Consider the following 72,089-nt stretch of genomic DNA (forward strand, 5'->3'; position numbering starts at 1 on the left):
TGCATACATATATATAGGTGTGTGTGTGTGTGTGTGATAAAATATTTTAAGAAGATAAGGGGACTCAGTACAATCTTATAAGAAAATAATTTCACGAATTTGCAAAACGTCAATAGTATACGCATCTTTGTTCTATTTGATACTCATATATATATATATATACAAATTTGAATGGTTTTGGCCATCATAGTGTACGCATACACATTTTTGCAAAAGTTGCAGTTTCGCATTGTTGGTTTATGGAATAAATGTTATCTCATTCTTGAGTTGTGCAATGCCAAGTGTACTTGCTATTTCCCCTATAATAAAATGTTTGTTATATTCACTATTATACCCTTAATCAGCATAGGTCGGTAATGCACTGATGCGCACATACATTGGTTAGGGCAAAGCCTCACTTTAGTGCACATGTTTAAATAGCATGATGAATTTATAATATGCTTGAGAAAAGATGGTTATTTGTCAATGAATGTAGCATATGAATGAGATATCGATGACATATTCATGTTAAACATGGTTTACATATGTAATTGTCATCTGAAGGTTTCGATGCATGAATTGCCTGTGGTTAAATACATATTTTTGTTATAATGGCACCAATAAAAGAAAAACTATAAAGGCACGATGGTACAAATTAAAACTAAGCATGTCAAATCCTTGTAATGCCATATAGGCACCTATGATGCTATGTGAATTGCATATAATTGAATCATGATTTCATGTTATGACATGTTTACGTGCTAGTTGATCTATGTGTGTTCTGCAAAAGTTTGCATAATAAAAGATATTTTTATGCCATGATCATGTGAAAGCTTGAAATTGAGCTTACAGCTTCGCATAAAGTTGATAGTGTCATACGAGCACTTATGAATTATTAAAGTTGGGTTATGCCAGGTTGTAGCATAACCACTGGGGTACGATACGTATACCCTAGCAACAAAAATAAAAGCTAAATTAAAATATGTTCATATAAATGAAAAATTTAGATCCTGGGTATACCTGAAAGAGAGTATATGTTACCAGTTTCTATCAAGATTCTGGGTATACCTGAAAACGGTATATGTTACTGGTTTTTCAGGGCTTTAGGTACACCTGGAAGATGGTGTATGTTACTGGACCCAAACAAAAAAGAATGAAAAAAAAAATATGCACATACAAAATAAATTTGGGATTCTGGGTATACCTGAAATACGGTATATGTTACTATTTTTTTAGGATTCTGGGTATACCTGAAAACGGTATATGTTACTGGTTTTCCAGGGCTCTGGGTATACCTGAAAGATGGTGTATGTTACTGGACCCGAGGTTTACCTTGGAGAGGGTAGATGGTACAAACTCCGTATGACATTTTAGTTTTTGTGAGAGCGGGGCGTCTCACCCGGTCCCCAGTCCTCAGAGTTAGGAGGCCAGGACTACCAATGCGTCCTAGGTGGTAGATCAAAGTCTTTTGCAGAAGTACAGGGTGTATCCTAATTCTAGTTCTAGCCATTGAGGAGTACTCTCTCGATCATAAACCGTCCCCTTTGGATATTCATACGGCTAGTCACACGAGTTATAAAATAATAGGCCCCCGTCTGGTCTCGGTCCGCTACGATGTCGAATGCCTGTGAGTACTCACAGGGTAATTAAAAAGAGAAAACATAAAGTTAGTGCATTTCTGAAAGGCTTCAAGTTGTCGCATAATACTTGATGTTTCTATGGTTAGAGTATGATTGTGGTTCACTCGTATGATGCATAGCTCAAACATGTATTTTCTTTAAATGTAGAAACAGGATAACCTAAATGGGGTTCATGCATATGATGTATCATGCTTTGTTGCTTATGAAATATATCATGAAATACTTGACCTTAGTGAACTGTACATTCATCACTTGTCTAAAAGGTTATTAGTTCTATCTAAATATGTTGTACATATACTTGTACACATGACACAGTGCACATTCATATGGATATTATGCTTCTTACTTAGACGGGGTAGTCTGATCCCTTCGGAATTAATATTTTTCAGGAAACAAATAAAGGCGAGCAATTGCGATCGTCGCTGCGGACAGTGTCATGTGACCATATCTTCTGCGGATCTTCTGAGGAACCCTAACTTGTAATAAATCTAAATGTAATTTGTGACTTGTAATATTTCAATGCAAGGGTTTATTTTACTTAATGCCTTGAGTCTGTACTATTACTTGTAACCCGCCTAAATAAATTGACTAAAGATTTGATAAAAACATTTCCGCTGTTATTTAGAAAAAAAAATTTATTCCAAAATTTTTAAGTTAATTATTTAAGGCGTTACAATGAGCCCCAGAACTGAGGGTCAAAACTGTGAGAAAGAGGATACAACAAGGAAGGGCTGCCCTGCTGCAGACCGACCCACCTCTGGGCGGTTTCTCTATAGTAGGGACCAGCCTATGGCCTGCAAAAAATGGGGCATCCGAACCCATAGGGTTTGATCCACACCCACTGCAATGAGGTTCGATGCGTGAAAGAAAAGCCACAGGTCATTCATTTTCGCAAGAAGAAAACAAGAAGAGCAGTGTGCATTGTGCGTGAACATGCTGGGTGCATTAAAAGGGAAAATACGATGATTGTAATCCAAAATAGAAGCTCTAATCCATCCAGCTCCCGTGCATTTTATAAAATGCTTCTAAGAGGCATGGCTTCACGCTAGAGCATTGATATATATATTTTTCAAAAATTGAAGTTTGAAATAAACTCTCACCTTTATCGTACGATGCTATCTTTTGAAAGATAAAGGAAACAACGACTCCCCTTTGCTTAGAGTGTAGAGGGGAGTCCCAAATGCGGTACTCACCTCTACACAAAAGCACAAAAGGGAGGGATGAAGATGGAGCTCACAGTTTTGGGAGAGGAAAAGAGAGAGGAGAGAGAGAGAGAGAGAGAGAGAGAGAGAGAGAGAGAGAGAGAGAGAGAAGTGAAAATGTCTAGGGTTTCTCTCTCATCTCCTTTCTCAAAACTACTTATAGCATAGGGTTTCACAATGGATGGCTAGGATTAAAAGTCCAAGATGGACGGTTGAGGTGTATTCCACACCCTTCTAGGTAGTGGCATACTTATAATATTTCATATAGGCCTCCACAGGCCCCCACTTGGATTATTTCATTCAAACTTTTTTGAAATTTCTTTCAAAAATGCCACCGCCCTTCCCTTGGGCGATTTTTCGAGTTTTAATCATTTTTTTTGTCTAGTCAATTCAAAATGGCTGGGTTGCACTCTAGAGTGCGCCCATGCCCCTTAGGGTGACGTTGGCCCTATGCCAATGTCTCAAAAAATTAAAAACCTTCTTTATTTTTCGTTAAATTCCAATTCGGCTTCCTTTCTAAAAATTCATTTTCTTTTGAAATTACACAGGGTTTTTGAAAATAATCTTTCTAAATTTAGATAAAATCCTAAAATTTTTCTTAAGCCTCGATTCTTGTCAGAATTTCTTAAAATACATTGAGCTTAGGAATTTAAAATTTTTGGTGGTTCAATTCAAATGATTTTATGCATTTTGAATAAAAACTTAGGGACTCAATATAATATCATTACGATATATATTCATTATAGTATATATATATATATATATATATATGGACCTACATAAGCATTTTTTTCTAAAATTTCATCCTGTATTAAATTTTTCTCAGAAAATTCATGAGGTCTTACAGAGGTGGTTGAGGTAATCCTAAGTCGTGGCCGGTACATCCTTTACGTCTGGTACAATCACAACTAAGAGTGTCTCTTGCAACTTTCAACGAAACGACAATCGGGTGAAGTCTAGACCAAGAACCGGTTTGGACCTAGCTTAGGTTTAACTAGGTTCAAACCTACCTCAACTAGGTTAGGTTTAGTGGGATGGGTTAGGTTTAGGGAAGAAAAGGATTTAGAAGATCATGCCGGCAGGACCAAGGGGTCATGTCCAAACTGGGTTAAGTGGGTTCAAGCCCACCCTAACTAGGCTAAGTCTAGGTCAAGTAGTTTTGACTTAGGCTAAGACCAAAACCAAAGAAGAGAGAGAAAAGCTAACCTGGTAGGTCAAGTGGGTCTTGACCAACTGGGCTCAGCCTGGGCTAAGCAGGTCCAAGCTCACTGCAAGTGGGCTCAAGTGGGCTAAGCTAATTAGGGGAGGTTTTAGAGAGAGAAGGAGGGTTGAATTCTTTTTAAAAAGGAGGGTGTATCCTCTTATTTATAGGCAAAAATATGTATCTTAGATCCACATAGGGTCTGCGTTTGATCCAAAACCCCTTGATCCATGACCCAAACTTAGGGATAAAGTAACAAAATAACTTCCATATCCTTATGGGGCCCATCTAATTAATTCCATGAGATATTTTGTAGGTCATATAAGATATTTTTTGCGATATTTTTAAGTGGATCCCACAAACATTTTTGTAGGTGCCACAAAATTTTTGAGATTTCAGCGATTTTTTCTAAAAAGTTCTAAGTACGCCAATCTCTTTGTATTGACAAAACTAAAAAAGTTGGCTCATACAAATATCCTAATTTTACTTGGGGCGGAAGTTATGGCTCCCTGACTGTTTGAGCATATATTTGTGATGATACAAACATCATAAGTATAGCTAGTTCGTAAAAATTGATTCGATTTGCATTTCGGGTTCATATGCTATTTTCACATGAAAATGCCTCATGAATTTATTCAGAAATTTTGCTAAAAAATTGCAGGTCTTATAATAACATAGACCTGATTGAATTCAGTAAAATAGTTTGGATCTGATTGAACCTGTATGGATTGGGATAAATTTAGTTGAATGAGCTTGGATCTAGTTGAATAAGATTAGATCAAGTATAATACCTGTATATAGGATACAGATCTAGATTTGGTCTAGGTTTTGTGTTGGATAAAGATAAGTATAATGCCCTAATATGGAATATGGATCTAGACTTGATCCAGGTTTTTGTGATAGATCCAGAAAAGCATAATGCTTGGATATGGATCCAGAGTTTATGGTAGATCTGTATAGTATCAAATTAGTTATTTGGACCTAATAATAATATATTTCGTATGGGTCCTTCTTTGACCCATATAGATCCAAATAAGTATAAAGCTCGATGTGTGGTGTGAATCCATTTGAATTTTGATATGAATTTTGACTATGGTCCTGTTTAAGCTTGCATGAAGATCCATTTTTAATATAAATCGTGTTGGACTTAATGGATAACATTTCAAGTCGGATTTGGATATAGACTCATACAATCCAATGTATTTAAATATAGATTTTTGAGTAGATCTGGTAATGAATCTGTACTTATATGTTGACTTGATTGCTAATTATCATTTTTGATATGTTTAAAGCCTTGGAATGAGCTTGTAATGTTTGGCATATCCAAATGGTAATGAGAGAACTCTCATTGGATATAGATTTGGTGCATATCCAAATTGAATTTGGATATGAGGACTTAAGTTTTATTACTTGTGTATATTGCTTTTAGTTTGTAATAGCTTAATGTAAATATTGCTTAAATGTAATGCATTAGAAAAGTGAGAGCTAAATTATAATTTTACATATGCATGCATGGATATTTATTTGTATATGAGAATAAATAATTATCATAAATAATGCTCCATGTGGTATGCTTGTATGAATGTATGAATGCATAATTTTTATGCGTTAAAAACTTATGCATAGTATGTAATATAATGGTATTCATATTATATGGTTATTTATAAATGAATATACTGATCTAAGATGATTAGGTACTAGTTATTTTGATGAGAATTTAAGCATGTTGCATGTGATGATGATGTACATGGATAGTAGGAGTGTTGACTATGGTAAATTTTTTAAAAGTTAAACCATTTGTTATGTTTGACAAATCATATTTTATCATGAATTCATGAGTTGATAACATTCATAGTACTCCAGTAGTGTGCATGAGGACATGATGATGTCCTATGATACGGTCATAGAAGAGCTATAAGAACCTCATTACTTATTAAAAAAGTTAGACCCACAATATGATTTTGAATATGGTATTGCACATTAATAGTTATAATTTAAATTATGACATGATGATAAACCGATATCGTTATGTGAAATTAGTATACGCAAGGACAAGTCATCACTAAAATCATACCATATGTGAAAAATATTATGGTTCATATGATGAAAAATCTTATGAATATGTTTGAGATAATATATAGTATGCATGAAAAATATCATACTTGAAAATGAAGAAAATATCTACATGATTATGTGGAAAATAACTCATAGCAGGTGTGAAAACCTCATACTCATACCTGAATATGAATGATGAAAAATATTTACATGACTATATAGGAAATAACTCATAGCATGTATGAAAACTTCATACTTGAAATTGAATGATGAAAAATTCACATGACTGTTAAAAATAACCTATAACATATGAAAAAAATATCATTGATATAACTCAAAAAATTGTATATGATTATTTAGTGCATATTTTATTATAAAATGTTGTATGCGATACATGATGCACCAAATATAATATAATATGATTATTCTCTTTGTATGGCCAAGTGAAAGATGTTGGATCTGGATAAAAGATGATGTGTGAGTTAAAACTCCATGAATGAGAGTAAAAGTCTCATTCAAGGCTGACAAGATTACCAGCTAAAGATTATAAATCTCCAGCCCTTGCAAGCAAGGATTGAGAAAAAACTCTAATTAAAGCAGACCGTTAATCCAATAACCATCCTCAATCTCTAATCTCCCACACACTTTGCACACCAAAGTCCCAAATTCCAACTTGACATTGGTTGCAACATTTAAGAATGGAAAAGTAATTGCATGGTTGGTCGATGGTTGCTAGCCACCAAGCACAAGTACCTGCACATGTGGGGTAAGAGGGGTGGGTAGCTGGGTTATTGGAACTTGTAAGCATTGAGTGGTGCGTGTTCCGGGGCCTCTCGCCACTGGTAGACTTTTTTCTTTTTTAATGAAAGCTACTAGTTGTTTAAATGTTGAAGACTCAAACTAAGTTAGCCCCTCGCATCACTTGTCTCGTGGGTAGGGGTGTCAACTGGCTTGGTTTATCCGAAGACCTGAACCAAACTCCATAGGTTCTGGTTATAGTGAAAAAACCCTCTATTAATACTGGGATTCAGACTCGGAGGAGAGTATAGTTTGTGAAATTTTATACCAGACCCTGACCCAATTGGAGTTTCAATTAAGATCCGTAAATTTTTAATGTAAAAATAATAAAAAAATATGATTATACTGGTATTGTTCGAGTTTGATTCATGTAGTTTTTATAGGGTTTTTTTTCTTATAATAGACTCTATTAGACTCAGGTCTGAACCCTATGGTTCAGTCTGGTTTCACCTGAGTCCAAACCAAACCCGACTCGTTGACACCAGTGGCCACCAAACGCTTCTTTCAACGACCCCCGTTCAATCATTCATCACCGGACGGACGCATGACTCTCAATCCGCCACTGTTTTTGTTAAGTTACTTTTTTGGTTTCCCCACTGCCTCACCAACCACGCCAACCTCACTAGACATTTTTTATTGATGGGCTATTACTATTCATTTAGTTTTTTTTTATTGCTCCCTCTCCCCCCCTCCTGACAACAAGAGGATCAGTGCGGAGAGAGAGAGAGAGAGAGGGGCAATCTGATTGTGAAGTGAAAGTCGGCGGGTGGCGGTCATGGCGGCTTCGTTCCACGCAACATCGACAAGGAACCTGTTGCAGGAGGCCCATGGGATGAAGAGGCGGGCAACCCCCAGATTTAGGTTTTGGGGGTCACCAACATCACCCCCCCTGTTGCAAGGAAGAAGAGGTGTGGGTTTCCGGGTCATGGCCGTGGCCACCACGGAGAAGAAGGATGAGTTGGTTTTGGATCCCATCAAGGAAATCAGTGGGGTTGTGAAGCTTCCTGGTTCCAAATCGTTGTCCAATCGCACCCTTCTGCTGGCCGCGCTTTCACAGGTGCTCTTCCTTTTCTTCTTCAGCTCATTATTATTATTATTATTATTATTATTATTATTATTATTATTATTATTATTATTATTATTATGTTTTGTGGCTACTAACTAGTCCTCGAATCCTGGATGTGATCTCTGCATCTCTCTAATCCCTTGGGGAAGGTCAGGAACATACAGATTTACCTTTTCAACCTCGTTTTACATCTCGAAACATATGGGTTTAGCTTTTCCATGCATAATTGACTGAAGAAATTTTCTGAAGCTAAGAGAGGAAGTTCCGCCCAACTCTTTTCCGCCCCCAAAACTCGATCCTGTGTCTTGTGCTCTGTGTTGGGAGTCATCGATCTTGTTGTGACAGTTGGAGAATGCTATAATGCGCACGCATAACTTTAATCTTTTATGTCGCTTGATACTGCTTTTGCGGCCGCCTCAGCATATTTAATGATGTAGAAACAGTGTTCATATTCTTGTTCGTATCTCTTTTCCACCTCCTCTTTCCTTTCTTTTCATGATATTCGCCCATCACTCAGGCTTTGACTCCTTTGAAAGAGCGTCGATTCAAAGTCTGAGCTACTCAATGGCAAATAAATCACGAAAGGATAGCTCACTTGATAGTGAACAATGGGGATCGGGATAGCCCTACTGCCTGGAATTTAGCACGTCAAGATGTTTTTGACCACCCTCCTCCTCCCAATTAATGCTCCCTGCTCTGTACTTGATATGTCAGCAAGCGGCTTAGCTATAGGCGATGGATCAGCTTCACTTAATTTATTTTCTTGCAACGTAATTTGATGGTGTATGTACATTGTATCCGTTTCCATCAGGCAGCAGATCACCACACAATTTGATTACTGATGTGCTCTCATCTTTTCTTTTCTTTTTTTGAGAGAGAGAAAAGATGTGTTCTCTTCTTTAAACCATCTTCCAAGTATTTACTGATTTTATGTATTCAGGGCATTAAGATTTTTGCTTGAATATTTTTGCTAGGGAACAACTACTGTGGACAACTTATTGAGCAGCGATGATATACATTATATGCTTGGTGCATTGAGAACCCTTGGTCTGCACGTGGAAGAAGATAGAGCTATGCAAAGAGCAACTGTAGAAGGTTGCAGTGGTCAGTTTCCAGTGGCAAAGGAATCGGTCGAAGAGGTTGAACTTTTTCTGGGAAATGCAGGGACCGCAATGCGCCCACTGACTGCTGCAGTCATTGCTGCTGGTGGAAATACAAGGTCCATCCGGTGTTGCTTATGTGAATATAAACAAACAGAGTCTTAAAACTTTGTTTTGAATGCCATTGGCCATTCTCATCTCTTAACACTTTCAGCTTGTCATTGCTAGATATATACTTGATGGGGTTCCACGAATGAGAGAGAGGCCTATAGGAGACTTGGTTAGCGGCCTAAAGCAGCTGGGTGCAGATATTGGCTGTTCACTGGGTACCAACTGCCCACCTGTTTTCATAAATGGAAAGGGAGGCCTTCCTGGAGGAAAGGTGAGGTTCTACATTATTGCCTTGTGCATAATTTTCTCTGTTTAAACTTATGCTAATATCTGTTGCACAGAGTAAATCTATTGATGGAATTTCTCCTAGTCATTCTAACTGTCTAAATAAGCAATAGATAACCATCTATCATTGGCATATGCCCTTGTCCCTTATGTTTCTGGCTTCTACTAGCAAGAGGAGTGAAGGAAATATCATGATTTATTAAAGTAAAAGAATAAGGTTAGGCACAATTAAGGAGAACAATACACATAAATGCGAGATACAAGGTTTTTTTTTATTACGTGAAGAAACTTCACCCAAGATCAGAGACCTGGCCATGCTGATCTTAGTCTGCCATACCTACAGTTGCTTTCTTGGTGGTGTAAAACTCTATGGGCATCCCCCTCGACCCCCAGCAACCCTCCTGCTTTGCCTTGCGGAAGGGATGCCCACATGGTAACTTGAACTTGGGGTAAGGAGATATCTCCTTGTCCACAAGCATGAGGCCATGTGGGCAACCCCTTGGGGTCCGGTATTGGTTATTTCAACCACTAAATTTCTTCATAGTTTTCTTCAGAACTCAAGTTCATCCAATAAATTACCTATTACAAGGAACTACCACATAAGCATAATACCTCTTTACTACAGTTTGAATGTTCCATGAATTACTCAATACTTCAACATACCATTGAGAAAGCGAAAGGAGGTCATTATTTGAAAGGTTCAACGAATTTGGGCTTTATCCATCATAACAAGTCATAATGTCAATGGCAAAAAATGAAGGAAATAGCAAAAGAAGAAAGTATGTCATTTGCAAAGGTGTAATAGGAACCCAATCAAAGTTTGTTCCAACAGGTGGCTAACTATGTCACAGGGATTCGCCTAGACAGGTGCCGCACCCGCGTCGACGCGACGCGGGTGCGGCACCCGGTGCGGTCAACCCGACCCTGGGTGCGGTCAACGCACCCAGGGTCATTTTGGTTCATTTTTTGGATTAAAAAAATCTGCTTTGGAAAATAAAAAAAAAAGAGACCCTTGCTTTAAATTCATTTAAAATGCATTGAACAACATTATTTTCAAGTGAATAAATTCTCATTAAACTCTCTCTCTTTCTCTCATTTAATAGTAATAAAACTTCCTCTCATCCACCAAAAACATAAAATGAGTTTCTCAACAAGGCAGCTTTGGAAAGTGTTGATAATAGAAAACGGTTTCCTAAAATCTATCTTGGAAATTAAAAGCTTTCATTGAGAATAGGAAAGGTCTCCTAAAGTCCAACGTGTAAATTAAACCCATATTTTGAAGTTTTAAATGATTTTATTTAGATTCTTGGAAATTAAAAGCTTTCATTGAGAATAGGAAAGGTCTCCTAAAGTCCATGTAAATTAAACCCATATTTTGAAGTTCTAAATGATTTTATTTAAAAGTTTCAATTTTGGATACCCCTTCTATATATATATATATATATATATATTTTCTGCACCCCCGCACCCAAGGTTTTTGAAAGTGCCGCACCCGCACCCATGTGACATAGGTGGCTAAAAACAAAAAGAGATTAAAATCAAAGAAAATCCAGTAACTTGCACCAGATCAAAACATGGTAAAGTTAAGAAGGACAATCCATTTATCAAATGCACATTGAACATGTAAAGGTATCTTAGTTAAACTTTAGAGTTCCCTATTCTTTAGTTCTCAATGGCTAGGTCGATCCATGGTGTGAAAAATATTGCATAGGAGGATTCTGCATCAACCAAAGAATTGTACTGCACTCCCTCAATGTTATAAAGCATATCATAACGTGCATTTGAAGTGTCTAAGATACATGTTTTTCATATTGTATCATATCATAAGATACACAAAATATTCTAAAATAAAATTAGAAAAAACTGAATAAAAAGGTAGATTTTTAAACTGATCACAAGGAGGGGAAAAGAACAAATCTAAGCAATGAAATTACAAGATGAAGTGTGAATATGGAAAAAGAAAAGAATACAAATGAATATAACTGGTTTCCCTTAAAAAACTTTAACAATTGGCAAAATAATACATAACATTGATAATAAAAAAGGCCACAATTACGATGTTATAAAAAAGCATATTAAAGAACGTAGAGGAAGGGTTTGACATTAATACATTTAAAAAATTAAATAAAATAAATAATCCAAAGTTAATGACATTGAAATATAAATAATCAAATATTAATTTCAAGGATATAATAAACTTCTAACAAGTGCACAAAAATGAAATAATTTGTCTTTCTCTTCTATAATATTTCCTTGCTTCCTATGTTTCTCTTTTATGTTTAGTCCTTCATGTTGATAACAAGCTGAGAAAAAAGGTTTCTTTCTTCTTTTTTTGGTTTATGACGTGGCAAATAGGACCTCAAGAAAGTCTTATCTATTAAGAAAGTTTTGTTCAAAATGAAAAAACTAAAAAGTTATCTAAAAAATTTAGACAAAAAACCAAACAATAGCTGTTAGTTGTAGTGCAACTTATATTGTACAATATGGTACAATGTCGATTGTAATGAAACACTAGTGCAAAGAACAATGTCACAAAGTAACTACAAGAGATGCACAAGCATGCAAGGAAGAAGCCACTAATGGGCTAAGTTGTTAAAATGTATCATTCAACCTTTGTAATATTATATATATTTTATATATATAAAGGATAATACATATTCATATATTGTATATATGCATATGTATTATCCTAATTATATATATAAAATATATATTTCTCTATTTATAGGCATAGGGGTAGTTTAGACATTTCACAGTTTTACTCATATTCCATTCGGAATATGTTTGTAATTTAATTTTATTTTTCTTTTTTATTTTTCTCCTTTTTTTGGGTTTGCGCCACCTAGGGAGGCTCCCCAAAGAGTCGTTGGGGAGCCCCCAACGGTCACAAATGTGACCGTTGGGGGCTCCCAACGACTCCTTTGGGAGCCCCCTTTGTGGCTCCTCTCTTGTGTTATAAATAGGGGTCTCCCCCTTGTATTTCCTTACTCCTTGGAGGAGCTTATGCTCCATTGTATGGGGTTTATACCCCCTTCTTCCTTCTTCAATAATATTCAACTTATGACTTTATGTCATATTTTTGCCCCTTGTGTGGGTTTATGTGTTAGCACATTATGTGCTTGTGTTGTTCCCTTTAATGGGTTTATTCGCACTTCATATGCATGTGTATGGGTTCTTTATTGAACCTAATGTATTCAAAGCCACTTTCTAACATGGTATCAGAGCGAGGTTGAGATCGAGTTGCTCTTTGGTGCATCGGGAAGCGTGGTATTCAAGAAATTTTTAAAGAAAAATGGTGAAGTATTTATTTCTCTCTCTTTTCTTTCTTAAAGTTATTAGGTATGCATTATATTTCTTTAAGTATTGTATGAAGAATTTAATATGTTTTTTTTATGTGTACTCTTTGTCATTATGTGTTTTTATAAAAATTTGAGTTACTTGATACTCTATTGAATCTTTTTCGTATACATACTTTTTCGTATGTTTTTCTTTGAAAAATTTGAAAATGATAACTTGTTTGGCGAAAAATTAGATATATGATTGCTCAAAACTTAATGGGTCGGTAAAGATTTATGACCATTGGAGCCTTGAATTTATATTTTAAATCTAACTTTGTTTATAAGAATACCTTTTATATATGGTAAGTCTTTAAAAAAAAAAAGGTATGTTAAGATTAAAATGTTTGTGAGATGTAGTTTTTCGAAAAATGCTAAATTCCTTAATAAGTTTTGATTCACTTACCCAATGTGTCCTTGTTATATGAGCAACATTTAATTAAGAAAGTTTTTTTTTATATATAATTCCGGTTGAATTAAGTTTTAAAATAGTCTTATGGAATATAGTGATTTTCTTTGCATCTCTATACTCTTAAAAGATTTTTCAATTTGATTTAAAGAGCTTGTCTCATTATAAAATTTATGGTCTTCACTAATGTTTGTTACGTACTTATTACATTAGGAGTTCGTAATAATCTATTAAGTCATGTTTTTTGATAAAACTTAAAAGCTTTTGAATTTTTCCTCAATAAATGTTTAATTTTATAGATTTATGCCATAGTAAAATCTTACTTTATCATAAGGTTTTCTTAACAAATCTATTATTCTTCTTTATTGGAATTTCTCTCACTTTAGTGGAGTTTCCCCCTTCTTTGGGAATTTTGTGTGTTTTGAGCTCTCTTTAAGGAGCCTTTCGGTCCTTATAATCTTCTTGTGAGTATATACTCTTTTATGAAGATTTCATGGTTGTTGTGAGAAGATTGTTTGTGAGTATCTTTTTCCTTGCATAATATCCTTCAACGATTCATTAATACTTGTAACCCTTTGTGGATCTTTTGAGATTGGTTGTGAGCATCATTTTTTAAGTTACAATAGTGGATTTCATAAGATTTTTCAAACTTCACCACCTTTATGAATGCCTATATTGGCCTAAGTTTGTTATTTGCTCATTCAATGTAGACACTTGCATTGCATAAAAGTGCATCTATTATCATTTGGTGTGCATTTAATTGCACTTTATATCTATCATAGTTGAGGCTTGTTTTTGACTTTTTGATTATTCCAAATCGGTTCTTACGCATGATGTTGTTTAATATTTCATAATTGTGTTAGTTGCATAATAAGTCTTTTTTTGTATAAATGACCTCTTTTGAAGATTAAGCATAATTCATGTTTATGCAAAATTGTTGTTATAAAGCATATTATTGTGATTGATTATATTGGACCTTTGATTCAATTTTTAGTCGGTCCTCTTTTCTTTGAAAAATGATTCCTAAAGTGTTTATTGCCTTTTTGTGGCATTTATATTTGTCCATCACATGTTTCTTTAATGCATCATTGTTTTGGCCTTATTATTGTTTTATTAGAGATGTTTGTTGAGGTGAGTTATGGGCACCTCGTGTTATATCATTTTAGATTGTCCAAATTGCCATATTATAGATGGTGGTTGAGGTGAGTTATGGGCACCTTGGGACTCTAGAATGATTTGGTATATGATCTCTAATTATGAGTGTGACACTCGTTGTTATGTCTTTTTAGATTGTCCACCTACCATATTATAGATGGGGGTTGAGGTGAGTTATGGGCACCTTGGGACTCTAGAATGATTTGGTATATGAGTGTGTCACTAGTTTGATGTTGGCCATTGATCTTATGGATGCTCTTATTTATATATAAATGTGATGGATATATGCTGTTTGAAACCTTAAAATGTTTTAAGGTATATTGAAATCAAGGTTTTAGGGATTATTGCCCAACCTTCCATTGTTTATGAAAATTATGAGTGTATTTGCACATTTGTGATTTTGTGCTTTTGTGCACAAGTGTTCCATACGTTCTTGGTGTGCGTATGTTCACACATTTATTTTCAAGAATATTGTTCTATTGATTCAAGGTTTGATTTATATATATGTTTGTCATTACAAAGTTTGATTACCTCAAAAGTCTTCTCCTTTTATGCCCCTTATCTAAGTGTCATCATATGTAGACAAGAATTTTATTACACCTTCGTGTGTTGGTAGCCCTTTATTGGCTTTTTGCTCTCTTGGTCTAGTAGCTGAACACACTTGTCTTGAGTGTTATTTTATGTAGACAAGGCACGTTGATTCACACCATGGTGTGTGATTTTAGTCCATGTTGGCGTTTGTGTCCTTGTTCTAGTCGCTGAGATGTATGCCCATGGTTGGCTTATTTCACTCATTTCAAGTGCCATCTTATGTAGACAAAAGATGTATTGTGTTTTAGCCCATGGTTGGCTTGTTACTCTTGTTCTAGTAGCTGAACATACTTGGTCTTGAGTGTATTTTTACGTAGACAAGAGATGCTTTTGGTTCATGTTGGCGTGTATTCTCTTGTTCTTGTCGTAGATGCACTCATTTCAAGTATTATTATATGTAGACAAGAGGTTCTCTTGCACACCTTTGTGTGTGTCTTTGGCCTTTAATGACATTATATTTATATTCTTGATCTAGTAGCTTATACACTTGATTTATGGGTTTTGGAGGGCTAATGAGGTAGTGGTTTGTAATGGATGAACTATTGTTGAAATTTGCAAAATTTCATTCATGACTTGTGTTTTAAGATATTCAAGTGAATCATATTTTTGATATGCATATTTTAAAATCAAGTTGATTTTTTGGCATTTAATCTATATATTAAGTGCTTATGGTTCTTTGACCACTTTTGTATGCAAAATGTGTTTTTGTCAATTGAGTGAGATTTTCCTAAATGGGTAAGATTCTCTACTCAAATAATACTCTTCGTTTTTCCTCGTAAATGAATTTAAAACCTTGTGAACTCTTGTGATTATTTTGTCTAAAGTATGCTTGGAGACTTCGTTTCTCTTGTTTGGCACTTCATTACATGTTTGAAGCATGTTCATTAATGATTCCTTTAAGTATTAATTCATTTCATGATAATATATGCATATGCTCTTTATGGCCTTTTAGGATCTCATTCAATAAAGCATATGTAACTTATGCCTCTTCGTAGGCTTACTGTGATGTCCCTTAGGGGGACCATTGTGTTATTCCCCGTTATGGGGTTATGTTTGTCCAATGTTGGACCTTATGAATGCATTATGCATTCTTGCAATTCATTTCCACATAATTTGCTTCCGCTCACCATTTAATGATATATGATTTTGAAATCTGGATTTTTCTAAATTTTTCTCATGCTAAAGTAATTATTTTATCATAATTATTTTATCATGTGATCTTGCATAAATATAATTTTGCACCTTGTTAGGAATGTTCCATTTGAGTAAAGTGCAAAGATATTTTTTACTTGTTCTTTGTTGTTGTTCCACAGGATCTTGAAGATAAGTGGAAAATGAAGTACCTTGGATAGATCATGGAAGGTGCTCATCGTTAAAGACGTTGGAGGAAGACATTTGCATTTTCAATGGCATTCAGACTGAAGGCTCTTGAAGCCTTGAGATTCTTCCTCTTGCTTTCTTCAATCTTTTCGTTCCCCTACGCAAAGTTTGAGGGGGGGTGTTAAAATGTATCATTCAACCTTTGTAATATTATATATATTTTATATATATAAAGGATAATACATATTAATATATTGTATATATGCATATGTATTATCCTAATTATATATATAAAATATATATTTCTCTATTTATAGGCATAGGGGTAGTTTAGACATTTCACAGTTTTACGCATATTCCATTCGGAATATGTTTGTAATTTAATTTTATTTTTTCTTTTTTCTTTTTCTCATTTTTTTGGGTTTGCGCCACCTAGGGAGGCTCCCCAAAGAGTCGTTGGGGAGCCCCCAACGGTCACAAATGTGACCGTTGGGGGCTCCCAACGACTCCTTTGGGAGCCCCCTTTGTGGCTCCTCTCTTGTGTTATAAATAGGGGTCTCCCCCTTGTATTTCCTTACTCCTTGGAGGAGCTTATGCTCCATTGTATGGGGTTTATACCCCCTTCTTCCTTCTTCAATAATATTCAACTTATGACTTTATGTCATATTTTTGCCCCTTGTGTGGGTTTATGTGTTAGCACATTATGTGCTTGTGTTGTTCCCTTTAATGGGTTTATTCGCACTTCATATGCATGTGTATGGGTTCTTTATTGAACCTAATGTATTCAAAGCCACTTTCTAACATAAGTCACACGGACTCGGCTAAAAGGTCGACGCACCCGCGTCGACATGCCTCGACACGGGTGTGGCTTCAGACACGAGGCGGACACCGTCAACGAAGTGTCAAACTCGGTCAACGCACCAGGGGCAGAGTCCATCTACATTTTGGACTCGGTCAACTTTGACCGAGTCTATTTTTGTTCATTTATGATTGTTATATATATATATTATTGTTGTTATTGTTATATATATATTTTGTCAACTTTGATCGGTCAACTTATTGCTTTAAAATTTACAATCTTATATATATATATATATAGCCGTGTCTCCGTGTCCAAAATTTTTGAAATTGCTCTGCACCCGTGTTGTACCCGCATTCGCACCCATGTGACATAGCTAATGGGCAAAATACAATAGGCTACAAAGTGACAAGTGACAAACACACAATATGAGAGAGAGAGCTTAAAAATATAAATAATCTCTTATTGAAAATGCTTTAACAAGCATTGCTTTGTGGTGGGGCAAGTCCCCTTATTTATATAACAAACGAAAGCAAAGGGGCTCTCATAGAGTCGTTGGGAGCCCCTCCAACGGTCACATTTGTGATAGTTGGAGAGGATCCCAACGACTCTTATGTGGGCCCATTTCAAAAGCAAAATGAAAAAATAAAAAAAAACAAGAAAAAAAAAAAAAAAAAAGAAAGGTCCCTAATAGACATGCGTAGTTACAAGTGAAAAGACTAATTTTCCCCGAGTGGGCATTACACTATATATATATATATAACATCCATATATTTTAACACCCCCCTTCAAACTGACGATGAGATCACCGAGAGTTTGCTTAGGAGAAAATAGAAACGGGGTGATGGCAAGGCTTTGGTGAAGAAATCCTCTAGCTTATACTCTGAAGTAGCATATGGTAGTTGAATGGTGCTCCATAAAAATTCATCTCGAACATAATGATAGTCCATTTTGATGTGCTTTGTTTGTTTATGGAAAGTGTGATTGCTAGCAATGTAGATGACACTCTTATTGTCGCAACACAACTTTAAAGGAATAGAGATAATGACTCCTGTATCTTTGAGAAGACTTCTCAACCAGGCAAGTTCAGTTATTGTAGTGGCCATCGCCCTATACTAAGTTTCCGTGAAAAATAGAGACACCTTCTGTTGTTTCTTATATCTCCAAGAGATTAATGATTCTCCAAGAAAAATACAATAACCTGCTTTAGAAATATGATCAGTGGGGAGATGAAGATAAGAATAGTCTTTTGGTTAGGGTTTCCTTTAAATATCTGATAATTCTCATGACAACATCTATCTGAATGGTAGTAGGAGTATTTTGAAATTGACTTGCACTGTGAACAACATGAGCAATATCTGGCCTGGTAATAGACAAATATGTTAGTGATCCAATCATTTGACAATAAGGAGTGAGATCTTTTAAAGGAGTTTCATCATTGGCTGTCATCTTAGCATTGATTACTTTTGAAGTCTCCACTTTCTTTTCGTCAGTTAAGTCAGACTTAGCAATAATATCTGATGCAAGCTTCATCTGAGACAAAACATATCCCCGAAGAAACTATGTAACTTCGATCCCTAAAAAATACCTTAGAAATTCAAGGTTAGACATATCAAAATTGTTTTTAAGAATATTTTTAATAAGCTCAATGACCTTTTTATCATTCCCAGAGATGATCATGTCATCAACATATAATAATAAAATAGTTATGTGATCACCTGCATACTTAACAAATAGAACAATATCAGTATAACAAGAGGTAAAATCATTATCAAGAACAACTTTACTAAAACGATCATACCAAGCTTTTGGGTCGTGTTTAAGGCCATAAAGAGCTTTATTGAGTTTAAGAATTTTTCCTTTTTCAATTTCAAGACCCAACAGAGGATCCATATAGACTTCTTCATAAAGGTTCCCATTTAAAAAAGCATTTTTAACATCTAATTGATAGATAAACCATTGTTTAATAGACGCTAAGGCTATTAAGGTTCTTACACTAATCATCCTAGAAACTGGGGCAAAGGTTTCCTCATAATCAATTTTATATTATTATGCATGCCCTTTAACAACTAACCTAGCTTTATATCTTTCTAATGTCCCATCATTCTTGGTTTTGATTTTATAAACCCATTTACATCCAATAGCCTTTTTTCCTAAAGGAAGACCTACAATTGTTCAAGTGTTAGCTGCGTCTAACTCAAGTCTCATAACATCAATCCAATGTAGATGTTGCTTAGCTTCTTTAAAATTAGTCGGCTCATGATAAAAATGGATTATCATTAGACAAGTTCTATAATTTGAAGAAAAGGAATCATATGATACAAATTTTTGAGGTCTGTTATTCTTAAAAGATTGCCTAGGTGGGTATTCTTTAACTTGATCTTCTAAAGAAATGTCTTAGAGTATATATCGAAAGCATTTTGATGTTCATTGCCCTCTCGCCGAGTATACACATGTATATCATTGGGATTCTCATTGTGAGAATCATCATTTTGATGCAACAAAGCATCATTTTGATAAGAATTGTCATCACAAATAGTATCACTAATATCTTTAGATCTATTTCTAGGCAATAAGTCAAAGAGGAAAGAATGGTCAATTTCTTCCTCATATTTTTGAAACTCAAATCCATTTTGTTCTTTAAGAAAGATCACATTTCTTGAAACATAAAGTTTATTATTTTTAATATCATAACATCTATACCCCTTTTGATTTTCACCATAACCAATAAAATTACATTCAAGAGCTTTTGGTGAAAGTTTATCGTGTCTTTAAAAAGAACAAAGCATTTACAACAAAAAATTCTTAATCTTTTAAAATCCAGAGACATTTTGAATAATTTTTCAAAAGGAGAAACATTTTTTAAGGATGAGAAAAACATCCGATTTATAAGATAAGTTGCGGTAAGAACGACTTCAGCCCAAAAGTTCTTTGAAATATTTTTAGAGACAAGAAGAGTTGTTGTTTCAATGAGATGCTTATGTTTTCTTTTGGCAATACCATTTTGTTGAAGAGTTCAGGACAAGATCTTTGATGAATAATGCCATTGTTTAAGATAGTTTTGAAATTCATTTGACATGAATTCACCTCTGAAACCAGATCTAAAAATGGGTATGATGTTTTGAAATTGATTTTGAGTAAGAGTATCAGATAGAGAAAACATCAGATAAGATTTTTGATAAAATAAACCTGTGTATCTAGTAAAATCATCAATAAGGACAACATAATATGAATATCCTCTTTTAGACATAATGGGTGCCGGTCCCCATACATCTGAATGCACTAATTCAAATGGTCTCTTGGAAATAAAATTGCTATGTGGATAAGGAAGAAAATGCATCCTTCCAAGAATATAATCATTGCATGTAAATTCTTTTTCATTACAAAATTTTTTCAAAAAAGGAAAAAGATATAACTTAGAAATACTAGGGTGACCAAGCTTCTTGTGCCAAGTACCAATATCTTTAGATTGGATATGATTACAAAATGATTTGGATGACAAAGACAAAAAATCCATGTAATATAGGTCTTCTCTTCTATGGCCTTGCCCAATCTGCTTCTCGGACCGGAGATCCTGCACATAGCAATTGGTTGGTGAAAAAAAGACACTACATCCCAAATCGGTTATTTGATAAATGAAAAAAAGATTTAAGTTATGTTTGGGAACAATCCTAATCTTTGGAACATGAAATTCTTTGTCTTGACTAAAAACTTTTTCAAGGTTTCTCATTCTTTCAACATCTAATGATGTTCCATCGGCTCTGAAAATGAATGATTTGAAAGAGTTAAGACTTGGTTTGGATAAAAGAGATGCATTTGGAGTCATATGAAAGGAGACACCCGAATCAAGAATCCAAGAGGACATACCGGGAGTTTATGAGATCGCAGCAACGAAGGTGAAAGGTGTTGAAGAGTTGATTCTTATGAATTGTTGGAGAGTTTTCGTATGCCGAGTAATGGAGTCCTTTATGTCTCCATCTATATTTGATTCTTCACTTAAATTGCTTAGACTATCTCCAACAGAAGCTACATTTTTTTAAGCTTAGGACAATTCGGTCTAAGATGACCCGGTTCATTACAATGATGACAAATAGTTTTTCTTCCTCCATCGTTGTTATTTTTTCAAAAATGGGGAGGTTTATATGTCCTCATGTTATTTCCCGGTCTAGATACCGCATAGACCTCATCAAAGTCCTTTTTAAGAACCAAGCGAGTTTCTTCTTAGCATAAGCCGATAAGAATTTTACTAAGAAAAGTAGAAGCCCTATGAAGAAGGGATCATCTTAGTTTAAATTTGGGACGAAGCTCATGAATAAATTGAAAAAATCTCTCTTCATTTGCTCTTGTCTCATGGCAATAGCGCTTTCTTCCCATTGTGGTTCGAGGAGATCTAGTTCTTCTCATAGAGAGGATATATTTCTATAATAATCTCTAATACTCATATCCCTTTGCTTGGTTCCTCTTATTTTTTATTGTAAAAAGAAGTGCCTAGCATGGCCCTTTTGAGTGTACATACCTTTCATGAAGAACCATACTTTGTTTGCTTTTTTGAATTTGGCTAGATTAACACAAATCTTGAGTTTCACGTTATTCATGAACCATGCCAATATTTTGACATGCTTACTTTCCCAATCTTCAACTTTAGATTGATATTATTGAATAGCTTTGTCCTTTTTTTCATCACTCAAGGCTTTTTCTTTATTTTTCTGCTTTTTGGTGAGTTTCTATTGTGGTTTCGGAATGGTTCCACGCACATATCTCCAAAGTCTCTTATTTTTGAGGTTGTTTTTCATGGCGACCGCCCATATTCTATAGTTGGTGCCATTTAATTTGAATGAAAGGTCGATATTTGCATCTTTATCGGCCGTCGTGGAAGGAGTTGAAGAAAAACAAAGGTATGAATCTTAATACCACTCAAACGTAAAGAGAGCAGTCTCAATAGTGCTTCCAATACCTAGTGGCTTACCATGCAATGAAACACTAGTGCAAAGAACAACTATAAGAGATGAACAAGGGCAAAATACAATAGGCCACAAACTATGTCACAGGGATTCGGCCAACCCGGTGCCGCACCGGTGTCGACGCGATGCGATGCGGGTGCAGCACTCGATGCGGTCAACCCGACCCTGGGTGAGGTCAATGCACTTAGGGTCATAAATGTCCAAATTTTGGACTTAAAAAAAAAGAGGGTCCGATGAAATGGGCTGAGAGGAGGATTAGGGCAAAACACTATAGAATCCCCAAATCAAATAGAAATCCCGAAGAAGAGGAAAAAACGAAGCAGATCCGAGAAATGAAAACCAGAGACGGGAGAAGCAGAACCAGCGTGACGGACGGTGTACCTCCGGAAATCCGAGATAGGGAGAAGAAGAGGCTGAGAGGTACTGCCAGAAATCGGTGAGAATCGATGGTCGAGAAGGGATGGGGCGGACGGATCCAACGATCGAAACACGTCGAGAATTCTAGGGTTTGCTCTCGCTTTGTTTTCCTGCTCGTTCGTCTCTCTCTCTCTCTCTCCGTCTATGTGGCATCGGCTAACATTAGGTCCAAATTAACCAGGGTTTGAGTTCCGGTGAATTAACTAAATTGAGATGGACATTGGGGTCCGCCTCATTTGGGAAACTTTGCCGCTCTCGTGGCGTTTGAATATCCTGAGATCTCTTGAGTCAACAGTTCGGTTTTGGGTCGGATATCTGAACTACCTCGTATCCAATTAAACCGATTTCTTAAGAAAAGATACACATCGGATCCGGGTTGGGTCTCAGTGTCTTACATCCGAGTCCGGATCCGATTATAGAACCAACAAGATCCAACTTTGGTTAAACGTAATGTGTATCCGATTAGCGTAAGCTTTGAATGCAAATTCGGATGGGATCGAGACTTACATGATCAGACTACTTCATATTTGTGATCCAAATACATATTGGTATTTTCTGTTTAATCCACATTTGGTTCTGGTCAAATCAGATATCTTTTACTTTTTAATTGCATCTAGTTCTATCATTTACACATTGAATCTAATTCAACTATACCACATTGGATCTAAGTTTGGCTCAAGATTTAGATTCAGGATTGCTGTCCACTTCAGATTTGGATTTGAATCAAACTGGATCTGGCTTAGATCCAATCCTTTTTCATGGTTTTGATCTAGGGTTGGCTATTCCTTTAATGGATTATGCCAAACTCTAGACTGTGTTTTTATTATTAAATTTGCATCCTACAGCTAAAGATGTGGATGGGTTGGGTATATTTGATTGACCTGGCCTAACTCATTCACAAATGCAAGTTGGTTCCCTCTTGGCATGACCAAACTGGGCTAGGGTTGTGGTGTTATCAACTTATGGTTTGCTTCAATGTTGTCAGAATCAAACTGAATTGGCCTGAAGCAACCAATTCTAACTTAATCAGTAGGTTTGAATCGAATTGGGTCTTGACTTCTTTTATTAGTATACTGTATAATTTACTTCTTTTCTGCTTTACTTATTTGATTGTTTCTATAAAATAGTTAGGTTGATTAAATTGTGGTGTTAGTTTTTATGATGTAGAATAAAATTTTAGATTGTTAATTTGATTTATTGCATGCATGATGATGAATTGATTTGATGAATTATGATAATTGTTTTTTATTTCATTAGTGTTACTGTTGTTAACCGTTAAAACTTAAAAATTATATATATATATATATATATATATATATATATATATATATATATATATATATATATATATATATATATATATATATATATATATATATATATATACCTTCCTGCAGTCCCGCACCCTTGCACCCAAATTTTTTTAAAGTGCCGCATTGCCACACCCGTGTGAGATAGGCCACAAAGTGGCAAGTGACACACAATACGAGAGAGAGAGAGAGAGAGAGAGAGAGAGAGAGAGAGAGAGAGAGAGAGAGAGAGAGAGAGAGAGAGAGAGAGAGAGAGAGAGAGAGAGAGAGAGAGAGAGAGAGATTCAAGATAACTATTAGGGACTTGAATTTTTATGTTGTGTTCATATGTGCCTCTCTAGGATGTTCTTGTTAAAAAAAAGAAGAAAGATTGACAAGTATTGAAATGTCGTCCTCCACTCCCACAAACCCTTCCCTCAAAATAAAAAGAAACAAAAAAGAAAATATAGAGATACAAGAAGAAGAAGAAGAAGAAGAAGAAGAAGAAGAAGAAGAAGAAGAAGAAGAAGAAGAAGAAGAGATGAAATTTGTATATTAGTTGTCTGATAGTTATTTATGGTTAAATAATATAGATTAGATTTCTTGTGTATTGTATATTATACTTTATTTGTTTTTACATTACAAAATTTAACAAATTATGTAGTTTGTTTCTCATAATTTTTAATTTGAAATGCTTTCATTACAATATAGAAAGAAAATGTTAAAGAAATAGGGAATTTTTCAAAGTGCATCTAAAATTATATATATATATATATATATATATATATATATATATATATATATATATAAAATCTTCAAACACTTCAAGTGTTTGAAGATTGTTTGGTTAAGTGTTTGAAGATTGTTTGGACGAAGTGTTGCTGTTGATCGCACATGATCAAACGGTGACACTGATGTCTATTTTTTTCGCGCTACAGACTTTTAGTGGCTGTCTTGACCGCCGTTAAAAGTCTGGGCGGAAAAAACGCACATTTAGCGGCGGTTCAAAAACCACTGCTAAATCGTTTTTAAAAAAGATGCACGGCGTTACACCCTGTGTCCGAATGAGTTTGAAGGAAAACCCGTCCGAATATACGGGTTTTCCTATATATATATATATATATATATATATATATATATATATATGATGCTAAGTTCCATGACAAGCTATTTGGCTAAATCCATGGGTGGCCTGCTTGTAACATGGCTCTATGTAGCACATTTTTACTAATGCTCCCTTTAAATTTTATCTTCATAGAATTGTATTTTGTTCATATTTCTTTTGGATGGTAATATATCAGTTAGAAAACCTTGTAATTGCAAGAATAGTGCCTGATGATAATAATTTTGTATGGAACATAATGTGGTAAGAATGATTCAATACATTTATCCATACAATCTCCCCTCCCTCTCATTCCTACAACATGCATGGTGGACTCATTATTTTTTTCATTTTCTAGCTCCAGCAAACGGTTGTCCAGAAAATATGAGTCAGAATGTTTTCTCATCCTTCCTAATATGTTTCAGCCAACCCATGGCGAGAAATTTGCCAGAAAATGGGTTCATCAGAAAGGTGGTTCCGGCAGTTTTAGTAGCAGCTAATGGAAAAGGAAAGAAGAAACTGAAGGGTTTGCCAGATTTAATGGTGGTGTGTCTGAGAAAAGAAGAAACTGAAGGATTCAGCAGATTTAGTGATGGTGTGCATGATTTTTTTTTTTTTTGTGTGTGTGTGAGAGAGAGAGAGAGAGAGAGAGAGAGAGAGCAATGATGATGGGTATCACAAGAGGGAGAGGAAGACATGCGTATTTACATGTGAAAAGGCTAATTTGTCCCTAGTGGGCATTACAATATATATATATATATATATCTATATATATATATATATATATATATATATATATATATATATATATATATATATATATATAAACATCCATATATTTTAACAGTGGATGTGCCTATAGTTCTATGATTTATCATTTGTGTTATACAATACAAACCAATTTTTACAACTTTACATGGTTCAGCTCAGATCAATTGCATTCTGGGTTATCTTCATATCGAAGGGTTTTCTTACATGAGAGGATTCACTCATAGAAATGGTTGTATGTGTTCTTGCTAGCTAGCAATTGTCTTTGTTTGATAAGGGTTACCAAGGTTGCTTGCTAACTCATTGTCATGGCTGGCTTAAGATGAATGTTGGTACAAACACTTGAAGCTTTGGCATTACAGATTTTAGGATCTTTTGACAAGGTCAAAAAGATATGCTTTTTTAATTGAGTTTTGATGGCATCATGTATCACTTTTAAAAGCTAGTTTTTGGATCATGTCTCTGTGGTTATTGAGATCCACTTGATATGTTGCAGTCAAAGCAACTGGCGTTTCCACTTTCAGATGTATAATCTTCTGCACATTTGATCTTTTGCATTAATGGGTCATTATTAGGATATATGTTTGAATATTCAAGATAACTATGAGGGACTTGAATTTTTATGTTGTGTTCATATGTGCCTCTCTAGGATATTCTTGTTAAAAAAAAGAAAGATTGACAAGTATTGAAAAGTCGTCCTCCACTCCCACAAACCCTTCCCTCAATATAAAAAGAAACAAAAAAGAAAATATAGAGACACAAGAAGAAGAAGAAGAAGAAGAAGAAGAAGAAGAAGAAGAAGAAGAAGAAGAAGAAGACATGAAATTTGTATATTAGTTGTCTGATAGTTATTTATCGTTAAATAATATAGACTAGATTTCTTGTGTATTGTATATTATACTTTATTTGTTTTTACATTACAAAATTTAACAAATTATGTAGTTTGTTTCTCATAATTTTTAATTTGGAAATGCTTTCATTACAATATGGAAAGAAACTGTTAAAGAAATAGGGAATTTTTCAAAGTGCATCTAAAATTATATATATATGTATCTCTCTCTCTCTCTCTCTCTCTATATATATATATATATATATATATATATATATATATATATATATATATATATCTTAAAACACTTCAAGTGTTTGAAGATTGTTTGGACGAAGTATCGTTGTTGATCACACGTGATCAAACGGTGACACTGATGTCTATTTTTTTTTCGCGCTACAGACTTTTAGTGGCGGTCTTGACCACCGCTAAAAGTCTGGGCGGAAAAAATGCACATTTAGCGGCGGTTCAAAAACCGCGGCTAAATCGTTTTTAAAAAAGATGCACGGTGTTACACCCTGTGTCCGAACGAGTTTGAAGGAAAACCCATCCGAATATACGGGTTTTCCTATATATATGATGCTAATTTCCATGACAAGCTATTTGGCTAAATCCATGGGTGGCCTGCTTGTAACATGGCTCTATGTAGCACATTTTTACTAATGCTCCCTTTAAATTTTATCTTCATAGAATTGTATTTTGTTCATATTTCTTTTGGATGGTAATATATCAGTTAGAAAACCTTGTAATTGCAAGAATAGTGCCTGATGATAATAATTTTGTTTGGCACATAATGTGGTAAGAATGATTCAATACATTTATCCATACAATCTCCCCTCCCTCTCATTCTTACAACATGCATGGTGGACTCATTATTTTTTTCATTTTCTAGCTCCAGCAAACGGTTGTCCAGAAAATATGAGTCAGAATGTTTTCTCATCCTTCCCAATATGTTTCAGCCAACCCATGGCAAGAAATTTGCCAGAAAATGGGTTCATCAGAAAGGAGATTCCGGCAGTTTTAGTAGCAGCTAATGGAAAAGGAAAGAAGAAACTGAAGGGTTTGCCAGATTTAATGGTGGTGTGTCTGAGAAAAGAAGAAACTGAAGGATTCAGCAGATTTAGTGATGGTGTGCATGATTTTTTTTTTTTTTTGTGTGTGTGTGTGTGTGAGAGAGAGAGAGAGAGAGAGAGAGAGAGAGAGAGAGAGAGAGAGAGAGAGAGAGAGAGAGAGAGAGAGAGAGAGAGAGCAATGATGATGGGTATCACAAGAGGGAGAGGAAGAGGTTTTTTTAGCTGAGTTGGTCGAAAAGAGTGGTGAATGTGTATGGGAAAAAGATAAAAAGAAAAGTCAGATAAATTAGTAAATTTATCCTCACAACTCAAACTTGTGTTTGTTTTAACTAGTCACCAATATCGCTGATATTTTGAAAATATCATGCAATATTATCAGCATTGCAATATTTTCAAAACATCATAAGGATGTAAACCCAACAAGCAATGGATCTTATTATTGTTTTTATTTTCCAATTTTAAAGCTTTCGAGATTTTTCAAATAAAAAAACCACTTTTTGAAGAAACTCTGGGAAAAACCCTCAATGAGAAATTCCCAAGAATGATACTAGCTATGTCACATGGGTGCGGGTGCGACACGGGTGCGGCACAATTTTAAAATTTTTGGACACGGGGACTCGGCAAAAAAAAAAAAAAAAAAATATATATATATATATAATTTTATTTTATTTTTAAAATGCCACAGGTGTCTGTGCAGTCACAGACTGTGACTGTGACTGTGACTGTGACTGTGACTGTGACTGTGACTGTGACTGTGACTGTGACTGTGACTGTGACTGTGACTGTGACTGTGACTGTGCACAGGCACAGCACTGTGCACTGTGCACAGTCTGTGACTGTGCACACTGCAAAGACTGCACAGTCACAGTGCCTTTTTTATATATATATTTTTTTAAATAAAAAATATAAAAAATTAGTTTTTTAGGGACATTTTTGGACTCGGTCAAAGTTGACCGAGTCCAAAATGTGGACGGACTCGGCCTGGACTCGTTGACCGAGTCCGACTCGGCGTTGACCGAGTCCGGGCCGAGTCCGAAGCCGCACCCGTGTCGGGGCGTGTCGACTCGGGTGCGGCACCTCCTTAGCCGAGTCCGTGTGACATAGGATACTAGTGACTATGGTGTTAACCCAAGTGAAATAGACAGAAATATGGGTTTGATTAACAGAGCACAAGTTTAGACTCCTCAAAAAAAAAAAAAACAGAACATAAGTATAGGTGCACTTTTACAATTTCTAAAACTTAGATATATTTTCCTTATTACCAATAATTTAGATCATAGTTACCTGAATCGTTAAAGGTAATTTCTCGGCGAGGGTATTTCTCGGAGAGATTTCCAAAAGTTGATAAATTTCGGGAATATCTCGGAAGTTCAGAAAATTGACAAAAATATAAATAACAACAAAAAACCTTAGAAAATAATAAGTTTTGTATTATTTTTCTTTCAAAAATATAAATGAAACATGTTTTAAAGGTTTTAAAATATAAAAAAACATAAAAATAGGAAATACAAACTTAAAATTAAAAAACAAAATCTCAAAAATATCTCTATAATATCACGATATTTTTTATTTGCCGATATTTTGAAAATATTGTGATATATTCCTGATAGTATCGGCAACCTTGAAATTGCCGATAATATCATGATATATTCAAAATATCGGCGATATCGGTGACAATGTATGCTAGTTCAAAATACAGCTGCAATTCTTTGAGTCCTCACTTGAAAGAAGGGTCCAAGATTTGCAACCATGCTGAAAGAATCTTCTCAATATAGTGAGCCTGCTTGGTCAGATGGGGACTCTATTTGGCTTGTCTGAGAACATATACATGTGCTGTTATTTATATGATTTCTACACCATTGCCCCAACATGAAAAGGTTATCTAAATCCAGGGGACCCACTAAGCTTGGCTCTCTTATTGGGATTAGTGAACTTTGTGAACCTGACTAGGATTGAAGGTTGGTTGATGTGGATGGCACCAGGTTGGCTGGACTGGTTGGGCAACCAATATGTAGACCTGGCTCTTAGTTGAGTCCATGTCTACCTATATTAGAGCTGGGTCCAGTTAGATCTTACCTGATTTGTCCTGTACCTTGACTTAAGTATGACTAATCTGTACATAAGCTGATCCAAAATGCAGATCGGTTTCAAAATTTAGTTTGGGCTTGGACTGCTTTATCCAAACTGATCCAGTTTTTTGCTAAACTATTTCCAAAGTAAACAATAAGGTGGTAGAACTAAAACAAAAACAAAAACAAAAACAAAAACAAAAACAAAAACAAAAACAAAAACAAAAACAAAAACAAAAACATGGATTCATTAATTTTGTATCAGGTTTGGAGAAAACGTGAATAAATTTTAACGAGGTACTGTTTATGCAGGTGTGATTTTCAAAATGAAATTTAGGCCTCATTGAATCTAATTCAACAATCTAGATGTTGTCACATACGTTCCATGAAAAGTTGGTTGCATATTTCCTCTTCATGCACACTTGCTCTCATACAGACATACACATGCGCCAACACAAACACATGATGGCCATTGAATGCACCATATCGTGATGTTGACATGATGTCATATCTAGTGTAACATGCCAGTTTTTCATATTATTTTGATTTTCTTTTACAGATTAGTCTCTATGGATGTGATCTACACGGTATGTTTAGTAGAAATGGATTTTGGGTTCATGTGATTATTGATGTGTAAGTAGATTTTTCAAGGCCTTCAAAAATCAACAGCCCACCATTTATCAGAATCTCATGTTCCTAGAAATCATATATTTATATAAAAAAAGCATGATCCGTAGTGCAATGCCTAGCAAGCAGACCATGCTGAACGTATATGTGGGGTCAGATTGGGTCCATAGAGCTTTTAACCATGAGTTCCAGCTAAATAGGATGGTTGTGTTATGTGAACATGACCCCATACACACATATATACATGTGTATGTGTGTGTTCAACTTTCAACTATATTAACAAGATTTTATTATAATGTTTGCCACCCTATTTTTTTGTTGTAGTTTTACAAAAAGATTTTCCACTCATTTCTTGATTGTTTGATATCTTAGACCTTGTAAATCTAATTTCAACTCACACTAAGTATGGGACTTACATATGCATTTAGAATTTGCAAGTTTGTATCAGTTCCTGTAGGTGGTTGAAACACTAAGAATATTGCAACCAGCCCTATTAGGTTAGCATATATAATGAAACATTGAGGTTCAGCCTTTCAGTCTTTCACCAAGAAATCAAATCAAGGGCTAACTCTAGAATCTCTCAATCGTTCCTTGTTTCTCATGTGCATGTGTGGATCAAGGTTCATGTTTACATGGTATGAGTTAATATCTAGTGTGAATCTAAAGCCAAGTACCAAAGAGAGGTAATACCTTTCCAAGATTCCTCTCCCTTTTCCCTTTGATCATGCATCCTCCTCTTTGCTGCTTCTCTAATCTCCTTATTCCTACATCTCTTCTTTCCTTTAACCATTTATTTTCCATTCTTTTCTTCATCTTAAATTTCATATTCATTAACCTATTTTAAAATATTTCATTCATGAAAATGGTACTCTCTATGGTAACTTTGTCCTTATTTTTTTATCCAATATAATTATAGTTTTTCAAGAAAGTCCACATGCTATCTTGAATTTGTCTAATTAATGAAGTTAGTTACACAATGTCATGACACTGCCCTATCTTTTTTCAGTCTTTACGTTACAACTAAACAAGCTTATAGCTTTATTATGCATCTACACCTTTCATGCCTATCACATCATCATCATCATCAAGCCTTATCCCAACTACATGGGTCGGCTTTGCGGGTCCTATTTCTCCATTCATGTCAACTTTACTAATTTATCTTTTCATGCCTATCTCATATTGATCAATTTTTTTTATTAATTTATCCATATTCTAAAAACCACCCCAATAGTAAAGAACCTTCTAACTTTGACTTCCAGAAGTACCCTTGGGATTCATGCACTGCAAGCCAGCAGTTTTCTGATTGCAATAGCTACTTATGTGACCCTTCAGTAAATATCTGATTGAAGCATCATGTGTCCTGACCTATGATAGGATCTAGTCATAACTTCTCTAAACACGATTGATAACTGGCTATGTCACAGAGATTCGGCTAACCAGGTGCCGCACCTGCATCGACGCGACGCGACGCTGGTGTGCTTGCGGGTGCGGCACCTGGTGCGGTCAGCCCGACCCTGGGTGCGTTATGTAAAAAAAAGGAAAACACGTCGAGGGAGGCTCGCCTGAAGAAGAAGAAGAAGAAGAGAGGCGAGAGGGAGCTCACCTGAAAGGGGGCCGGAGGGCGCATCGCTGGCACTGGAAGGACCCGTGTCGGGTGGCCGGAAAACCAAGGCTCGTTGGAAGTGGGGCTCACCGAACGTGGGGCTTGCCGGCGTCCGGTGGCCGGAAAACGAATGGGAGAGAGGGAGCCTGCAGTGGGGGGAGAAGGCGAGCGAGGAGAGAGAGAGAGTGAGCAGCGTGGGGAAGGGTTTCTCGAATGAGAAACCCTACCCTGCGTGCTTTAAATAAGCACACAGGGTATATTTTTTTTTCGCCGCACCCCCACACCCATGTTTTTTTAAAGTGCCGCACCCGCACCCGCACCCATGTGACATAGATAACTGGTCTTTGCATTGGGGTGTTTATCGCAATTGCCTGTTAGTTATCAGTTTTGTGCTTGAATATTTTTCAGGTGAAACTCTCTGGTTCGATAAGCAGTCAATATCTCACTGCTTTACTCATGGCAGCACCTTTGGCTCTTGGTGATGTTGAAATTGAGATGGCTGACAAACTTGTCTCTGTTCCATATGTGGAAATGACATTGAAACTGATGGAGCGCTTTGGAGTAACAGTGGAGCATGATGGTGGCTGGGAAAGATTCTTGATAAGGGGTCGCCAAATGTACAGGTATGTTCAGAATTATGACAAGGGTAAAATCACATCAGTTTGAAGGGAACAGATCAAAAATATTATTTATACTGATGGCTTGGAAATGTGTAATAGGTCGCCTGGAAGTGCTTATGTCGAAGGTGATGCATCCAGTGCAAGTTACTTCTTGGCAGGTGCAGCAATAACTGGTGGTACTGTAACTGTAGAAGGCTGTGGTACTAATAGCCTGCAGGTATGAAAGATGCTGTTTGTAGCAGATAAATTGGTTCTCAAGATAACTTCATTGTTGATCACTTGTATTCTTTGTCCATTCTCTTGTACTAATTCTCTGTTTTCCTTCTAAAATGCAGGGTGATGTGCAGTTTGCTGAAGTACTTGAGAAAATGGGGGCAAAGGTTAGTTGGGCTGAAAACAGTGTAACTGTTACTGGTCCACCATTGGATGGTTCAAGGAGGCGTCTGCGTGCAATTGATGTCAACATGAACAAGATGCCTGATGTTGCGATGACTCTTGCTGTAGTTGCACTTTTTGCTGATGGTCCAACAGCCATAAGGGATGGTGCGAATTGGATTCTGAATGTTGATTTTATAGCATGTTTATGTCATTGTTGGACAAATTACCCTACCCCTACAATCAACATCTTGCAACCTAAAATATTTGTGGTATTATTTACAGTGGCAAATTGGAGGGTGAAAGAGACAGAACGGATGGTTGCGATATGCACGGAGCTGACAAAGGTCTATTGAGTTAATAGTGTCTCGTCTTGAATGAGATTTTTGCAATTATGGATGGAGTATTTGAAGTTTTTTTTTTTCTTGTTTGCAGTTGGGAGCAAAAGTTGAAGAAGGGCCAGATTACTGCATAATTACTCCTCCAGAGAGATTAAACGTGGCAGCAATAGACACATATGATGACCATAGGATGGCGATGGCATTTTCTCTTGCTGCATGTTCAAATGTACCTGTCACCATTAATGATCCTGGTTGTACTCGCAAGACCTTCCCTAACTACTTTGAAGTTCTTCAAAGTGTCACAAAGCACCAAGGGGATTGATCCTGGTTATATACAAGACTTTGCAAACTGCTGCAGAGCTCTCCAAAATGTTACAAAGCACTGAGCAATGAGTTGATAAAAAGACATTAGGCATTCAGTTGTATGTTGAGCCAAATGTATCCTAAACAGAAGGTAACCGTTGATAATGTAATTCTAGGTCAAGAGTAAGTGGCTTGTATTTTTTTTTTTTAAGGGCGGTATGTTTTTCGGTCTATGATCCAACTCCATTGAATAGAATCAGAGTTTCCTTTTTCCTGAATTGCATGATATGGTAATAGATAAAAGGTGGTGTCATATTGGTAAATGAAAAACTTGGACCTGAAGTCTATTTTCATGGGGAAGGGTAGCCATGGGGGCAAATAATCAGATGTTTTAGCTGATTTCAGGCGGAAGCCTTCATTACACTGCAGCTATCGTCAATTATCTTTTTCTATGAGCCAAACAATCATCGTTATTTGTAGTCACCCGCAATCAAAAGAGAGGGTATCCATCAGGGCCGCCTCTGTCTCCATTCATCCACAGGATGGACGGCTTCTAAAATACCGTGTTCTTTTTTTTTTTTATCTTAGATGGGTCCCACATTTTTTCAGAGCCATTATGCTTTAGATGAAGGGCATCTAAGGGCATGTTTGATGGTGCGTCCCGCGCAATAAAAAACACGCCAAGAATGTGCCGCATCCATTTTTGTATGTTATCTGTCACCCACCTGGTTACGAAAAGAATAGGGACACAGTGGGGTGCAGGGTTTTCTCTCTCTCTTTTGCAGGACTGTGAGGTTGGCAGGGGTGAGGCGGCACATCATCATCTTCTTTTCTCTCTCTCTCTCTCTCTGTCTAAAGAACATAGAGGGAAATACGTTTCTAATGGCATCTTCTCTCCATTTCTCTTGTTTTTTGGTTTTTAGGATTTGGGGTTTTTGAAAACCTATAATGTGCAGGAGCCGTCAGTCCTGCCTAGAAATTCTGTTCCAGATATAATTTCCACAGCAAATTTGGGGGTTTTGACAGACATTCTTAGGGAAATTAGCTATAAAAAGAGGACTGCTCAGAAAGAAGGAATTTGGCCAGTGAGGAACGTGTTGGGAAAACAAGAGAGCAATTTGGTTCAATATCATACTGAATTTCAGTTGAATTTGTTCGAATTTTCTCTTGTTTCAAAGGTTTAGGATAGTTCAAGGTTAGGGATTGATCCTACAGTTGAAGGTCTGAGTTTTCCATGCACGAGATTAGTCAAGCTGGCAGGACTGCAGTAAAGTTGCCGGATAATTGCAGCATGCATGCAGAAGTTTTGAGCCCAACTTAAGAATATTTCGACTGTTGCTGAATTTTGATAGAAGATTCTGAATTTCAGGACAAGTTATCAACTGAGAAGCTACACCTTATTCATGTCTGTAACGACCCCAACTAACCCTCAAAAAATAGTGGATTTTTTTAAAGCATTTATGAAAAACCTTCCAAGGATCTAGGGTACATTACAGATTTAAAACAACCAAACCATAAACCATTTCATGTATTGAATCAACTTGAAGTAATAAAATAAACTTCATTAATTAAATAAAAAAATCAAAATATCCAAAAGCATAAAATCAACTCTATGATAATTATGCCCTTTGATCAGAACACAAACACCTAGTCACAAGTCTTGCATCCTCCAGCTAGCCAGTCCTAGACATCACTGAACATTTGTGCCTATAAAACAATTTTAGAAAATGGGTAAGAACTGAAGTCCTCATATGAATTCCTAAAAAAATTCAACAGTAAAGAAAATAGAATAAATTAACCTATGCATAAATTTCAAAGGAAATCATAAGCAATAACTTACCACAATTATCTTACCATTCAAGCGTTCGACTAAATATCACGCAAAATCAAATATGCAGAGATGTATGAACTAATGTTGAATGGTAAAATATGCACGATTCAATGCACATGCATGAATAACTTATTAAGTTATTTATCAGAGTTGCTTTTGCATGCGTATCCCTATTTAATAAAAAAATTTAATTTTCACTTTTCCTCAAACCCGCAGATACTAAAAAAAGGCATAATTTTCTAAATTCAAGTAAGGTTCTCTGTCATGGTTTAGCACAAAATTTGTATTTTAATTACTGAGTTCTACACTTGTTCCTCGACCGATATCAGGAATCAACACCATAAATCAGAACATTAGGGATCAACACCTAATGTCGGAACATCAGAGAAATCAACATCCACTAATATCACTTTCTTTATATACCAATAACTACAATTGAGTCAACACTACCATACATTGGGTTTTAGGGACACAATTGCATACGAAGTTTTAGTATCCTCACGGTCCTCCATGACATCCATTCAAGATTCCTACACTGTGGAAGAGACATCAAGGAAGATATTAACTATATTATTTTGGTCTCTTTTACCATTTAAATCAATTTCAAGTTCTTTACGCAAGAACCATTTTATAAATCAACATGCAAAAATTATTTCAGACCCTAACCCTCATAATTTAATAGTGTAATTAAATTTGAAAAACCAATAATTTAAAAAAAATATTTTTTAATGCATAAACAATTCAATAATATTAGAGCAACACATGCTCCTGGACTACATAGGCCTGCAGTGGTTCACACATAACCGCTAACATATCTTAAAAGTGATTTATGCCAATTGCAAAATTTCAATGAATATAAAACACACACAATTTCTCAATATATTTATAATGCACATTCATAACACAAAAAAATGCACATTAAGTCAAGCACATACACATGCAAATAGAAAGCTTGCAGACCATACTATTTATGATCAAATTTATGCATATAATCAACCAAACATGCATATGATCACAATTATGCAAACATCTAATTATATTTAGATTCATGCATATGAAATGCAAAATTGCAAACTAATCGATTTAGTATCAGAAAGTACATATCCAGATCATATTCAAATACATAACTAGCTAATTGCAAACATGCATACGATCAACTTTATATACCATGAATCGACTAAGCAGGAATAGGCACATACTTCCTGATCAGATTCATGTATATATGTTGAACAGATTCATGTACATGTCCAACTCTATATACATGAATTGACTAATATGAAGTATATAAGTACTAGTCAGATTCATGTACATGATCAACTTCATGTACATGAATCAGCTATGTAAAAAATTACAAGTGCCAATCAGATTCATGTACATGATCAGAATCATGTACTCAAATAGGCAAAACAGAAAATACCAATATGTTTGTCTGATTCATATACATGATCAGATTCATGTACATGTATCAATCATTCAAGAAATAAGCAATAGCTGGTCAGATTCATGTACATGTATCAACCTGTCATAAAATAACAACTAGTCAGATTCATGTACATGATCAGATTCATGTACATGGATAAGCCAAATATAACATAACAACAACTAGTCTGATTCATGTATATGATCAAATTCATATACATGGATCAGCCAATCACAAATAAGATCAGTTGGTCTGATTCATATACATGAACAAGTTCATGTATATGGATTGGCCAGTCATACATTAACATCAGCTAGTTAGATTCATGTACATGGATTGACCATTCATAAGGTAAACATCGGTTGGTCAAATTCATGCACATGATTAGATTCATGTACATGGATAAGCCAGTCATAAATAACATCAGCTGGTCTGATTCATGTAAATAAATGAGTTTGTGTACATGGATCGACCACAAAAAAAAATATGCATTGTTGGTCAGATTCATGTACATGGATTGACCAAACAGAAAGTATACTCTATTGGTCAGGTTCATGTACATAGATCGACCAAACAAAAGATAAAAATAGTTGGTCAGATTCATGTACATGTTTAGATTCGTGTACATGGATCAATCTAACAGAAAAATATAACTGCTGAATAGAAAATATAACTGCTGAACAAAAAATAAAACAAGCCAGATTCATGTACATGGATCAGTCAACACGTAATATTCAGTTATTGGCCAGATTCATGTACATGGATTGGCCAACACTAAATATTCAATTGCTGGCCAGATTCATGTACTTGATCAGATTCATGTACATGGATCAACCAACACTAAATATTCATCAACATGAACTATGAAATCAACAAATCTAAACTACATGTATATTTTCATATGTATGAGGAATAAAATCGACAAACTTGGACTGCATGTATATTTTTAAATGCATGAGCAATAAAATCGGCAAGTCAGAATTACACGCACACATACACACACACACACACACACACACACACACACACACATATATATATACATATATATTTTAGATGTATGAGTAATGAAATCGATAGATCTAAATTACATGTCTATTTTCAGATACTTGACTAAAGAAATATACAAATATGAAGTATTTATGCATATATATATTTAGATGCATGAACAAGGAAATTTGACAAATCTGAAGTGTATATATATATATATCTTTGAAATCAAATTTCCTTTTTTTCCTTTAAACCCATGCTCAAATCAATTTACATGAAGTCATTTCCCATGCGAATTAAGAGAGAAACTCGTACTTTGATCCGAAGTATGAAAAACTAAAGAAAATTGATGGATGTTTGTTATTCCTTTTCTCTTTTCCCTATTCTCTCTTTTTTTTCCAAACCCCACGATTCTCCTCCTTTCTTTCTTTTTCTCAACTCTCTCTCTCTCTCTCTGTGTAGAACACGAGTTCTAGAGGGAGAGATGATCTAGCCCTTTTATATTTTTTTCTTTAAGCCATCTAGAGAGGGGGTGACATCCCCTTCTAGATGCTCTCCCATATGGGTAGAGTTCTACTAAGTGTAGAACTCTACTCCCTTATCTCTTCTAGATTTTATTTAAATTTTATTTCTATTATTTTTAATATTCTCTTGAAATATACTAGGAGGGATGCACCCTTCTGGAAGTTCTTATGGGGAAGAGTTCTACCCCAGGTAAACCTCTACCTCATCCTTAGTCTAAATTTAAAGTCAATTATTTTTAAAACTTTAAATTCATGTTAGTTTTAAAATTGCCATGGATGGATTATGGATCCAAATTGAATCCATGATCCAAATCCATATCCAATCAAAATGGATCCTATCTTGGACTGGATCCTAGTCTAGGTCCAGATCTATATTAACTTGGGTCCAACAGAGCAGATCTAGTCCAATCCAACTCAGAAAAAGTTTAAAAATAAAGGTCAATCATTTTTTAGAAATGCATTTTTGAGCCAATTGTTATTCGATTTCGAAAAAACAGATCCCCTACGAGATCTACATTCTGAGGTAGATCTAATGGTGGTTTGAAGTCAATTTTGCTTCTAAATTTTGCCCGAATTTAACCTAATTTTTTATTGAATTTAAAGGTTAAAAACAATAATTTTCTCAGATTTTAATTAACTCAGTTAGCTCTAGGCCAAGCCTAGACCCAACTGACGTCACCTATTATCGAATTATTTTTTTATGAATTTATCAATTAAATATAAATATATAATTTATATTTTAGACTTTAAAAATCATGAAAAATTATGAGATATTACGTCCCTACCCATGATGAAGTCCATCGATATGTCATCCCACTTTCACTCAGGGATGTCCAAAGGCTGAAGTAGTCCACCAGGTTTCTGATGCTCAATCTTAACTTGCTCACAAGTAAGACATGGAAACACAGACTATATGACATTTCGTTTCATCCCGTTCCACCAATATGTCCTTTAGAGGTCCTTGAATATCTTTGTAGAACCAGGATAAACAAAATACTTCGACTTGTGGGCCTTGCTCATTAGCTCTTCTTGAAGTGCCTTCGGTGTAAAATTTGAGTTAAAAAAAAAATTATTTGGATCCAATTTGGATCCGACCGAATCCAACCCAGATCCGGGTCACAACCACGCATAGCATGGCCTATTTAAACCCCTGTAGGGGGGTTTCTTTTTACAAAACGAGAACCCCCCTCTCTTGACTCTTCCCTTGCTCACCTCAAGCCACACCCAACCTCCGTTGTGCACATCGAAGCCCCTCCCCCTCTAAGCTCCCCCTACAAACCCTTCTTTCCCCTTGTCTCTCCCTCCCACGCTAGCACACCCCAACACATCGTTCCTCCACCTCGTCAGAGCCCTCCCTCTTCTTCCCTAATTTTTTTTGCTAGCAAACTAGAGCCAGTGGTGGCTCTGGCTCACTAGGAAGGAGGGTGCCAAGCACCCTCTCCTTCCTCCTCTCTGGTGAAATCAGTAACAACCTCTGACTAAGGTCATTTTTCTGAGAAGGGGCAGCCAGAGGGAGATGCCTCTCCCTCCTGCCCCTCTAACAGAATATAGGGTAGGCACCTCCTTTTTCTGGAAAGACAGGCAGGGTTAGGCAAACCCCCCGTCTGTCTCTCCCCCTCTCGCTGGGTTGACCGTGTGGAGGGACCGAGTCATCTCCACCCGACACCCATCAGGTCTTGCTGTGTCAGCCTGGGTTCGGTTTCCTCTAGGGTGCTCCAAATCGGGGTGCACCCTGAGGCTTGGGATGGGCTCGGTCAACTCAGTTGAGCCACCGAGCTGCCCTGCCTGCCCTCCCTTTGGCTTGCCTAGTTAGGTGCTGTCGGGCTAAACTCGGCTAGCACTGAGCTCAACTTGGTTGGTCGACTCAAACTGGGTTCAGGTTTGACCTCTGCGACACAATCATCGTCATGATAAGGTTTTAATACCATCCTTTATATAATGCAACATAATCCTTTTTAGTGCTCTATACCGGCATAATAGATGCGACATGCTTACTAAGGCATGAGCCCCTAAAAACCTACGCTCAGAATCATTAGCGAGTTCGACCATCTTCGAGATAGGAGAAAGTTGCATAAGAGAACAAATGGCGATGGAATACTTCTAACTATATATATATGCTTTTAACTCAAGGATGCAATTTTGCATTGTAATGCCTCGGATTTTCAAAACAAAGCTAAGTTGAAAATTTCATGATTTTTTTTTTTCTTTTGCAGCGGAACTTAGAAATGATTTTAGCAGCGAAAATAGACGATAATAAGGTGTTACTTTTAGAAAACTCCGAGCAAGTCACAGGTATGTGGCCAAGCTCTCATTGACCACCGAAGTATTCTATTTATCAAAATAACTTGTTTATTACAAACATCATTACTTGAAAAAGCAATACTTAGTTTTAATAAAGAAAGCAGTAAACGTTGTCTAGAGAAACCCTAAAACTCGATGCCGCCTTGCTCCGCATATCGCAACACAGACTTAACACCTGAAATCTCCATAAAATGGGGTCAGAACCACTGCTGGTCTGGTAAGCAAGCATTCATCCATACATCCAGTCAAGCATCAACTCATGCAAAGGCCACTCAGGGTCATAGTTCACGACAACGATGCTCAAGTCTCCACGACTTAGTATATATCGCGAGAGTCTTCTCAAGGCTACGAGTTGAACACTTCGCTCAAGTCTCCACGACTTGGCGTGAGCCTCTTCAGAGCTATAATTTGTACATCTTTCTCAAGTCTCCATGACTTAGCGTAGACCTCCTCAGGGTCTCATTTGGGATATCACACTCAAGTCTCCATACTCGGCACATCCGTATCCTGCGAATCTAAGCGTGAACTCCTCGAGCTCCGCTTAGTCGTATGGATACAACATGGGTCCTTGCCCTATCGGTCTAGTAGTATACCAATCATGACACCTTTCTCAAGGTTATGCATGACTTGACAAAACAACGTCCATTCACTCATACATTCATACATTGTTAAACCTAGAGCTAATGCATTGCTTCGATATTAGCGGTTCACCCCCTGATACATGAGAGAAGTTTTGTCTAGGCATCAGCGCGATGTTCTGGGGGTTAATTATTTCATGTATTTTAGATACCCCAGAGGCCTGTTGACCCTATCCATGTTAGGGAGGTAGAACTCATACCGGGATAACCCTAACAGTCCAGTTCGAATGCATCCTCTACTATAATAGTTGGGTTCAATCCTTAGATATTTAACGATAACCATGACTTCCAAACCTCTTAAGTGACGAGAGACCCCTTGAACTCTATCAGGTTCATAATCAAATATATGTCACTCATGATTGTACCATCACCATATGCCACAGTGAGTAATAGTCTTGAAGGGGTCTGCCGGTCTTACGATTACTTGTCAGATATTTGCATGGCATTTAGGCAGCTAGTGCCTCCCGCACTGTGGATATATGTACCCGACCCTATTTAGTATTCCCCAGCACGGCCAAAACCATGGGGTCTGCGACCTTAAGTCTTATTCATATGCATGCTTGACTCTGCTCTTTACATCTACGACCATCACGAGCACCTCACCTCTTTCGGGTAGACAACATACTCCAGCTCTTCGGCCCTTAAGAGTCTAGTTGTGCAATAGTATCTCAATGAGCATGCATATAACACGATCTCAATGATCGACTGCTTGGTGTATATCATCGCAACAAGAAATTGGCCTAGTCAAGGCGCAACAACTACTTTGGCTTTTTGGCCCTTACGAGTAAAGTGCCCTTACAGGCAAACATGAGAATAAGCCATTCTGACAATGTTCTGACAATAAGGCATCTTCGTGCCATTCAACCGGTTCAAGCAACTCTTTTGTCAACTATTTTGACAACACTTTCCCTGCTTTGGCAGCAGAAGTGTGATGATCCTTTCTACTTTGTAGAAAGTATTTGACAGAACTTGGGTAGGACCTCCTCTGTATTAAGGAGTAACATACTACGTTTTTTCTAAGCTTTATTGAGCTTCTTCACAAATTTTAGCAGTACTCTCTCTCTTTGACAGAGAAAGCGTGCATTTCTTTTAAGCTCGGTGAGCATCTTTTCCAAAATTTGGCGGCATTTTTCCTTTTTTGATAGAGAAATTGTTACGCTTAACTCAGGGATGGATGCACACCGTTGTGCATACTTCATATCCATCGAGGTTCGTTGGAACCTTGGGCCATATCCAAGCCATGCGCAAGTGGCTTAGGCTTTTACAAAAAAATAGTTTTACGCAAAAGTGAAGCCTTTCCAATAGAGGCTTCATTCATCAAGCAGGATCTTGATCGAGGAGTGGCAATAGAATCACATTAGAGATTTGGAGTTGATCTCCATTTGAATGCTTATTTATGCGTACTATATATAATATAAGCAGAAGCCTGTGCTTTATAATGCAGCGGCGTAAATGAGTGCATATTTAATATTTGGCGGGAGAAACTGTGATCGTTGCAAAAATTTTCTTTTCTTTTTAGGAAAGAGAAACTCTCGCAAGGTCTACTTGACCTTTTAAAAAGATTTTGGAAAGTAACTCGCTTCCATTTTTAGAAAATGCAAGAAAATGAGGAGACAGAGCTCACTCATCTGTACAAGGTTCAACCATTCCTGGCACCTTTACCAAAGGTAATTGAACTAAGGATCAAATTTATACATTTTCTTTATCTAAATTTGTCTAAGAAATTATTCTAAGTCCTAGAAATGCACATAGAATCATGCTTGTGCTTTGATTTTGAATTTGAAAATGTGTATGCTTTTAGAAATGTTTCAGAAATTTGGATTTTCCAAGTGATTTCAAAATGGATCTAAAAATGTCCTTTAGGAAATGATTTTGAAATTGAAAATTGAATTTGAGATCGTAAATGAAATTGAATCTGAACTTTGAACTTAGAACTAAAATGAATTTGAGTTTCAATTTGAAATTGAAAATGGATTTGAAAGTGAAATTTGAAGTTTGAAATTGAGATTGAAATCTAAGGTTTGAAGTTTAAAAGTTGGAATTTTTAAAATTTGGAATTTGAAATTGATTCAAAATTTGAGATTTGAAAATTAAAATCGAATTTGAGATTGATTTTTGAAATTAGAATTGAATTTAGAAATCGAATTTAGAATTTGAAATTAAATTTGAAATTTTAAAATTGAAGTTGAAAATCAGAATTAGAATTAAAATTGAAAATTAAAATTAAACTTTGAATTTTAAAATTGAAGATTTGAAATTGAAAATGTAATTGAATTCGAAAGTTTAAATTGAAAACTAAAAATTGGAATTTGAAATTTGGAAATGAAATTGGAATTTAGAATTAGAATTAGAATTTCAAATGAAATTCGAATTTTAGTTGGGAATTAACATTGAAATTAAAATTTGAGATTTGGATTTTGAGATGAAAAATCAAAATTTAAAATTGGAAACTGGGAATTGAAATGAAATGAAATGAAATGAAATTTAAAATTAGAATTTAAAAAATGGAAAGTTAAAAATTGATATTTGAAATAAAATCAAATTTTGGAATTGAAAATGGAAATTTGAAATAGGATTTAGAATTTTAAGAATTGAATGAAATTGAAAATGAAGTTGAAAATAAAAATTGAAAATGACTTTGAATTTTAAAATAAAATTTGTTTTGTTGAAAATTATTTCAAAAATCACTTGGAAGTTTGAAAATAACTTGAAAGATTTTTTTAAAATGAAAAATTTAATGTAATTCTATCTTAAATAATGAATATGCTATTTTTGAAAATTATTTGAATTCTAAAGAAAAGCATTTTATACTTTTATAGAATTAAAACAAGATTAATTTTCATATATTCATGACTATGGCCATAAATATACTTTAAATTAATCTTTATTAAAATTCTAATAAAGAAGAAAAGAAATTTTGTGCCTTTATAGAATTAAAATAAGATTAGTTTTTAATATATTCATGACTAGGGCCACAAATATGTTTTAAATTAATCTTTATCTAAATTCAAATAAAGGAAGAAAAGAAAATTAATTTTGAGAAAAAGATGATGATTTTTGAAATTGACCTAAGAGTGTAGGTCATTTTTTTATTTAATAAAGAATAATAATTCTAAGTATTATTCATATTCTGACTATGGTTGTAAATACAAACTTTACTTAGTTTTATTTATCCTTTATTAAATGGTGCACATTCCATTCGTATTTTCATAGTATATTTAAAAAGAAAAATAAAGAATATAATAAATTAATATGAAATTATACTATATGCTCATTCATTCTAAACTAAGTATAAAGTAAATTCTCATTATTTGAATTATTACAACCCTTGAATTAATTACAATAATTTAAAAATAAAATAAAAATGAAAATTCTTGCAACATTAGCAAACATGTTAGAAATAAATGTAGGCATTTATGAATTTTCTTCAATTATAGAAAAAAATTCAAAATTAGCCTTTTATGCCCCTAAAAAAATAAAGAAAAATTAAGAATAAATGCAAATGATGTATGTCCTTTGCAAAAGTATTTTGAAAATATATTTTGGAGTTTTAAATTTTCAAAATTGGGGTTTGAAACATGTAAATTCATTTTAAAATTGAATTTAAAATAAATTTAACTTTGAAATTGAGATTTTTATGAAAATATATTGAAAATGATTGAAATAAAAGGCAAATAAACTCCAAAATTTATTTAAAATAAAGTTAAGGCATTCTAAATTAATAAGATATTTTTGATTCATGAAATACATGAATTATGTTTGAAAATTGAATTTAAAAGTGTTAAAATGACCAATTTAACTTCATTTTAACAAAGAGAATGATTTTTACAAAATTGGTTTTGAAAAATACAATGAATGAAGGGTAAAATGACCATAAAAATTTATAAAATTTGATATGGAGACTCCTAACAACCTTATAAGTATTTTAGAATTGGAAAATATGGGAAACGTTTAAAGAAAAATCCAAATTAAGGTTTTTTATCTAGTTAAAATGAGATTTTATAAAACCAGGATATACAAGCAGACCCTATCAGAGTATTTTGGGCAAATAAAGATCTAAAACAACTCAAATTGGGCTGAAAAGGAATCTATGGATTAAGAACACATCAAAAAAACATCTCTGTTTTACAGAACTTCAAAATCATTTTTAAAACTTGAGATATGACTAAAACATTAGAGAATTACTTTTAGAAACATGAAATTGAATTTTAGCAGACAAGTTTCTATAATTTGGGTGTTTCATATGCTAAACCAACTTAATTTCTCCCAATTTTATGGGAGAAGTTGCTCAATTTAACCAAAAAACTACTCTAATTTACAGAAATATAAAATCAAATTTGGTTTGAGAATGGTGACTTCGAAAAGTCACTGTTCAATATCAGGAAATGAACCTGTTATAGAACTTGAAGTTCTGTAACCAGTTTTGGTTTTTAGCAGAATTGAGATAGAAAATGAGCATGAAAGTTTATGAAAATTGACTGAGATGAACTAGATACAAAATAAATAAAATCCCTATTATATATTTCGAAAATGATTTTTCATTTGGGAGAACTAATCTAAACAAAATGAGATAAAATCTAAACAATGTCTAATAATGTAAGATAACAAGGTTTTAGTTTTTTATCTAAATGGAATATGAAATGTTCATAAAAATGATTAAATATTTTCAGAGGTAAACTAAACATATAAATAAAGAAGATCCATTTTACAGATCTAAAAAATGATCTCTCATTGGGGAGATCCAATCCAATTAAGTTGGCCTAAAACCTGTGTAAAATTTGACAAAGAAAATGATAGGGTTTTGGTTTTTGACCTAAATGGAAGATGAAAAGGAAGTAAAAATTTATGAAAATTTTCATGCATATAGACATGCTAAGGAAGAAACTCCTTTTTACAGATCTGGAAAATGATCTCCCATTGGGGAGATATGATTGCAACAAGTTGGTATTGAGTTTGAGCAATGCCTGGGATTGCAATAAGACAAAGTTTCAGTTTTAAATGCAAACAAAATAAACATACTTTATAGAAATTGATGAAAATTTACAAAGATAAACTAGATTTGCATAAAAAAAATACCCAATTTACAGATCTAGAAAATGATCTCCCATTAAAGAGATATGCGCCTCTGACAAAATGGTCAAATTCTGAGCCATTAAAATGACACAAGGTGTTATGGTTGTGGTTTTTGACCAAAATTAGGTATACAAATACTATAAAAATTGCTGAAATTTGGTATGAATAAACTAGATTCAATTCAAAAGACACCACTTTTTATGAATTAGAGAGATCATCTCCAGTTAGGGAGAAATCACTCCGGCAATTTGGAGCTATTTTGGGTCAAATCCGGATAAAGCAAAATGATAGAGTCCGGATCTTGATTTTTAAAAGGGCCCAATCAATTCATATTGATCTAATTTTTGGTGGATATTCTGAAAATACATAAAAGAATATGCAGTAAAAAAATCAGATTAAAATGATGCCTAATTATATGCGAATTGATGAAGTTAAAAATGTACTAGAATTGAAAATATCATCTAAACATGATTGAATGGAATAGAACCTCATTAATGAATTGATCCAAGGATAAAGCATGAGATTTATCATTTTAGATCATGGATTATGATGAAAATGATGCAAAAAATAGAATTAAAATATCTCAAAATGAAATCTAAAGCATTGAGGCATAAATTGAAATTGATTTAGCCTATTGAATATGAGATTTGATCTATTGAAGATCAAATCTCCTAATTATAATGGCTAGAATAAAAATGCACAAATCAAATAGTAATTCAAAAGCATAAAATGAAAATTAACATAAAAAATAAGTAGATCTACATTCCTATTTATGAAATTGGTAAGAAATTGAGAAAAAAAGAAAAGATCTAACTACAAAAATAAAAAATTGTAAAAGAAAAGAAAAATCAAAAGAGGAAAGAAGGGACTTACCTTTGGGATGAAGAGATGAGCTTCTTCTCCACATTTGGCACCACTTCCAAGGAGGAAGGAAGGAGAGAAAGAGGGGAAGAGGAGAGAAAGAGAGAATTCCTTTGATTCTCTCAATTTCTCAAATTTTCAAGTTATCGAAAAGAGACCCCAAGGGGTCTTATTTATAGCCCAATTTAGGGGCATTTTAGGTAGTTGAAATTTAAGATATTTTGAGGCTTAGGGCTGAGGTGGCAAGAGGGCTCACATGAGAGCATTCTTTGGTTTTTCAAATGGGAAAAGTTGCCCTTTTGCTAAAATTTTGGCACATGGCACCCTTTTGCAACTGGGTGCCCATGTGGTTTTTTTTTTGAAAAATTTCAAATGGGTATAAAGGGTAGTTTGATAAAAATTTGACACATGGCACAACTTTGCAAGTGGGTGCCCATGTGATTTTTAAAAACAAAGAGGATTTTAAAAGTGAGCTTTAAAATCAATGATTTTTAAGCTAAAAAGGGATTTTCAAAATGGATTTTATTTAAAACCAAATGGTGCCACATTTAGAATATATATATATATATATATATATATATATATATATATATATATATATATATATATATACATATATTATTTTAAAAGATTAAAATGGAAGATTTAACAATAAAAGTGAAAATAAAAGATAAAAAATAAAGGGGATTTTTAGAATTTAAAGATAATGGATCTCAGTTGGATCTGAGATCCATTTAGAAATTTTTGAAATCCAAATTGAATTGAAACTGGATCCAAATTGAATTGAAACTGGATCTAGATTGAATTTTGAGAAATTTTGCAAAAATATTGAATTTGGATTTAAAATTCAAAGATTATTTTTGAAATTGAGATAAAAATTGAATTTTGAATTTGAAATCCGAGAATTGATTTTGAATAAAAATTGGATTTTGAATTTAGATCTGGATCCATTTTGATATTTTGAAATCTAGATTGAATTATGAATTGGATCCAGGGTGTTTTTCAAAAGATTTTTACAAAATGATGGATTTAAATTTGAAATTCGAGAATTGATTTTGAAATTTGGATAAAAGTTGAATTTTGAAAAGGATCTGGATTTGAGGTTTTGAATAAAAATTGGATCTGGATCTCGATTAAAGGAAATTGGTTCGAAATGGCAATTGAACACTGAATATGGATTTTTGAAAATTGAAATGAGAAACCCAAATTCATGATGAAAATTGGCATTTGGATTTGGATCTTGGATCCAGCATAGAGAATGAAATTGGATCTTGATCAGAAGCCAAGAGCTGAAAATTGGATCTCAGATGTTAGATGAATCTGAGTTCGAATCCAAAAAATTGATTCAATAGTCCTTCTGAATTGATCAGAAGGTGGATCCATATGAAAATGAATCTGAAATGATTAATTGGATCTTGTATATCCGATGGAATATTCCAGGTTCCATGAATAAAATAGACTCTGAATATGGATTATAAAATGAATCAGATGAAAAATCCAGGTCCAGGATTAAAATTGGACACCAAATCCAGCATTGGATCCAATATCCGAATTGAAATAGATTGGATCTCGGATATTGATAAGATATCAGATAGAGGAATTGACTAGAGTCTGAATTGGAACTTGTTCCAGTTTAGAAAATTGTCAGAAACAGTGTCCCGAGTAAATTTTTATTTTTTTTGTTTTTGCCCTGCAGGGGTAGAAACACAGTACTAGACTGATTTGAACTAATTTGAACTGGACAAGACTGGAATGAACTGAATCAAAAGTTATTTATACTAAGGTGAACTAAATTAGGAGTTAAGACACTAGCTCAACCAACTAGGGTTAGCTTAATTTTCATTCAGGATAAGGGGTTAATCCTGAAAATCGGACCACATACAGCTGGTTATGCTGGTCCATCTAGGTTATAAATCAAGAATCTTTTTCAAATTCAAACCTCAAGTTATTTCTCTTCAAAATTCCATTTCCCTTCAGGATAAGGGATAATTCTGAAACCCTGACAATCATTCCCGCTTCAATTTCCAAACATCTTGAGAATGACAGTCTTTTTTTCAACTTCCAGTTGGAAAATCTAGTGCTCGTACTGATGTCTTTTCAAAATCTAGTGCTCGTACTGGTACATTTCTAAAACTCAATGCTCGTACTGGTGCATTTTCAAAAATCAAGTGCTCGTACTGGTATATTTCAAAATCCAGTGCTCATACTGGTGCATTTTCAAAAATCTACTGCTCGTAGTGGTACATCTTTCAAAATCTAGTGCTTGTACTGGTGCATTTTCAAAATCCAATGCTCGTACTGGTGCATTTTCAAAAATCCAGTGCCCGTATTGGTACATCTTTTAAAATTCAGTGCTTGTACTGGTGCATCTTTCAAAATGTAGTTCTTGTACTGGTGCATTTTCAAAATCCAGTGCTCGTACTGGTGCATTTTCAAAACCCAGTGCTTGTACTGTTGCCTTTTCAAAATCCAGTGCTCATACTGGTATATTTTTAAAAGCCAGTGCTCGTACCGGTACATCTTTCAAAAATCTAGTGCTCATACTGGTATATTTGAAAAAATTCAATGCTCGTACTAGTATGCCTAGCGCTCGTGCAAGTGTCTGGCTGATTGATCAGTTGGCCCCCCAGGTTCAGTCTTTGCACTAACCATTCATCAAAATTCAAAGTTTTAATTCCAATTTCGACCTTTGGGTCATCCAATTCTCAATTTCAAGCCTTCAGGTTACAATTCCATCAATGTCCCTTAATTTCAAGCCTTCAGGTTACAATTCCATCAATGTCTATCATTTTCAAGCCTTCGGGTTACAATTCCATCAATGTCTATCATTTTCCAGCTTTCGGGTTACAATTTCATCAAAGTATATTATTTTCAAGCCTTCGGGTTACAATTTCATCAATGTCTATCATTTTCAAGCCTTTGGGTTACAATTTCATCAAAGTATATCATTTTCAAGCCTTCGGGTTACAATTCCATCAATGTCTATCATTTTCAAGCCTTCGGGTTACAATTTCATCAAAGTATATCATTTTCAAGCCGTCAGATTACAATTCCATCAATGTCTATCATTTTCAAGCCTTCGGGTTATAATTTCATCAAAGTATATCATTTTCAAGCCTTCGGGTCACAACTCTATCAATGCCAATCATTTTAACAATTTTAACAATCAAATCCTGCTTTCGAGCTGGTCGAACAACCAAATCCTGCTTTCGAGCTGGTCGAACAAACAAAATCCTGCTTTCGAGCTGGTCGAACAATTAAAATCCTGCTTTCGAGCTGGTCGAACAATCAAAATCCTGCTTTCGAGCTGGTCGAACAATCAAATCCTGCTTTCGAGCTGGTCCTTCCATCAAAATTCTGCTTTCGAGCTGGTCGAACAACAAAATCCTGCTTTCGAGCTGGTCGAACAAACAAAATCCTGCTTTCGAGCTGGTCGAACAATCAAAATCCTGCTTTCGAGCTGGTCGAACAATCAAATCCTACTTTCGAGCTGGTCGAACAAACAAAATCCTGCTTTCGAGCTGGTCGAACAATCAAAATCCTGCTTTCGAGCTGGTCGAACAATCAAATCCTACTTTCGAGCTGGTCGAACAAAAAATTCTTCTTTTAAGCTGGTCGAATAATCAAATCCTATTTTCGAGCTGGTCAAACAAAAAAAATCCTGCTTTCGAGCTGGTCGAACAAAAAATTCTACTTTCGAGCTGGTCGAATAATAAAATCCTGCTTTCGAGCTGGTCAAACAAAAAATCCTGCTTTTGAGCTGATCGAACAATCAAATCCTACTTTTGAGCTGGTCGAACAAAAAAATTCTGCTTTCGAGCTGGTTGAACAATAAATCCTGCTTTCGAGCTAGTCGAACAATCAAAATCTTGCTTTCGAGCTGGTCTTTCCATCAAATCTTGCTTTCAAGCTGGTCCTTCCATCAAAATCTTGCTTTTGAGCTGGTCGAACAAGAAATCCTGCTTTCAAGCTTGTCGAACAACAAAATCCTGCTTTCGAGCTGGTCTTTCAAAACAAAATCCTACTTTCGAGCTGGTCTTTCAAAAACAAAATCCTGCTTTCGAGCTGGTCGATCAAAATAAATCCTGCTTTCGAGCTGGTCTGTCAAAACAAAATCCAATTTTTACTGGTAAGGATTTCTAAAAACCTTATTTTTTGTTCCAAATTTCAGCTAAAGGTCCCATTATAATCTATATTGTGTGATTATTTCACAAAGGATTCTCGAAAACTTTGCCAATTTACTAAAAGTATTTCTTGATTTCAATATTTTACTGCACAAAAGAATCACCTCATTTTATCTTTAGTTTTCTTTTCAAAAGGGTGCAGTTTTTTTTTGTGTAAAAGAGAAAAATTCATAATTTTTTCCCTGTTGATCAACCAAAAGGATGAAAGAAATATCCTTGGTATGATTAGCAAAGAAATTTCAATGATATTGAAAAGCCGGAAGCGAATTGATATTGATCATGACTATGACGCATGTTTAAAGATGACTTTCTGGCAATCAGGCAGTGGAAATATCCTGAGCAATAAAAGAATTCACTCAATCCATATCTCCTCAGTCATTTAAGCCGGAATCAAATATCTGCAAAAGGGATCTCTCAATTGTTGTCAAGTTGAAGGCGAATGTGCGAGATAGACCCCCGAGGCCAAAGAAGATCTGGATAATCTCCGAGATGAAGGAGGTTGTGATGGATCTTTCCAGGAAAAGTTTAGATCACCGTCAAGATGAAGGCAGATGCGACAGACCTCCTGACAAACCCTAAAAGATATTTGATTTCTGCTATCATCAAGAGATTTTTGACCAATGAGCTAATATCATCAGTATAATTCCTGAGACAAATAAGGATCGGAGCATCTCCAAGATGAAGGAGTTTGTGACGTACCCTTCCCAGAAAAAAAGAAAAGTCTAGACATCTCCAAAATGAAGGATGATGTAATGAACCCCTTCCCCAAACCCAAGAAAGCTCAATGACTCAAAAAGAGTGCAACAAGATCATCATGGGAAAACACCCAGATATCAAGCTGACAAAATTGCCAGAAATCATCTTTTTTTATGCGAAATTCTTTTATCAATATCTTTTCATTACTTGCTTTTATGAAATTAAGAATGTTTCTCCTGTTCTCATATCAGGGAAATGAATAGCTTCCTTAAAGAAAATCAACAATATAAAATTTTGAATCTGACTCTTGAATCCAGAGAGTTAACCTCATTTAGAAGGAATACTCTAGGTAAAAAGAGGGAATATATTTTGCACACACATGCATGTTTCCAAGCATTTTGAATCAACTACGATTTCATCATATTGGAAAAATTTTCTAGCTATTAAAAAATGAAATAAATATTCAATATCTATTTTGATGAAACTTAGCATTGAGTATATTTTCAAAGAGAGTTGGCTCGCTCCTCGAGGTACCACCCGCTCAGGTTAAGGGTCAAACCTGAACTGTTTCTGCGAAAGGTCGCCTATTTTTAAAAGCTATTTCAGTCTCAGCAATAAGGAGCCAAGATCAATCCCTTTTCCAGCTTTAGGGACCCCCATTTTTGTCCTTTTGCAAACCCCTCTCGGATTTGTTCGTCCAAACTCTGAAGGTCCCATCAAGGTTTCTTCGTTCGAGGATTTCGTATGGTCGTCCCTTTCAGGATAAGGGTTAAGCCTGAACCTCGCTCCTTGAGGTGTTGTCCCTTTCAGGTTAAGGGTTAAGCCTGAACCTCATTTTTCCATGAGGTATCTTCCGTTCAGGTTTGGGTTAAACCTGAGCCTCGTTCCAACGAAGTTCCTTATTTTGATGAGGTAGTTCTCCTAGTCTCATCATGGTTTTTCTTCGTAGAATCCATGTTCTTTATATCCGTCCAGGGAAGGATCATACTTAAGCTTTATCTCACAAGGCATTTTTCTCAAAAATGTCCCATCAAGGTCTTCGTGTATTCCTTTCCCATTCAGGTAAGGGTAGAACTTGAAATTCATATCTTCGTCTCATCCAGGTTAAGGGTTAAACCTGAATGGTTCCAAAAAGTTGATCTTGTCTCACCCATGAGACATGATCAAAATTCTTATTTTCACCATTTCGGGATCTTCACCCAAAGTCCCATCATGATATCCTCATTTCTGTTATCCAGTTATATCATTTTTGAGGATTTCGTATCTCCAAAGCCATTCAGGATAAGGTTTTAATCCTGAGAATAATGATTTCAAAATAAATTCTTCTACACCCAGTTCAGATCTGCTGATTGGGGCATTTTCAAAATTTGGAGTGTTTTCTTTGTCACTAAGCTCGACTTTTAACCAGCTTAGTAACCAAGAGGGGCATCTGTGAAGACCCCAAAATTTTCAAAATTTTATAAAAATTCTCCTTTTGCCTCTGGCCCCCATTTTCTAAGTAAATTGAGTCAGTTTTAATCAAAATTCCAGTTTATTTCTCGAATTTTACTAAAATCAAATCCATTTTCTATATTTGACTCGATTTGGGATCTCGATCCAGTGTTAAAATCCGATTCTAAGCCCCGTTATCCAATTTTCAAGATTTAAATTACAAAAATACCAAAAATAATTTCTGAATGGCTCGGACAGCCCATCCAGTATCCATTTGGATCCACTGTTCTATTTGTCTTGATTCGAGGTGTAAAACTCGAATATTCTCTCAAAACTCTGGATCCAAACCCGTTTTCTAAAGAAAATTCCAAAGAATAACCCAAATTCTTAGAAAACTCTTCTTTTCTAAATATTTTAAATTTTTTTGCAAAATTAGTTTAAAAACCTTTAGTTTTCAGAGTTTTTATTTCAAAAATGCCAAAAAAATACAAAAATTACAAAGAAAAAGAAAAATAAATAAAAAATAGAAAAGAAAATACAAAAAAATATATAGTTGAAGAAACCTCTTTTTGAAAGCATTTCTTTAGTTAAAATCACTTATCTAAAAAAACCTCATAAATATAAACCACCTTTTTGAAAATCTTTAAAAATGAGAATCCATTTTAAAAATACCCTAACGACATTCGGTTTCAGAAGGTCGACCTCTCCCTCTCTCTCGATCTCTCCTTCTGCCTATATAAACAGGCATCCAATCCCCTCTTCCATCATCCGTCTTCTGCCTCACCATTTTCATGCTTCGTCCAGATCACCTCTCACCCCCGCATCTGCTTCCCTTCTCCTCTCGAACACCTCCATGTTCTGAAGGAATTCTTCATAATTGCCTTCTTCTCTCTCTGGCGCCTTTCCCTTTGAAGAGCTAAAGCCAGTTGCCTCTCAGCAGGATCACAAATAAGCGATCATATCCTTCCCCTTTTTCTTTTGTCCCCTGTGAATATTTTCCTTCCTGCGTTACCGCTTTCTTTCATTTTGGTTATCTCCTCCTCGTTCTTTTCCTCTTTTCTCCTAATTTTATCCTAATGCATCTATGGTGGGATTGACCTGCATATAGCAGAGTCGACCCACCTACTGCTATATCAACAAGAATGCCCAATTCTGACAATCGTTTTTCCTTTTAGAAATTTACTTTGATTTTTTTTATTTTTTATTTTAATTCATTATCGGTTAATGGCCTTGTTCTTTTACTGGTTTAGTTTCCATTTCCTTTTCTTTCTGAACATCAGGGTATTCAAGGATGGGTTCATTGCCCCTGTATTGACCTGCTACCCTGTAAAGGGTTTCAAACCTGATTTTAATGGAAGGCTCATTGTATATAGGTATCTTGCATCATTTTGTTATATTGTATGTTACTCCCCTGCACATTAGCTAGTAGTTCTGCTATGTTTCACGACACCATCCATTTTCATATTTTTCATCATTTTGTTCATTCACTTATGTTTTTTTTTTATTCAATTTCCATAGTGTCACCAATATATCGTCCACATGTTCTGCATCTGCATCATGATTTGCGCAAAAATTTCCTCTATTTGGCATTCTCCACTTCCATCATTTGTTTGCATTCCTTCATTTGCTTGGGATTCAATCCCAACACCCCTATCGACTTTCTTTATTGCATTGTCCATCACATATTATTGAATCCATCTACGTCTATCCTGTTCACGGCATATCTGTTTACCATCCGTATGGGTCATACAACCCCCATATAGTATCACCAATTGATCGGTATTAGCATTCAACATTACGCCATCTGCATTCCATGACATGCGCATTTCTGCAAATTATTTTTAATCTGAATCGATGCCTCCTTCATTTTAATGAACATTGCGACCATCGGATCCCCTGCTTCAAGGATCACCTTTGCATTTCGTTGAGAGGCTTAAGCAGGTCCCAAAACAAACCTTCCTCTGATATACTTTCCTAAACATAGTTCATATCTGCATGGAGTGTCTTAGCATTTTGCGTAGAGCTTTCTAGTAGGGATGCAGGTTCAATTATATCCCTCGTTCAAGGTCTCTTCAAGCATCTGGAGGTCAATAAGGGTGACACTGATGCTGGAATCTAGTTAATGACATCTATTTATGTCAGTTTCCTTCACAAACCCACAATTATATTAACAGGTTTTGTAACACTAGTTCAGATTCAGTAATTCTTCTGCTCAAGTTTTGTGAGGATTGGAATCTGGAGATCGTCCCTGATCTTCCAGCCTCTTTTACAATTGACATGCTTAAATTGTGCTCATGTAAACAGGTGATGCTTTGACAAATCCCAGTACATTGAAGTGACCCGATAAACCAAAGGGATGGACTGATCATCCGGTTCAAAGATCTGGCCTCTGATCTAATGAGAAATAGCCGCTTATTGACTCAGAATTTAAGCCTCCGATCTGCTGTGAAATATGTGGCTCAAAATATATATGACTTTGTTGCCGATGCTAACATAATTATTACATTGAGTGAAGAAATGGTTTTGGTCTATCCACACCTTGCTTTATTAGATCAAAAAATATTTGATCTGCAATTAGACAATAATACCATGTCCTTAGTTCTGAGAGGAAATAACTGAAGATTCAGATAGGTATAAAAAAAAAGAGAAATCTTCTCTCTAATGAAAAGGGTTCGTTCCTTACATAAATTGTCATGCATCATGATGTCATTGATAGGCCTTCATTGTTTTCAATACATGTTATATCTGGCAGATATCTCAAATTTGAAGAAGATTGCAAAAAGAAATAAATTGAAGGTTGTCATGCTCTTGTTGAATATCTTCCCTCATTTTGCAATTGAGATGAACCAGAGATTCTTTTCCCCCTTTTCTTCTTTCTCGTTACTGTGCTAATGGATTCTATCCTTCTTTATATCTCATCTCCTTTTTGTTTTACATTCCATATCACGTGCCATGCTTCCTTGTCTACATACCATTTGCTTTATCTTCATATCTACCAAATCATGCCCCTGCATGGCATCAATAACATTTAGAATTTTCTTCTAGTTCATCCGTGTTCCTCAATCCTGATATATGCTTTGTATTCATGCCATAGAGACTGTTAGCATCTGTATCATTGCATCAAACATCATTAGGCATTCAGTCTTCATCTGCATCGTTCTTTATCGCATATTTTAGACTTATATTTCTTATCATTCCAGCATATATATCCCCTTTTCAACTTGTTTTTTTTTTTTTTTACATTTTTGCAATGAATTGTTGCTGAGATGTTTATCTTCCTGTATGCTGGTATGGATGCATTGGGTATTGAGAAGTTTCGATGTATACAGAGCAGTCCAGGAAAATCGATTGGCTTGGGTTTAATGTTGATAGGATTTGTTATGCTGGGAAAGGTAGTTGTTGGGTTCCCATTTTCCCCCAACTTCTGTTGTGATTCCTGGTCCAAAGAAGGAAGCGAATTTTGCCTATCTTTTCTCAAAATCTGCCAGCTGCAAAGCTTTGGCATCAAATACAAGAACTAAAGAATATCTGCCATCTTCAGTTACTTCTTCACGAATCACTTCGCCTTGGGATTCCACCACCCTGACCATACTGGAAAATATGTTTTAAAAGCCTCATCCAAGTGTTGTTTATCTCCATGTCTGAATCTTGTAATGTCATTCTTCACCTGTTTAAGGGAAAAAAATCATATGTTAGCATCAGTGCGGACCACTCTTAGCCAGGAAGAATATTGGAGTATGCTCCAAAGCCATATGAAAGAAGTGTGTATCCAACATCTACCCATTGGCTAAAAATTAGATTGCTAGTCAAGATGCTATTATTAGATGAAGTCATTTACTTATTATACACTAATTGAAGGTTCATATACTGTGAGATATATTTTGTTAAATTCTGTATAATTTGATCTTAGTATGCATCATATGGTATTAGCATATAAATGTCAATATCAATTGCAATACATCATCATGCCCATACTAGTCCACTCTCAGTATCATTTATGTATGATATTGCACGGCACACCATCCATCATATATTTCACCTTCATTCCATTTTCACAATGCTTCAACACTTGCTGTTCCTGTACACCCCCTGCAGCCCAACCACCAGTTATGATCCTTCTGTTGTTGTACCTACTGCAGGTTCACTACCACTGTTACACACCAACTGCCATATCAATCCATCTTCATTAAGCACCTGCTATGCTATTTCAGCACCATTTCATGTTATCATTGCATGGCCCAAAACCTCCTCCCATTGCTGTAGCATCATTCACGACAATCAAACCCAGCACAACCACTTTCCATACCCCCCTCCTGCACTGTTACAACAACATCTTAGGAATTCCCTGCACTATTTCCCTCCCACTTCCAGCCATTTAACTATACTCTATGAGTGATTGGCATATCTCACCTGCAGTATGCTCATATACCTAGTACAGTTATGCATCTCCTCTTGTATATGTCTTCAACATTTAGTTAAGCATTAACATCTCATATGAGCATTTTAGGCCATCTAGATATCAGCACATCACCTAACATAGGCATTCAGGCCCACTCAGGCATATGTATATGTCTTCCTCATTAGCATAAGCACCATATATGCATTTCCTTTTCATATATGCCTTCTCTTTAGTATGAACATTTGCCTATCTCTTTCTTTAATCGATGTGTATATCTGCATATATTTCTCTCATTGACATACCCATGCACATGTATATATACATTTCCTTTATTAAAATATAGATATCACACTTAGCTATATACATGTTGATTTTTTCCATAATGTCTTCCATTTGCTTCTATATTTTGCATCCTGTTTTATGCTAACCTTATTTTGCAGGAATTACATAGAAAGATGCTACTTTCTCTTCTTAGTTTAGAAATATTAATTTCAATTCAATTCAAAACTTGTAATAGCTAGATATTAATGAGAATTTTACATTTCTAGCATAGATTAGAATGTATGAGCATGCATATTTTCTGGAATTACTTGTTTCATTTTATATTCTCTTTTATTTCTGAAAATCCACAATAGTGAAACACGAATGACACGTGCACCATTCTAATAAGAGGCAATTAATCCTAAGCAAATGACCCACATTGATGGCCATAGTCAAAATGTGAACAATACTTAGGATTTTTATCTTTTATGGAATAACATTGGATCCACACTAGATCACTTTAAAAAATCATCATATTTTTCTAAATATTTTCTTTCTTTATCAGAGTTTAACTTGAAATTAATTCAAAACATATATCAATGGCCATAGTCAGGATATATTGAGAGTTAATTTTATTTCAAACTCTATAAAGGCACCAAAATGTGTTTTATTCTTTATCTGAATTTAAATATAGATTATCTTATAATATATTTCATGACCATAGTCAGAGATGTATTATATCTTACATCTTATTTCAATTCATTCAAAGAATGAAATATGCTTTTCAATATCCAATTTTCAAAAATTCTTTAATTCATTCATCATTTAGGATATAATTACATCATTATTTTTAAATTGTTCCAAATTTTCTTCAAAAAACTAAGTGATTTTGAGATAATTCTTCAAATATCTTCTTCATTTCTCAAATCTTTAATTCTTATTTATAAATTCAAATTCATCATTCTATTCTCAATTCTATTCAAAATTCAAACTTCAATTTCAAAGTCCAATTTGACTTTGAAATTTCAAATTCACTTCTATATTCAAAATTTAATTTCCAATTCAAATCAAATTTCAATTCAACTTTGAAAATTCAAATTCATTTCCATTTTTAAGATTCGATTTTAAATTCAATTCAATATCCCAGATTGTATTTCAAAGTTCAATTCAACTTTGGAATTTCCAAATTCACGTCCTGATTTCATAATTCAAGTTTAAAATCAAGTTTGTTCTTTATTTTTCAAAATCTCCAAAAGTTCTATCTAAAGATTGAGTTTTGATTCTCAATTCAATTCATTTATCCAAAATCAAGGTTTTGAGATTAATTCTGAATCTCAAAATTTGATTTTCCTTAAATTCAAGTCCACCAACAAATTCAATCTGGATTTCCAAAATCCAGATCTATCTTCAAAGTCCCATTTGGATTTTCAAAATCCAAATTCCATCTAGAATTCCAAATTTTAAATCCCATTCCATCTAGGACTCCAGACTTTAAATCCATTTCCATATTGGATTCCATATTTAAAACTCAATTTCATCTTGGATTCCAAATTTCGGATCCAACCCCATCTAGGATTCCAAATTTCAAATCTGTCCCATCTAGGATTCCAAATTTTAAAATCCAATTCCATCTAGGATTTCAGATTTCAAATCTGATTCCATTTTGGATTCAGATTTTCAAATCCAATCTCATTTCTCAATTTGATTTCTAATTCCAAAATTACACTTCTAAATCTCACATTGATTTTCAAATCCGGATTTTAATTCTAACTCTATTTTAAAATTTACTTTCTCCAAGTCTAGATTCAATTTCCAAAATAAAAAATTCCTATTTCGAGTTTTGAATTCAAAACTCAAAACCAAAGGTCCCTTTTCAAAATCGATTCTTAAAAATGGATCCAAATTCAAAGTTCATCTTGACTTTGAAATTTCATTCTTACTTCAAAAATTATAAATTCCAATTCTCCTTTTCTCTTCATCCAAGATTTATTTCCCAAAACTCTGATTATTCCAAGACTTAGAATTTCAAAGTCTCTTCTTCTAGATCCATTGTTCAAGTTCTGAGTTAGATTCAAAATCTAACTTTTTCAAGCCAATTTCAATCCTTTGAATCATTTCTTCAAGTATCTTCAAACGTATTTCAAAATCATTTGAGAAAATCAAAGTTCTAAAATCTTTTTTTCAAAAGCACACATCTTTGCATTTTGCATTGCACAAGCATGATTCTTTGTGCATCTAGACTTAGAATAAATTCTTTGATGATATTTAGGCAAAGCAAAAGGCATAAAATTCAATCCTTGGTTCGATTACCCCTGGTAAAGGTGATAGGAATGGTCGAACCACGTACCGACGAGCGAATCTCGTCTCTTCATTTTCCCGCAAATTTTTAAAAACAGAAGTGAGTAATTTCAAAACATTTTCAAAATTTAGGTCAAGTGAGACCTTTGCAAAAGAGTTTCTATCTCTTCTTTCTTTTCTTTTCTCTCTTCTTTTCTATCTTTTATTTTCTTTTAAAAAGGGAATAGAGTCTAGAAAAGGAAAAGCGAAGGGAAAAGAGAGAACACAAGAGGAAAATTTTTGCAATGATCATAGAAACACATCGGGAAACTCCCGCACCACTTCCAAACTCTCAAGGGACTGGACATTTGAACTTTCCACTAAGAAACTCAATAGGAAGGCTACACAACCCTTTCTAAGGTATTTTTGTGCCTTAAGAGTTGATATGAGTCATTTCTGCAGAACAGGTTTGGATAACTGGTATTCCACCTTAGGCAATCTTGGTCGAGATAAAATAACCCTGCCCTCATGGCATAAAATCCTAGTCATTTTCTGGGCCAACCAATTCATTCCCAGAATGACATCGTACTGCACCATATCGATTAGGATGACATCACTAGGGAAGTGTTGCCCTGCTATCTCTATATCCAGGTTTTTTTACACACTGAATATATTTGGTGCGTGAACCCAATGGGTTGTATACTTTAATCATTTTATCGACCGGTTGCACCGAAGTGTAGAGTTGTTCGGTGAAGTCATCAGAGATAAAGGTATGAGTAGCACCATAATCAAACAAGACATAAGCTGCATGTCCATTCACAGGTACAGTGCCTTCATTCAGGTCACCATTTTTTACTTGTTCAGTCGTTACATCATATACATGACCTGTTGTAGGCCTTTGTTCTACTCTAGGTGGAGGTTGTTGAAACTAAAAGCATTGTGGTGCTTGTTGAGAGGGTCCCGCAGATCCGATATTCCTCTTCCATTCATTTGCAAGTCTTCTGTCACATTGCCTCGCATGGTGGGCCACTTTGCCACAATAAAAGCAACCATCCGTGTCACGCGAACATGGCCTTCCAGCATGGTTCACATGGCACTTAGGGCGGTTAGAGTTAGATTGCCGATTATTTAGAGCCATGTTTTGCCTTGGCCTTTCGACTTGTTGAGCAACGTTTCTATCTTGGAGCTTACTCTTTCGAAAGGGTTGTCGTGAACCCTGGTCATTTTGGAACATTCTTTTACGATTCCCACCATTAATTACGGGCCTCTTTGTCACGATCACTTTGGATCGCTCCCAATCAACTTGTATTTTTGAAGCTGCCGCCACAACAACTTGAAAAGTCGAGGGCATGCTTGTTATAACTCGAGACCACATCCCTTTTCGTAGCCTATTGATGTATTTGTCAGCCCTTTCCTGATCTATTTCAAACAACCAGGAGCAGTATCATTCAAGATTTTGAAATTTGGTGGTATAGTCGATCAAACTCATACCTCTTTGCTTCAATTCCAGAAACTCCATCTTTTTCTTGTTTCTGGAATGCAACAGGAAGTAGTTATCCATAAAAGTTCTTCGAAAGTCCTCCAAAGGGACAACCTCAAGTTGTGAGAACTGGATGATCTTAGTGGTATCCCACCACTTTTGTGCATTATCCTTCAGCTTATATGTGCCAAAGTTAGTCTTTTTGTCCTCTGCTACTCCTAATACCATGAATGCATACTCTATTTCTTCGATCCAGTTTTCTGCAAGCTCTGGATCGGCTCTATCGGTGAAGACCAGTGGATCAAACTTGAGAAACTTCTCATAAGTTATTCTTCCAAGTTTCTCATTGTGAAGTGTGACTGGTTTTGACCTCGTTTCACAGATGACTGTTACCAGGTTGTTGAGTGTCTCTAGCAGGAACCTCTGCGTATGGGACTCCTCGATTGGCATAGTTCTTCTCATCGTAAGAGCCATTTATCTATTCACACACAAGCATGTGTTTTAGTTTCTCGATGTATATAGGGAAGTAAAACTTTATTTACTTATATACATTCCATTCACATACATCACCATTTTATACAAGTGTCACTGTGGCGCCCCAAACCCCGACCTTGGAAAATCCTTTGATTTTTTGAGATTTTTTTTAAATGGTTTTTATGACAAACAACAAAAATCAATAGAAAGGGAGGGAGGGGGCAAACAAGGGTAAAAAGGCCGCAAGTCTGAGCAGACCATAGGTAAGTGATACATATCCATCAAAGTCCAAAATATATAACTCAAAGTGTTTAAATACAAAATGAGACAAAAGTACATCAATTCTCACAGTCTCTAAAAAATAAGAGGGACATCCCCTCAAAACCCCAAAACCAAAAGGAGCCAGGATCTGCAGCTAAGTGTGGGTCCCCAAGCCTCCAGTTTGTGCGTCGTTACATCGCCGGTGTACCTATTCATCACCTGCATCCCCATAAAATGGGGTCAGCACTCTTGCAAGTTGGTGAAGAATCAACAACATCATATCTCTATTTCTCAAAGAAAAAGCATGTATATAGCATGAAACATGTGTCAGCATATATGTGTGTGCAAGTGTCAGGTAAGTGTACGTGCTACGATTATAAATAACAACAAAAGTACAAGTACAACAGACTGTAGCAGTAAAACAAGGAACTACACATCTACTGTACACAAGTAGCTAAGAACATTAAGGAAAGCAGAACGAGAGCAGTAAACAAAGTAGCAAGTAAGGAACTACTAAGGTACATTAGCTATAATTGGTTAGTATTTAAGTTCTTCTGATTACTCCTTTGGGTACATGAAGGAACCTCACATTCTGTGAGCCATGCACCCGACGTCTATTATTCAAATTCTAATGTGGTAACTGGGGATGCTACATACCGAGTAAACATCATGCGAGCAATACGCAGCTGAGAGAAACCCTCGCATAGGTAAGGATTGCAATCCATACTACTACAGTAGTGAGGTACCTTAAAAGATTACCTCGACCTCCCTAACTCTGAGTGACTAGAGGTCAGAGGATGCTTTAGCTCCTATAAAACACGTGTTGTAGTAACGACTAGTCACTCAGGGTTGTGCCATCCACCCTCTCTAATGCGAATCATTTTGTGAATGAGGCACAGTGGGTTTAACTTTCTTAGGCTCATTTATCAAGTCATACCTCCTTTCAAGGTATTTATGCCTTGTGGTCCCTGCAGGGTACGCAAATGAGGACTTAGCTTTCCCATTCACGTGCTCAGCCTCACACGGCCAACAAAGAGCACACTGCCTGTGAAAGCTATCAAAACACCATTTTATCTTTTTTCTTTCTAGGGTATAGACACACGTGAGCTCATTCACGAACATGGGGCCATCGCCCAAAGACTCCAGTTGAGTCAAAAACCATAACAAGTGTATTGTTCATACCCTATGGTGTTCAAGTTTTCGTCATTCTTTATATCACATGTGTAATGTGCACTTCGTGCACTCATCTATGCCTCAAGCACGAGACCAAAGTGTACCTCTCGAGGTATGTATTAGATAGTACATGTGTCAAGATGTGCTATGTGCACGTGCAATGCTAAATACCATATTTTCTCAAGTTAATCGCATAATTATGAAACAGAGGCAAAAATACATATGCATATCTAGGAAAAACACATTTCAATTACATGATAATGTGCAAATAAGTGTACCATTCAACATTTTTAAGAGATATGCAAATCAAAGAGCACAACTTAATCATAATTGCATGAACATTAAGTTGAAACAAGTATTGCAAGCTTATGATTACAATTCCAAGCAGTTAGAACTTCAAATATCATAAATTGGCAATTCTCGCATAGCGAGGCCACTTTCACAGAAAAGATTCATGATTTAGACACACTCATGTGTTGAGATTGAATTTTAACTAACCCCATACTTATGGGAATTACATTATCATTACCACGGTAAATCACCGCACTTGCAAGAAAAATGATGCAAATACGATACGAAGGGCATTTATGTATATATATACCAATGGGTTACATAATGTTCACCAAACATCTCACCCTGATGCTGACAAGGCATAACAAATTCCATAAGAGGATTCATGATTTTTGACACACTCATGTGTCGAGAATGAAGTCTAGAATATTCCCAACTTATGGGAATTACATTGGCATTTCCACAGGAAATTGCCGCACTTGCGGAATTCCACGGTGCCAAAACGATGGTTATAGATGTAACTATCAGAAACTTTAAGACAAAGGAAAAACTTATGTACGTGTGGGGGCAGCGTATCACTCACCTAATAACTCACTACAAAGTTGTCAATAATGGGGCAGCGAAGGACCCACGAAAGCTACTCCGACTTACCCCACATTCGGCCACCCGAATGTGCCAAACGCAAGGTACAAGGTGCCAACTAGACTAAAAACACCAAAAGTGGCCCCGAAGGCCACCAGACACTACACAATCTGTGCTAAGTGTCCGAAACGTGTCTGCTGGACAGCGATCAGAGTACACATAATTCATTTAGTTATATACACCTAAAAATTTCCTTCTTTAAAATGCTAACTCATTTTCTTCTTCTCTTTTTTTTTTGTCTGCTCTGCAAGTTGTCGGCAATAAGGGGGTGTCTACATTCATTTAGCAAAACAGCTAAGGGATCAACCCAGTCTGGTCCAGATGGGACCAGACTCAGCTAAACTCACCCTTGCTTAAGTCCGACTAAGGGGGTGCTACAAGGGTGGGAAGATTGGAACTCCCCGGATTGGTGCAGTCTGGGTGTTCCAATCAGGAGCAAGACCCAGCCCCGGGGTCTGTCCCTTCGGACAATCCCGAGGGGAGGGTCACAAGAGACCCTAGACCGAACCTAAGGGGTTCAGTCCAGGCATTACACTCGGTGTGCAGCCCGAACAAGGCCCGTCAGGGGCGGTTAGACCACCGGGTGCACTAGCACCCGACGCCAAAGATCACACCCTGATAAGGGGCCAAGAAAGAAAAAGAAAAGAAAATGTGAGGGTCTGGTCCTCTGGATCAATCCTTAATCTAGGACCAGCTCTGGTCTAAACCTAAGGTTTAGACTGGGGCTGCCATGTAGCAGCAGGCCCATGGCAAGGAGCCCAGGCCCGCATGCTACCCGGGTGCACTAGCACTCGGCGACAACCATGCACCAAGGCAAAAATGAAAGAAAAAGAAAATGGGGCCATGAGTCTGGTCCTCTGGACCAGACCACAGCCCAAGTGAGGCCTTGGTCTGAACCCATGGGTTTAGACCAGGCTCTGTCATGGGACATAGATCTGGACCAGGCAGCAAGGCTACCCGGGTGGTGCAGGCACCCAAGGGCCTGTGCGTGCACCAAAAGGGATAATAGGGCAAAGGGGTTGGGTGTACCTAGCCGAGCCCTGCTCAGACCAGGGTGTACCTAGCTGAGTCTGTCCCAGTAGGAGACAGACCATCCGAACCCCTGAAGCTACAGAAATACAAAAAAAAAATGCTGAAACTCTGTAAAGTCGCGGAAAAGAGAAAAAAAAGGTGGCTAAGGTGATTGTGTGACACAGATGGATTGGGCTACCCCCAAACCCAGCCCACACAACAGCCAACAATGGAGGGTTTACATGAGGCCCCAGCCGACCTCATAACTGTGAGAGGGGCTGGGTGACTCAACATGTACATAAAAAAAAAGTCTACGCATGCAAGGATTTAAATGAAAACAAAGAAAATTTCGTTTGGATTGTATGCAACCCACATAAAAAAGAAATTAAGGGAAACAACCCGCATACATTGGCTGAATGATTAATGATTCAAAAGCCCTACAAGAGCATAAAAACACTCTAATGGAAAATTTTACATGAAGCATAAACAAACTGAAATCGAGAGAAAAGAGGGATGCGCATTCACGCTCCAACACACACACAAAAAAGAAATAGCTTCTAATTCGCTAAGAGCCATGCATACCATGAATGCAACCGGCGCCCTTGGCTTCATGCTTCACATGTTTTTCCCAAGAAAACGAAAACAAGAAGTTGGGACTTCACCTTGATTATCTGGATGGTGAAGGCGGAGGTGCTACTGTTGGAACACCTAGGAGCTCCACGGATTAGGGTACTCGACACCCTCAATTTCACACACACAACCTCACAACTATGGAGAAGAGATGAGAGTGAGAGAAAGAGAGACTCCAAAACTCACCAACCTCTAGAATGATCTCTCTTTCCTATATTAAAACTTTTATATCCTAATGTTAAATCCACCTAGGGCTGAGATGAAGTCTGTAGAAGATGAGTGGTTGGGGGTGATTCATGCCTCCCCATAGCCGCCCACTTCACCATTCAAATCTTAGAATTCAAATAGCCTCAGAGAAATTACAAGGGTGCCATGGGGCTGCCGCCCCATGCACCCAATGAAGGCTTCCTTCCTCATTAATGCTCTCTTTTGAAAAGAGCAAAAAGGGATTTTGAAAATCCCATGGGGCATAGCCCCATGCTAATGCTTGGAGGGACGCCCCACCCTCATGATGATGCCTCATGCATCACCATGAGGTCACACATATGGGTAGGGCCAATCGTGGCCCTCCCTCTTTAGATTATGCTCCAACCTTACGAAACTGCCATTGTCCCAACTGGTCAACTTGACCAGCTGGTCTTCGTGGCTAGGGTCATCCAACTCCACTAAAAGTTGTCGACCCAAGGCTTGGTCAATCCTCCCCTAGTCGGACCTAGCTAAAAAAAAATATTTTATTTTATTTAAGCCATTTATTATAATTAAAATATCATGACATATTTTATTTTATATTTTTTTCTCTAAATTTCCAATTACAATTAAATCCTCAAAGCTTATCTTAAGAAAATTTCATCTCTCGCAAAATTTGCTCTGGTTATGATTCACGTTCTATCAATATACGTTTTTCAGTAATTCACATGAAATAATGAGGTTTTTTCTCGTTTGGGTCCCAAATTCGGGGATAAACTAAATATATATATATATATATTATGAATTTGATCTAAGATTCTCGGGATTAAATATGTCACAAATTGCCTTCAATTGCTGTGTACATCTCACTTATGCGATTTAAGGCCTCATATATCCATATATATACTTATAAAAATTCTCGTAATCATACCAGAAATTTTATCAACTGAAACCACATCATATTTCATTATCTCAGAAATATCGTGGGCTTTACAGTCATGCTACACTGGCGGACATTGGCTGCGAGAAACCATACATATGAGTCCACTGACTCCAAACACAACCATTTCCTAAGAACTGGGTTTCTTTTTCGACGTAAACAACCCAAAATAGGTTCGTCGACATCGCCTTGGCTTAGGCACAGTTGCAGCTGGCTCGGGCAGCACTTCCACACTCTCGAGCGAATCATGTGGATAGATTAGTGATGTCGGTCCACTTTCCTACACAGTAGCATCATGACTAGAGGAGTTCAAGACCATAATGGGATAATAGGAGTTATATGCTTCACCCTGGCCATTCAGGCTCGACGTTTGGGATGCCAGTTCATTCTCTCATGCAATAACACTATGACTCAGGGAATCCGAAATCATAATGGGATTATAGAAGAAGTTGTTGTATCCTTTATCCAGGCTGTGCAAGCTAGGCGTATGTGATGCTTGTTGATAGCCTTGCAAGTGATTGAATTCCGCAAGGAATTCAATCATCAAAATCCACCAGATGTGGTAGTTCATCTGAAGTCGATGGGGGTATGACTACTCCCAACACTTGAGTGATGTGGTCCACTGACGCGCGATGTCTCATCCTTAAAACCAAGCGACCCCCGTTGACCCATATCAGCGGTATACCTCCTTTGGCATTCGTTGGCGGAATACTCATCTTCGCCACAATACTGGCAATCTTGGACTTCTAACGGGCATATCCATTCATTGTGCATAAACTTGCACCGATAACAATAGCCACGTGAGTCGTGAGTTGCCATCTATACATAGATGCACCCAATATCAGTAAGTTTCAAAGAAAAATATACTTACAGTGCGATGCCGTAATCATGACGGATGTTGAACCAAGTTTCTCAGACACATGCTCTGATACCAATTCTGTAACGCCCCGAATTTCCAAAACAAAGCTAAGTTAAAATTTTTATGATTTTCTTTTTTTTTTCTTTACAGCGGAACTTAGAAAAACTTTTAATAGAAGAATCAGACGATAATGAGTCGTCGGTTTTAGAAAACTCCGGGCACATCATAGGTATGTGGCCAAGCACCCCTTAACCACCAAGGTGTTCCAGTTATCAAAATCACTTGTCTATTACAAGCATCACTACTTGGGAAAGCAATATTGGTTCAATAAAAGAAAGCAATACAACTCTGTCTAGAGAAACCCTGGAACTCGATGCCGCCTTGCTCCGCATATCGCAACGCAGGTCCAACACCTGAAATCCCCATCAAACGGGTCCAAGCCACTAATGGTCTGGTAAGCAAGCAATCATACATCCATTTAACTCAAGTAAATGCGTTGACCACTCAGGGTCACAGTTCGTAATAACGACACTCAAGTCTCCACGACTTAGCGTATATCGCAAGAGCCTCCATTGGGCTATGAGTTGAACACTCGCTCAAGTCTTCATGACTTAGCGCAAGCCTCTTTAGGGTTATGATTAGAATATCATGCTCAAGCCTACACGACTTGGCATTGACCTCTTTCGGGTCTCAATTGGGATATCGAAGCTCAAGTCTTCATACTTGGCACATCCGTATCTTACGAGCGTAAGACGCAAGTTGCTCGAGCTTTGCTTAGTCGTGCGGATACAACACGAGTCTTTGCCCTATCGGTCCAGTAGTATACCGATCATGTCACCTTGCTTAAGGTTATACAGGACTTGACACAACAATGTTCATTCACTCAAACATTCAAGCATCGTTGAACCTAAGCTAATGCATTGTTTCAATATTAACCCCTCCACCAAGTACTTAAGGGAGGTATTTGTCTGGGCATCAACGTGATATTCTGGGGGTTGATTATTCTAAGTATTTTAGATACCCTAGAGGTTTGCTGACCCTACCTTCTAGTAGGATGGTATGTTTCATACTAGAAGAAGTCCCTAGTACCCTAGTAGGTATTCAGATGCATCTTGCTACTGTAGTAGTTGGGTTCAATCCTTAGATATTTAAGCATAACCATGACCTCAATGCCCCTGAGTGACTGAGGCCATCGTGAACTCTATCAGGTTCAAAGTTAACATACGTCACTAACGGTTGTACCATCACCATCAACCTCGGTGAGAAAGTCCTGAAGGGGTCTGCCAGTTCTACCAATTACTTGTCGGACATTGCATGCCTATAGGGCAGCCGTTGAGGAGATGTACCCGACCTCATTGAGTATGCCCCTAACACGATCAATAACCACAGGGTCTTTGTGACTTTAAGTCTTATTCATATGCATGCTTGACTCTTCTCTTAGCACTGCAGCCATCACGAGCATCTCACCTCTTTTGGGTGGACAACGTACTCTGGCTCAATAAACACCCCAAATTTTCCTTAGCCATTCTCAGACAACCCCCCCCCCCCTCGTGCAGGTGCCAACTGTCAATGTAGGAGTCCAACCCTAAGTCTGTCTTAGGAAATTATCATTTTACCTTTTTTATTAAGAAAATTACCATTTTACCCCTAGGTCATCCTAGATCTCTGTCAGTCAGAGTCGACCAAGCTCATTCTCAAGCTCAGAACAATTAGAATGTCAGTCATTTCTAGTTCACCTGATCTCACAAAGAGCAGGCCATGTTCATTTCTGACCATTCCTGCCAAAATGGGATCATTTCTTCAGAAATGAGCTTATTTCTCACTTAAATCCAAGCCAATTATCACTGAGTCAGTCATTCCCAGTCAATCCTATTCTCTTGAGTCTAGCTTAATCTCACCAGGAGTTCAAGTGCTCCTGTTTTAGTTCAAAACCACTTCCAAGTGTCTATGAGCCCATTTTAGCTCGTTTAGCTGAAATTGAGCTGAGTCCAGTCAGTTACGCTAGTGTTTGATCTTCCGTTTTAGCTCATCTTAGTATTACTGATCTTTGTTCTAGCTCAAACCCAGTTCTGGTTTGTAACTCACTTCACTTCAGTGACCATTTCTCGTCATTTCTCTAAAAATTGCAGCTTTTCTTGACAATTCAGTCAGGGAGTTCAGTTGAGTTAGTGTCTTGTCAGTCCATTTGAGTTCTGAAACCCTAAGACCCAGCTCAATCCAGTTCATTTCAGTTCAAACCAGCTCAAACCTCAATCTTCAGTGTCACTCTGGCCCGATAGAGACCAAAAACCATTTCTTGAACCATTTTGCCCAACTTTATCAATTTTACCACTTTCTGAACTGGTACAACTGTCAATCGGGGTTTAATATCCAAAGTTCTTCATCGAGGGTTAGCATTTCGCATGACATTTCATATCATTTTCCATCATTTCAACACATTTCATCATATTTTATTTCATTTCATTTTCGAGATCCAGAACTCTAGTTTTGAAAATTTCAATCCAGATTTGAGTTTTAAGGCTTTTCAAAATCAATTTCAAACCCTAGGTTTCAAAAATTGGCATTTTTACCCCCAGGACTCTAAATTTGAAATTTTTTTCCTGAGAAAACAATCTGGATTATTTTCAAACTTGGTTTTTCAAATTCTAAATTGGATTTGCTTCGCAACGGGGTACAAAACTTCAAATTCTGAGCTTATTTCAAAAACTGCCAAAAATAGCCAAAAGTTTTTCTAAGGAATTTTACAAAGTCATTTTACTCTTTTTGCTTTTGTCACAAGTGGGACCCACTCTAAGTGGTGTCACACTAAAGCTTTTGATTTTTATTTTTTCCTTTTTAGAAATCGTGTGGGCCCACTCCAATGTGGCGCCCACTTTGAAACCCCTTTTGAAAAATCGTGTGGGCCCACTCCAAGGTGGTGCCACATGTAAAAAAATAAAAATAAAAATAAAAATAAAAATAAAAATAAAAATAAAAATAAAAATAAAAATAAAAATAAAAATAAAAAATTTCAGATTTCTTTCTTTTTCCTTTCCTTTTCCTTTCCTTTTCCTTTTTTTTTTCTTTCCTTTCTTCTTCCCTCTTTTCTTTCCTTCTTCTTTCTTTCTTTTTCTTTCCCTTCTTTTCTTCCCCTCCTCTTTCTATTTTGGCCCCAAGGCACCATACGGCTGCCTCTCTCTCACTCTCATTGGATTCTAGCCCTAACTATTCCTTTCATTAAAACCTAAGTTTTCATTTTTATTTTTTAACAAGTATCACACGACAACCTCTTCTCCTCTTAAATTCAAGCATTCACGCCTCTCTCTCTCTCTCTCCCCCCCTTTCTCTTCACCTCCTTACACAACAAACCTTCCTCCACTACCATCCTACTCCAGCCTTCATCACTACAACCTGCTTTTGCTGTCTGCAGCAGTATCATCGTAGACGTCAGTCCGATGCCATCCATTTGGTTCATTTTACCAAATGAATTTTGTTTGCTCCTCTGCATCTCACTGATGTCACATTTCATTTTGATCTTCCTTATATATATATATATATATATATATATATATATATATATATATATATATATATATATATATATATATATATATATATATATATATATATATATATATATATATATATATATACTAGTGGGCAATCGGCCATGGCCGATGAAAGGCATCCAATATGGCAATTAATGGTTATAAAGTCAGGGTCATCTCTCTTTACTAATACCCGAGCAAAGAGGGAGAGGAAGGATTTTGGAAGCAAGCCTCACTTGAAGGGTAATCCCGAACCCAATGCCAGCAAGTGAGTGAAATTGAAGAGATGGTTCTCTCTAGTTCATG

At 36.0% G+C, this 72,089-nt stretch overlaps 1 protein-coding gene across 1 annotated transcript; it reads left to right on the forward strand.

Moving 5' to 3' along the window:
* Window positions 1-7,542: 7,542 nt before the first annotated feature.
* On the forward strand, window positions 7,543-33,701 carry LOC149849154 (3-phosphoshikimate 1-carboxyvinyltransferase 2-like). The gene is made up of 8 exons (XM_089998697.1): window positions 7,543-7,932; window positions 8,916-9,160; window positions 9,270-9,423; window positions 32,193-32,407; window positions 32,504-32,621; window positions 32,740-32,947; window positions 33,065-33,126; window positions 33,215-33,701. The coding sequence occupies exons 1-8, from the start codon at window positions 7,651-7,653 to the stop codon at window positions 33,440-33,442; spliced, it is 1,512 nt and encodes a 503-aa protein (XP_089854823.1). The 5' UTR covers window positions 7,543-7,650; the 3' UTR covers window positions 33,443-33,701.
* The last annotated feature ends 38,388 nt before the right edge of the window (window positions 33,702-72,089 follow it).

The sequence above is a fragment of the Nuphar pumila genome, chromosome 1 (genome assembly GCF_984573655.1).
Source record: "Nuphar pumila chromosome 1, dmNupPumi1.hap1.1, whole genome shotgun sequence".
Classification (NCBI taxonomy): Eukaryota; Viridiplantae; Streptophyta; class Magnoliopsida; order Nymphaeales; family Nymphaeaceae; genus Nuphar; species Nuphar pumila.

Coding starts and splice junctions, on each gene's coding strand:
- LOC149849154 (XM_089998697.1), top strand. CDS start 7,651: ATGGCGGCTTCGTTCCACGCAACATCGACAAGGAACCTGTTGCAGGAG. Junction 9,161..9,269: donor GCTGCTGGTGGAAATACAAG/GTCCATCCGGTG, acceptor TGTCATTGCTAG/ATATATACTTGATGGGGTTC. Junction 32,622..32,739: donor GTGGTACTAATAGCCTGCAG/GTATGAAAGATG, acceptor TCTAAAATGCAG/GGTGATGTGCAGTTTGCTGA.